This window comes from Euleptes europaea, chromosome 15 (assembly GCF_029931775.1).
Source record: "Euleptes europaea isolate rEulEur1 chromosome 15, rEulEur1.hap1, whole genome shotgun sequence".
NCBI lineage: Eukaryota > Metazoa > Chordata > Lepidosauria > Squamata > Sphaerodactylidae > Euleptes > Euleptes europaea.
The window spans coordinates 47,089,300-47,161,388 of record NC_079326.1 but is presented as its reverse complement, the minus strand read 5'-3'; the positions used below and the strand labels follow the sequence as shown (position 1 = coordinate 47,161,388).

General features: G+C 42.6%; 2 protein-coding genes and 1 non-coding gene across 3 annotated transcripts; 1 reads left to right on the top strand and 2 right to left on the bottom strand.

Annotated features, from left to right (window-relative positions):
* The first annotated feature begins 25,655 nt into the window (after nucleotides 1–25,655).
* On the top strand, nucleotides 25,656–46,462 carry ZSWIM2 (zinc finger SWIM-type containing 2). The gene is made up of 10 exons (XM_056861203.1): nucleotides 25,656–25,814; nucleotides 29,386–29,462; nucleotides 30,025–30,065; nucleotides 31,316–31,529; nucleotides 32,861–33,112; nucleotides 36,605–36,689; nucleotides 37,279–37,394; nucleotides 38,007–38,160; nucleotides 39,392–39,811; nucleotides 46,307–46,462. Exons 1-10 carry the CDS (start codon nucleotides 25,656–25,658, stop codon nucleotides 46,460–46,462), a joined length of 1,674 nt encoding a protein of 557 aa, XP_056717181.1.
* A 3,643-nt stretch (nucleotides 46,463–50,105) lies between these two features.
* Nucleotides 50,106–67,457, bottom strand: FAM171B (family with sequence similarity 171 member B). The gene is made up of 8 exons (XM_056861202.1): nucleotides 67,424–67,457; nucleotides 66,595–66,828; nucleotides 63,548–63,640; nucleotides 60,683–60,841; nucleotides 57,027–57,197; nucleotides 56,288–56,404; nucleotides 54,281–54,389; nucleotides 50,106–51,435 (listed from the first exon to the last, which is right to left on the bottom strand). The coding sequence occupies exons 1-8, from the start codon at nucleotides 67,455–67,457 to the stop codon at nucleotides 50,106–50,108; spliced, it is 2,247 nt and encodes a 748-aa protein (XP_056717180.1).
* Nucleotides 51,765–51,899, bottom strand: LOC130488051 (U4 spliceosomal RNA). The gene has a single exon (XR_008933807.1). It is a non-coding gene; the product is annotated as a U4 spliceosomal RNA (small nuclear RNA).
* Nucleotides 67,458–72,089: the final 4,632 nt, after the last annotated feature.

Below are 72,089 nucleotides of genomic sequence, written 5' to 3'. Positions count from 1 at the left end.
AATGCCTTCCTAGAACTAAAAGGACAGGCAGGTTTAAATTTCCCCACAAATAGACATAGGGCTTCCACACTCAGTCTTTAACCTTCCTTGCCGGCGGGTGCCGATTTTAGGTTGATATTATTAATCATCGCCGTCAGTTTAGGTTAATATTGAGATGGCGGATGGGACATAATCTCCCACACTGTTTGGGCTAAAGGGAAAGCTTGGTTTCATTGCTAAAACTTGTTTCTAATGTTCATTCTTTGCTGTACCTGCTCACATTGGGTTGTCATGAATTACTGTTCTCCTAGCTACAGGATAAAGGCTTCATTATCTCTTCCGGGAAAAGACCGCCTCATTAATCAAACTGAACAGCTAGATTTGAGTCCAGTGAGACCTTGGAGACCAATACTGTTTTTGGAGTATAAGCTTTCAAGAGTCAAAGCTCCCTTCTTGGCAATTTATGCAGAGCTGTTTCCCCGTGGTCTCCCCCGCCAACTGCTCCGGTGCTTCGTTTTAATTATGCATGCCTTTCCCAACTGTCAAAGGTCACCTTGCTCTCCCCGCGCTGCGTTTTCCTGATTTTCGCTAAAACAGCATCCGGAAAACATGGGCAAAACCAGGTGGTGGCTGGAGATCTCCTGCTATTACAACTGATCTCCAGCCGATAGAGATCAGTTCCCCTGGAGAAAATGGCCGCTTGGGCAATTGGACTTTATGGCATTGAAGTCCCTCCCCTCCCCAAACCCCGCCCTCCCCAGGCTCCACCCCAAAAAACTCCCACAGGTGGCAAAAAGGGACCTGGCAGCTCCTCCGGCGGGAGGCTATGGGGCTGCGGTTGGGATTGTGCGTGTGCGTGTGTGCACGCCGATACGCATGCGTGTCACTTCTGGTTTACAACCGGAAGTTTGAGTGGCCCTTTACCACTCAAACTAAGAGGAAAAGGCCCCTCACGAGGCTGCACTTCTGGTTGTAAACCGGTGTGCGTGCACGTTTGCCCCCCCAACCCTCAAGTGGTCGGCGGGCAGAGGGCTGAATTGCCGGGGGGTTGCCCGCCACCACCAGGCACCTGGCAACCCTGTTGGCAGCCCTACAGCAAACCCAGTAGTAATCCATAGAGCGGGACTGGAATCATGCTGGTTAAGTAAAGTAATTCTTGATGACTAGCCTGAAATTCCCATGCAAGTCCCCCGTTCAAATGAACGAAACTGGCCTGCACTGGATTCAGCTGTAAGGGAGCAACCCTCTTCAGAAGCAGCTTGGCTTGCGATACTCGATTGAGTGCCCGGCTGGCAGAATGCAAGGGCCTTCCTGAAATAAACCTGAGACAGGACTGCAGATAGCAGGGGATGTTGGCATCGTGAAGTTTGGCTCTGGATGTGTTCGTTGCTCGGAAACTGGAGCTTAAAGAAGTATTCAGGGCTGGTGTATGCACAGAGCGTGTTAGTTTTTGGATGGGGGGGAAAGGGAGCAGCTGTTGTGATGCCGATCTGTTGCATCAGACTAGATGATTCATTGGCTACTTTTATTTGCAGCTAATGTGCCCATGCAGCTCTTATTGACCTGCAGATTTCTAAAGAAACAGATCCACACACCCCATCCCCACCCCCACCATTAAAAGTCCAGCCTCAAAACTGAACCAGCAAAGTCCAGCTTGGGAAAAAGAAAAACTGAAGGCAAAACAATATGGTCTGTAACCTCTTGTAGTCCTGTTTGGAAGGGCAAATAGTACTTCGCATTTCTACAGCACTTTAGCACAAGTGTTCATGTGGGTCTTTTATACACGGCTGTCTCACTCGTCGTCACCCCTCCGAAGACTTTGGGTCTTTGTTTGGATTATGCATGCCGTTTCCGACCATCAGAGGTTGCCTTGCTCTCCCCCTGTGTTTTCCCCACATTTTCAGAGACCTGTTTTACCTCAAATTTGAAAACGGGGACAAAACGCGGGGAAACACAGGAGGAGAGCAAGGCGACCTCTGATGGTCGGAAATGGCATGCATAATCAACACAAAGACCCAAAGGTTTAGAGAACTCCCAGAACTGTAACTGATCTCCAGACTAAAGACGGTGGACTCAGTGGCATTATACCTCTCTGAGGTCCCTCCCCTCCTCAAACGTTGCCTTCCACAGGCTCCATCCCACCATTTCCAGAAATTTCCCAGTCCTACTGTGAGGTAGGCTCAGAGATTGTGATGGGCAGGTGCTGTGCCTGGCAACCAGTGCGAGACCCGGGGCGGGGGGGGGGGATGGACGGCAGTCAGGAAAACCTGGAGGTGACATCACACCTTTCTAGGAATCGATATAAAGTATGGTGAAACCAGAGAGTTTCCAGCAATTCCTAGAGAGGGCTGTCAACACTTCTGGGTTTTTCCCGAAAGCGAGATCACGCTGTCAGCCTACTTGACTTTTAAAAAAATGTCTCCTGCTGCTGCTGGAGTTGGGGAATTCAAAGTACTACATGACGCTGGCTCTATTCCCCAGGGCGTTTACTAGCTGGGGATGGGGTGCGGAATGGCTCAGTTAGAGGGGGAGATGGAAATATCCCATTCCATGGGTTGGAAGTCTCCATGATTCTTAAGTTTCAATTAATTACAAAGGATTTTCCAAGAAGCTGCTTTCATCCTGTTTCATAGTAAAAAAAAAAAAAAAAAACATCCCTGAATGTGATTAAGCACTGTAATTTTTTAAAATAATCTATCACATGAATTACATCCTATTTTACCGCATTGTTTATTAATTTACTTATAACATTTCCAGGCCTCCTGTCTGCCCCACAGATCTGAAGGTAGTTTACGAAAGATTAAATATAAAATAGCAACAGAAAATATGTTACTGCAAGGGTTCCAATTCAGCTGGGATAATTCTCTCTAATATGCTTAGCTTCAAGCATAAGGAGGAAAGCTATTGGTGCATCAGTAAAACCTTCGTTTATAGACACTATGAAGGTCTCCGACTCCCTCTTCTGACTGAGTAGCTGCAAGGCAGGTACTTGGGTATTTTTTTTCCTTCTTCAATGCATAAAATAACGGTCATCTATTCCACTGAGAAAAACAATTTTTCTGGGACAATTACGGATTCCGGAGTGAAGACAATCCAGGCAGGGTTTTCATGCCATAGCAGCTGCACAGACGATATAATAGAATATATTTACCAGTTACAGCAGCCTTGGAAATCAAATCAGGGCTGGTCACTCCCTTCTCTGCCCCCACCCCCCCGACACTCATCTGTATCTGTTTCAGAGTTTAACATTAATTATAGTGGGCGTATGGTCCAATGAAGCAAGAGGAACAGATTTCCCCACTTGGGCCAAAAACGCATGGTCCCTTAACCCACTTTATTCCCCGTTTCAGCCAGGATCAAATTGACCCGGGCTGGGGGGAAACTGTACGCATTACCTTGAAAAGCAGGGATGAAACTGTATGCAGATCCATCCATGTAAACAGAAAGTGCGGGAGGCATACACAGTTCCTGTTTAGCTTGCAACACCCCTGCCCCCGGTGATTGGTCATTTCCAGGGGCAGGGAAGGCCCTCATTGGTCAATTTGAAACAACCAATCACCGGGGGCGTGGGGTGTGTGCCAAACTAAACAGGAACTTCATGTCTCCCGCACTTTCTGTTTACATGAATCGACTGGCACAGTTTCGTCCCTGCTTTTCAAGGTAATGCGTACAGTTCCCCCCCCCCCCAGCCCGGGTAAATTTGATCCTGGCTGAAACGGGGAATAAAGTGGGTTAAGGGACCATGCGTTTTTGGCCTTGTTTTTCCCTCCTGCACTACTGTACTGTGGTTTTCACTGACAGATGTCAGTAGGATTGCCAGGTTCCTCTTCACCACCGGCGGGAGATTTTTGGGGTGGAGGCTAAGGGGGTTTAATTGCCACAGCGTGTGCCATAGAGTCCAATTGCCACAGCAGCCATTTCCTCCAGAAAAACTGATCTCTATCGGCTGGAGATCAGTTGTAATAGCAAGAGATCTCCAGCTAGTACCTGAAGGTTGTAATCAAAAAAGAGGCTACAAGTACAAAAAGGAAGATGAGAATTCAAAGCTATGCACTCGTACAAAACTCAATAAAGCCACATATACACAATGCAAGTTGCAAACAGGTCTATTCAGAGGAAGAGCCTCTAAATAAAAGGACAGTGTCCGTGAAAGAGATCTCCAGCTAGTACCTGAAGGTTGGCAACCCTAGATGACAGGCGAGTTACTTGATTGGGCGGGAGGGCTGATTAAGTCCAAGCAAGCCACCCCCGCACCCACAGTTTGTAACTGCACAGTTGATCTTTGGATCAAGGCCATTTTTCATTTCTTAATCTATTTGTTTAGGTCTACAAACTCAAACAACTGGTTCTTGTAGGTTATCCTGGCTGTGTAACCGTGGTCTTGGAATTTTCTTTCCTGACGTTTCGCCAGCAACTGTGGCAGGCATCTTCAGAGTAGTAACACTGAAGGACAGTGTCTCTCAGTGTCAAGGGTGTAGGAAGAGTAATATATAGTCAGAAAGGGGTTGGGTTTGAGCTGAGTATTGTCCTGCAAAAGTAATGTGCTAATCATTGTCCTGTAAGTATCAAGATAATGTGCTAATGAGGGTATGGTATGTTAATATGGAACCATTGTATCCTGAAGTGATCTGTTAATGTGTATCCTGAAGTGATCTGTTAATCCAAAACTAATCTGCATGGCTATTGTTGAATGTTGTCTTTGTTAGTCTGGAGGTTTTTTAGAACAGGAAGCCAAGCCTTATTCATTCTTAAACTCTCCTCTTTTCTGTTAAAGTTGTGCTGATGTTTATGAATTTCAATGGCTTCTCTGTGCAATCTGACAAAATAGTTGGTAGAATTGTCCAGTCTTTCAGTCTCTTGGAATAAGACCCTGTGTCCTGTTTGTGTCAGTCCATGTTCAGCCACTGCTGATTTCTCAGGTTGGCCAAGTCTGCAGTATCTTTCATGTTCTTTTATCCTTGTTTGTATGCTGCGTTTTGTGGTCCCGATGTAAACCTCTCCACAGCTGCAAGGTATACGATATACTCCTGCAGAGGTGAGGGGGTCTCTTTTGTCTTTTGCTGATCGTAGCATTTGTTGTATTTTCTTGGTGGGTTTAAACACTGTTATGTTATGTTTTTTCAAAAGTTTCTCCATCCTATCAGTGACTCCTTTAATAAATGGCAAGAATACCTTTCCTATGGGAGACTGTTTTTCCTGAGTTTTCTGATTTTTGTTTGGTTTAATGGCCCTTCTGATTTCATTCTTGGAGTAGCCGTTTGCTAGCAGTGCGTGATTTAGATTATTAGTTTCTTCCTTGAGAAACTGTGGTTCACAGATCCGTCTTGCACGGTCCATTAATGTTTTGATTATTCCTCTTTTCTGTCGGGGGTGGTGGTTGGAGTTTTTGTGTAAGTAGCGATCTGTGTGAGTTGGTTTCCGGTAGACCTTGTGACCTAACTGAAAGTTTGTTTTACTGATGACAAGGGTATCAAGAAATGGGAGTTTACCCTCAATTTCCTTTTCCAAGATATAAAGAGTTGGAAAGGAAAATAATGCTGAAGTGGTACCGAACACCGGCCCAAATAGCACATATGATTAAAGGAATGAGACCGAATTGTTGGCATTGTAATGCGAAAGAGGGGTGGTTCTCACATTTGTGGTGGGAGTGCCCAAGGGTAGTAGAATTTTGGAACAAAATACTTAGTAAAATTAAAGAATTGTTTAAGATTACACTTCAAGTAACTGTAGACCTGATGTTTATGGGAATAATGGGTTGTGAGAAGGTAGAAAAGAGTGAACAAGAGATGTTTAAAGCGATGATATTAGCGGCTCACGCAGTTATAGCTTTTGGATGGAAAGATAAAACAAAGTGGACTATGGACAGGTGGAATAATTATGTGTTCGAATACGTGCAAACAGATGTATTGGGATACTTAAAACAACAGACGATGGGAGAAACAGAAGAAATGGAAATGAAGACTAAGTGGAACCCATATATTAATTGGGTGAAAAGAGGAGAAGCCAACGAAGAGACTTTAGTAAAACTAAAAAGGCTATGCTCATGGCTGAAAATATGAAAATATGATATTATGGATTGGTCCGTGGGGGGAGGGAAAGGGGGAAACTTGTATTGGAAGAAGGAAAGTGTAAATTGTAATTATAAAGGTATGGAGATGTAAAATGACTTCCAATGCAATAAAAAATATATTAAAAAAAATTTCCTTTTCCATGGTAAACTGAATGTTTGGATGGATATTATTAAGATGGTTTAGAAAGTCCATTAATTTTTCTTCACCATGGCTCCAAATAGTAAATGTATCATCTAAGAACCTGAACCAGACTGTAGGTTTGTAAGGTGCTGATTCTAATGCTGTCTTTTCAAAATATTCCATGTAAAAGTTTGCTATTAGTGGACTGAGTGGACTTCCCATAGCTACTCCATCAATCTGTTCATAAAATTCTTGATCCCATAGGAAGTAACTTGTTGTCAAACAATGGTGAAATAAGGCTGTTATATCTTCTGGAAAAATCTGGTTAATCAATGAGATTGTGTCTTTTACTGTAAAAGACACAATCAGTAAAAGACACAACAATAGTCACCACAACAATAGTCGGTATTAACGCAGCGGCCGCAGCTCTTGCCAACACTGTGCCAGCAAGAAACCTTTGCAGTGATATGGTCGGAGAGGAAGCAGCATTCTCTATCAGTGTGATACTGCAAGCGAATGCGGTTCCCCCTGCCTCTAGCCAATCTTACATCACATCTCCACACTGACTATATAAGAGTAATTCTTAAGCTTAAACAAAACTCTGGGAAATCCCAGAATGAATCATCCGACATCTCTAGTTTGGCTCTGAAAAGTAACTTTGCAGCTGGTCAATCAGTAATGTGTTTCCTTTAAGTCTATTACTGGAAATGACAGGAAATTTTACTTGACGTATGTTTTGTATGGGTGGTATACAACAGACCTTTTCAGATGTCACAGTCCCGTGTACCATGAGCCTACCCACCTCGAGAAATGGGAGAGCAGGTCACTTGTGGTCTTTCCAATATGCTGTGTGGCCATGCTGTGTGAACATGCGCATACGGCTTTGGGACACATGAACTGACCGCTGGATTCTTCAAGGCTCATGATTACATGTACCAAGACTGTAGGAGAATGGCAAATACACATGATGTCCCCTTTCAGACAACATAGAGAGCATAACGGGTCACAAGTGGCTCCATGACGTACAGTTGGTGATCTCCTAGTAAGCATGATTATAATGTCTGAAAAGGACTGTATACCAAGGGGACTCAGTTAACCTTGGTAGTGGAAAGTGTCTTCAAGTCTCAGCTGACTTATGGAGATCCCATAGGGTTTTCAAGGCAAGAGAAGTCCAGAGGTGGTTTGCCATTGCCTGCCTCTGAACTTCCCTTGTGGTCTCCCTCCATCCAAATATTAAACAGGGCCAACTCTGCTTAGCTTCCAGGATCTGATGACATTGGGCTAGCCTGGTTCATCCAGGTCAGGGCTCAGTTAACCTTAGCTCTTCCAATTTACCTAATTCTTCTTTCTGACGAATGAATTGCAGTATCCCGCATATTTCTACAAATTCCCCCCGCTCAGGTCTGATTCAAATGGTCAGGAAGAGATGTCGTTCCTACTCAAAAACCCTTTCCCCTTGGTCAAGAAGGCTGGAGAGGTTTGCGACACTTCCCACAAGAGTCCCCCAGAGAAAGCAAAACAGATGCACCAGTGGTTCTTGTAGGTTATCTGGGCTGTGTGACCGTGGTCTTGGTATTTTCTTTCCTGACGTTTCGCCAGCAGCTGTGGCAGGCATCTTCAGAGGAGTAACACTGAAGGACAGTGTCTCTCAGTGTCAAGTGTGTTGGAAGAGTAATATATAGTCAGAAAGGGGTTGGGTTGAGCTGAATCATTGTCCTGCCAAAAGTATCAAAGGTCATGTGCTAATCATTGTCCTGTAAGTATCAAGATAATGTGCTAATGAGGGTGTGGTATGTTAATATGGAACCGTTGTATCCTGAAGTGATCTGTTAATGTGTGAAATCCAAGGCTAATCTGCATGGCTATTGTGGACTGTAGTCTTAGTTAGTCTGGAGGTTTTCAGGACAGGAAGCCAAGCCTTATTCATTCTTAAACTCTCTTCTTTTCTGTTCAAGTTGTGCTGATGTTTATGAATTTCAATGGCTTCTCTGTGCAATCTGACAAAATAGTTGGTAGAATTGTCCAGTCTTTCAGTGTCTTGGAATAAGACCCTGTGTCCTGTTTATTCCAGAAGATAGCCGTGTTGGCCTGTTGTAGAAGAGCACGATTTGAGTCCAATAGCGCCTTAGAGACCAACGTAATTTTCAGTGTATAAGCTTTCAAGAGGCAAAAGTCCAACAGTTAGCCAGCGAGTTTCCATTTCCAGAGCAGGGATTCGCACCTGAGTTTCCTAGATCCTATTCCAATGCTCTAACCACTACACAAGACTGGCTCTCTTCTCTCGCATCTTTGCTCCTATCATGTAATATTGGAATCTCATTTATTTTTTCATTAATGGACTTAATGGCCTCTGTTTTAATCTTTTTAAAAATTTTCGGTCATTTATATCCTGCCTTTCTCCCCAACGGGGACCCAAAGTGGCTTACATAGTTCTCCTCTCCTTCATTTAATTATTACAACAACCCTGCAAGGTAGGTGAGGCTGAGAGTGTGTGACTGGCCCCGGGTCACCCAACAAGCTTCCATGGTACTGTGGGGATTTAAACTGGGTCTTCTAGGTCCTGCTCTGACACGTAGCTACTATACTATGCAGGGTCTATATGGCAATCAGTTTTATTTAGTCACAAACATTTCCATCCACGACATTTCCATTTTTACCCTGCAAATTATTAAAGTGATAAGACAAGGGTTCTAGCGCTAAAAAAGTGTACCGCTGGCCCTGTTATCACTCAGCATGACTGCCAAGATTAGGAAAACTAATCTGATCTCAGTGGCAAGCACCAGCAGAAAAGTTTCTTTTTATACCCCCTTTTCTCTCCTGTAAGGAGTCTCAAAGCTGCTTACAATAACTTTCCCCCCCCACACACACACACAACAGGGACCTTGTGAGGTAGGTGGGGCTGAGAGAGTTCTGAGAGAACGGTGACTAGCCCAGGGTCACCCAGCAAGCTTCATGTGGAGGAGTGGAGAAACTAACCTGCTTTTTCTAACAGTTTTTTCTAACAGTGGTTCCTCAGTGGAATAGGCTTCCTCGGGAGGTGGTGAGCTCTCCTTCCCTGGAGGTTTTTAAGAAGAGGCTAGATGGCCATCTGTAAGCAATGCTGATTCTATGACCTTAGGCAGATCATGAGAGGGAGGGCATCTTGGCCATCTTCTGGCCATGGAGTATAGTTTACTGTGTGTGTGTGGGGGGGGGAGGTAGTTGTGAATATCCTGCATTGTGTAGGGGGCTGTACTAGATGACCCTGGTGGTCGCTTCCAACACTATGATTCTAGTTCACCAGATTCACCAAACCTGGTCCACCGCTCTTAACCACTACACCATGCTGGTTCTCTGCAATGCAAAGGACACCACTCAAAGTACTGTTTAAGGGCATAGCCTGATGAATGAATGAATGAATTGGTTCTTGTAGGTTATCCGGGCTGTGTAACCGTGGTCTTGGAATTATTACACACGGTTACACAGCCCGGATAACCTACACGAACCAATGAACTCTGACCGTGAAAGCCTTCGACAATAGAATGAATGAATGAATGAATGAATGAATGAATGACTACATGGAGACTCTTGCCAATTGTCACAAAAACTGACTGAAAATCCTTATTTGAGCTAAAAGGTTTAACTGTGCCCTGAGGAAATACTCTACTTTTTAGTTTGTTGAAACACCTGCCACATAATGAGCTCTGAGAACTGTAAATTAATTTCCTCATCTGCAGCTTGCAAAGTGGTTTTCTTATTTTACTCCAATCAGTTCCTAATCTGATTTCCCTGAAGATACATTAAGGAACAATCATGTCCAAACACATTTCGATAACTGCACTGCAGGAAAATAATTACGATGTCGCAAAATGTTTAGACTAACTAGCAGGAATGCCTAGTGAAGCAAATGTGCTAAATTAAAAACTATTTCTTTTGAAATATTTTATTCTGTGGAGTAAAAATAAAGATTAACTTGTTGTAACTACCCGTCCAAGAGCTTTATACACATCAACTGACCGAATCTGCAGACGTTATGTTCATGGAAACTGGGAGTGCACCAACCATGTGTATTGGGAGTGCATGGTCCCTACAAGACAGCCAGCGTGGTGTAGTGGTTAAGAGTGGTGGTTTGGAGCGGTGGACTGTAATCTAGAGAACCGGGTTGGTTTTCCCACTCCTCCACATGAAGCCAGCTGGGAGACCTTAGGCTAGTCACAGATCTCTTAGAGCTCTCTCAGCCCCTCTTACCTCACAGGCTGTCTGTTGTGGGCAGGGGAAGGGAAGGAGATTGTAAGCCGATTTGATTCTTCCTTAAGTGGTAGATAAAGTTGGCATATAAAAACCAACTCTTCTTTTTCTTCTCCCAATCCATGCAATCATTGGATTTTCCATGTGCATATGGCCAATCCATGTGTTGCTCAATATACATTATTCTGTGATCATGCATATTGGGTGCATTGCAACCATGTGCTCCTGATCAGCATGGTTGGTGGACTTCTGGTTTGCATGAATGTAACATTTGTACAGGCATAAAGTTCTAAATAAATCTGTGTATGTGAGAGAGTTATACAGTATATCTACTATATATGCATGAGAACCAATATTTTACAGATTCTAGAAAGCTGAGCTAATTATGTAATCAGAGGTTTTTTTGCTGCTGTACTTAATGCTTTTAGTAATGTACTTTTCAAATTCTCTTTTTGCTTACCCTATCAGACTTATATTTGCTTTGCAAGAGCCAGTATTCATCTTAATTCTTTTCATTCAGGCAAATTTCCACTTCTTAAAGGAAACCGTTGTGCCTTTAATGACTTCCTTGATTCTGCTGGGGTATTCATCCAGCTGATTTCCTCTAAGATTTGGTGGTACTTTTTCTAAATTGGGATATCCATTCCATTTGAGCTTCAATAATTGGAGATTTAAATAACTTCCAAGTATCCGGGAGAGATTTAGGTCTCTTTACCCTCCCTTTCAATTTTCTGTTGACTAATCGCCCCATTTTAATATATTATGTATTTATTTAAAAAGGCATGTTCCATCTCTCCATAAATTCGAGGCAACTAACAATAAGATTACTTGAAAATGCAATCCTTTAAAATATTGGCTTGGATCCATGGGTGATTTTTGTAGATGGAAGGGATTTCCATCCATGCCTTCCCATCGCTGTTCAAAATGCCCCCCCCCCAAATGGCTCCTGGGGGACAAGGGACCCCAGGAATAACATGATTATTCTAACTGGTCAACATTTCCCTAAATGAACAAGTAGATAACCTTTTTTAAATGTTTGCTGTAATAAGAGTAGGGTTGTTGTTCATTTTGTGCTCTGTAAATCTTCCAACACGGTAGGGTTCAGTCTTTTTCATGACAAAAAACCTGTTTGGTTTTTCAGCCATCTCCATCCTTTCCAACATCTTTGCCCCCTTTCTATCAGAATAAGAATAAGAATAGGTTTTTATATGCCAACTTTCTCCACCACTTAAGGAAGAATCAAACCGGCTTACAATTGCCTTCCCTTCCCCTCCCCCACAACAGACACAACAGGGAGGTAGGTGGGGCTGAGAGAACTCTAAGAGAGCTGTGACTAGCCCAAGGTCACCCAGCTGGCTTCATGTGGAGTGGGGGAACCAACTCAGTTCACCAGACTACCGGTAAGGCAGTAATTAGAGGATTATTAATTCAACAAAATACAAGATGGTATAGGGAAAGAGAGAATAAGAGAAAACATATTTTAGATGAAATAAAACAAGGAGAAAGACATTTAAGACATTTAATTCAACAAAATACAAGATGGTATAGGGAAAGAGAGAATAAGAGAAAACATATTTTAGATGAAATAAAACAAGGAGAAAGACATTTAAGTAGGTTGCAAGATAAAGCAAGTAGATATGAACAACAGGTGAAGATTAGAAATTTGCAACAGCAATATGAGTTTTTAATTGCAGAAGAAATTGAAAGAAAACTTATGTTTAATAAACAAAGATTTTTTGAACATGCAAATAAACCGGGAAAAATGTTAGCATGGCAACTTAAGCAGAAGGAGAAAAAAATACCAATAACTCAAATTAAAAGGAAGGGTAAAATCACAAGAATAAAAGAGGAGATACTAGAAACATTTGTAGAATTTTATACAAATTTATATAGCAAAAAGACACCTTCAGAGGTAGAAATGGAGATGTATTTTACTAAAGGAGACTGGGGGAAAATAACACAAGAAAATAAAGATATTCTGGATTTGCCAATAACTAAAGAAGAGTTGGAAGAGGCAATAAAGAAAAGTAAATTAAACAAATCTCCCGGGCCAGATGGATTTAATGCATCCTATTACAAAATATTTAAAGACCAATTAACCCCTTATCTGTTGGAAGTAATGAATTTAGGATTGACAGAAGGGATTATCCCTCAAACTTGGAAACAGGCAAATATAGTATTAATACCAAAGGCAAATTCGGATACATCGGAAGTTAAAAATTTTAGACCAATATCATTATTAAATACTGATTATAAACTATTTGTAACAGTCTTAGCTACAAGATTAAAAAGAGTATTAAATCAAGTAATACATGAGGATCAAGCTGGTTTTTTACCAGGAAGGTTGATGAGTCAGAATGTGAGGGTAGTAATTGATCTTTTAGAATATGCAGAGCAGGATACAACACCATTAGCTTTGATATTTTTGGACGCTGAAAAAGCCTTTGATAATGTTAATTGGCAGTTTATGTTTAAGGTATTAGATTCTATGGATTTTGGTGAGAATTTTAAAACAGCTATAAAAGGTATATATACACAACAATCTGCTAATCTGATTATAAATGGGTCATTATCACCCAAAATAGAAATTCAAAGGGGAACGAGACAGGGATGTCCTCTTTCCCCTTTACTGTTTATTTTAGTATTAGAATTATTATTGCATAATTTTAGAAATAGTGATGTAGTTGGTGTACGAATAGGTAGAAATCATTATATGTTTAAAGCATATGCGGACGATGTAGTATGTTTTTTGACTGATCCGATTGAACAAATTGACAGATGGAATAAAATTTTGGAGGTTTATGGAAAGCTTTCAGGGTTTAAAGTTAACAAAATTAAAACTAAGATTATAACTAAGAATATGACTCTCTCACAACAACAAATATTAGTAAAAAAGACGGGGTTTAATATTGAAAATAAAGTTAAATATTTAGGTATATGGTTATCAAATAATAACCTTAATTTATTTCAAGATAATTATGTGAACCAATGGCAACAGATAAAAAAGGATTTGATAAGTTGGGAAAAACTGCCATTATCGTTATGGGGAAGAATTTCAGTAGTAAAAATGATGCTATTACCTAAAATGCTCTTTTTGTTTCAAAATCTCCCAATAATTAAGGGTGTACAGATATTTGATGTTTGGAAAAAAGATATTATGAGTTTTCTCTGGAGTAAAGAAAGACATAGAATTGCATACAATAACCTAATTGAGCAAAAAGATACGGGTGGATTTGGATTACCAGATTTGAAATTGTATTATCAAGCAGCATGTTTCACCTGGATTAGAAATTGGATTCTCTTAGAGAATCCGAAATTATTAGAATTAGAAGGTTTTAAATTGAGATTCGGGTGGCATGCTTACTTGTGGTATGATAAAGAGAAAGTAAATAAAGAATTTAATTCTCATATTATTAGGAAAAATTTACTGCAAATCTGGAATAAATATAAAGAAGTTTTTGAAAGTAAAACACCTGGTTGGATTAATCCTATAGAAGCATTTATGAGAAGAGGTGCACATTTAAATTTGGATTGTGATAATTATAGAGAAATAATAGAATATAAAGATGGTATATGGGAACTGAAATCAAAAGAAGAAATTTTGATTAAAGATTGGTTTATGTATTATAAATTAAGAGATGTTTTTAATAAAGATAATAGGTTAGGTTTTAATCAAACCAAATCAAAATTTGAGGTTATACTATTTAAGGGTAATAAAGGATTGATAGGTAGGATTTATAAATTACTTATAGAGACAAATTTAGAACAAGAAAGGATTAAGTTAGTGATGCTGAAATGGATGAGAGATTTAGGTTATAATATAGATTTGGAAATTTGGGAAAAGTTATGGAAAAAAGAATTTAAGTTTACAATTTCAAATGAAATAAGAGAGAATTTGTATAAAATGTTTTACAGATGGCATATAACTCCTGTATTATTAAGTAAAATGAAGAAAGATGAGGAAAATATATGTTGGAAATGTGGTACAGAAATAGGTACATTTATGCATGTTTGGTGGTTTTGCAAAAAAATAAGGAGGTTTTGGAGATTAGTTTTGAACGAAACGAATGATTTGATTAAATTAAAAATTAAGAAAGACCCCGCTTTTTGTTTATTGGGAATACCAAAAAAAGATTTGGATAAAGGTGACAGAGTCATATGCCAATATAGTTTTGCTGCAGCAAGAATTATAATTGCTAAAAAATGGAAGCAGTCAAATAAACCTTCAATTAAAGAGTGGCGAGAGAAATTATGGATGTATATGCGGATGGCCAAAATTACAGCATTTCTATATGATAAAGATATGGAGGAATTTAAAGCTACGTGGGCAAAGGCCACCGCATATTGGGATAAAGTGGCAAAAACGGATTTTAAAAGTATAGTTAACGAATTATAGTATAAGATGATTTTTAATATGATATAATAATAGCTTTTTCTTTTTATATGCCATAACACTTCATCGGAAGTCCAATGGTGGAGGGCACTGGTGGGCGGAGGGGTTTTGTATTCGGGGCACATGTTTTATAAAATGATTTGAATATTGTAATAATGGATAAATTGTGTCCTGATTATGTAACTTTTGTTTTTCTTTTTATGTACATGTAATTTTTATTTTATTTTTTGTTTTTTATTTTGTTTTCTTTTTGTGTGTTTATTATGAAAATAATAAAAAAATTTATAAAAAAAAAAAAAAAAAAAGTTCACCAGACTAGAGTCAGCCGCTCATGTGGGAGGAGTGGGGAATCAAACCGGGTCCTCCAGATTAGAGTCCACCGCTCCAAACCACCGCCATTAACCACCACACCACGCTGGCTCTCTATCAGCCTCCTGGCTTCCTGAATTCCTTCTTCCACTGCTTCCGCCTTCTGGTTTCCACCGACACTTTCTCGTGCCCCTACTTCCCTGCGCCTGCAGTGTCCTCTGCCACATGTCCTTCTTGCTCCCTCTTGTCCTCACATTAGTGATGTTCAGGTAGGGTTGCCAGGTCCTTCTTCGCCACCGGCAGGAGGTTTTTGGGGCAGAGCCTGAGGAAGGCGGGTTTGGGGAGGGACTTCCTTGCCATAGAGTCCAATTGCCAAAGCGGCCATTTTCTCCAGGTGAACTGATCTCTATCGGCTGGAGATCAGTTGTAATAGCAGGAGATCTCCAGCTAGTACCTGGAGGTTGGCAACCCTATGTTTAGGCCTCCTTTGCTTCCATGACGCATTTTCACATTTGGCTGACTTGCCCTCAGCTTCCGTGACTTCCCAACCTCATGACACCTGGCTGTGACATAACAGCAGCTCAACCAGTCACTAGAAAAACTTCACATTCGGCAGGCCAGCAGACTGTATTGACTTGAAATGTCCAGATTTTAGAGGTTGCTTGCTGTGTTTTTACTTGCTTCAACACCTGCTTTGTAGCTCTGCCCCACCTGTGTGTGTCTTAACACAATTTAAACCTGAATCCTTTATTATGGGCATATCACTCCTGTTGACAAGAGAAACACGCTTATCCCAAGGATGCTATCGTCTATTATATTACTCGATATAATAATTGTTGGAAGCGAAGGACTTTGCGCTGTCTCTTAACCTCAGACTCCAGAGGGGGACAAGACTAGTGAGTCAGAGAGATAGAGGGGACAAGACACTGGGGCATCCTTTCTCAACTGCTGTGACCTATCCCTTTAATATGTAGATTGCTACTCATAGGTTTTGCATTGGATTTGTCACTCTATAGATGCACATTTCCCCCATCTGAATTCTCAAAACTCTGCAGGGGGGCTTATTGTTGAGTTTTGAGAATATGGATGGGGGGAAAGTGCATCTAAAGAGTGGCAAATCCAATGCAAAACCTTCCATGAATAAATGCTCTAACTTCCTTCCTTCCTTCCTGTTTTCTTCCCCACCTCCTCACACACACTGGCACTCTTCTCCACCTTGCCACCATGAGGGAAGGACGCAAGTCCTGGATCTCCCTCCATCCTAGTTAGTTAGAATAGACAGGCAACTATACTTTATCCTATCCAGAAATGGATTTCCCACAATAAATGAAGTATATTAGTTAAATAGACAAAAGGCTCCTAGCAATTTTGTCCCTGGCACACACGGAGGTTTGGATGGGCTTCTCTGCGCACAACAGCCTTTGTGCACTCTGCTAATTTAACAGGGATTTGGGCATAACAAAGCCCTCACAATCCAACAATAATAAAGCAGCTTCACACACACACCCCGTACAGATCATCAAAACAGCAAAACTGGTCAGTAAAGGGTTTTTACCAACCCAGGGGACTCCCCAGGTCTGTAGAAAAACATATTCACCCCAAATATAAACAGTCTGATGAGAATTCTGTGCGCATCAGAAGAGAATGAATATGGAAGACAGGAGGGAGATTTTGGGGGGACGTGCGGAGACTTCCGAATTGTCTGCCTTCCACTTTGATTCCTTGTGACAGAGGTCTACTAAACTGTGCATGGAGTGGAGAAAATGGATGGAAATAAACTCCCCCCCCCTCTCATAATACTAGAATTCTGGGTCACCCTATGAAACCGATTAGGCATACATTCAAGACACAAAAGAAGTACTATTTCACACAAAGTTTGTCTCACTGCCACACAGGATGTGGTGATCGCCACTGGCTTCAATACATTTAAAACCGGATCGGACAGATTTATCAGGATAGGCCTATTTTCGGCTATGAGCTATGACAGCTGCATGAGACCTCTGGGTTTCCTCCAGATGAACTGATCTCTGTCGCCTGGAGATCAGTTGTAATGGCAGGAGATCTCCAGCCACCACCTGGAGGTTGGCAACCCTTGGGGATGGAGAGGCAAGATTTTCCTCCCCCTCTCTTGAGTCCATTTCACAAGAAATTGCTGAGCTGACTGGAGTTGACCCACTGTCTCATATGGGGCTCGGCAGTCATTTAGATATATGAGTCTCAGGCTGCAGAGGACTTTAAAGCTAAGTACCAGCACCTTGAATCCAGCCTGGAAGCAAAATGGCAGCCATGACAGGTGTTTCAATACTGGCATGAGTTTTGGGCTCGGTTACCATCAATATGCTGATGACACCCAGTTGTATCTGTTGATGGGTGGCCATCCTGATACTGTCCCGGATATATTGGCCAGTTCTTTGGAAGCCGTAGCGGGATGGTTGAAAAAGAGTTGGCTGAAATTGAATCCATCCATCAGTTCCAGGGGAACTGATCTCTACCGGCTGGAGATCAGTTGCAATAGCAGGAGATCTCCAGCTAATACCTGGAGGTTGGTAACCCTAACCATCATGTTCTGTGTCAATTGAAGATTCCAATACATCTCTCTTTTATTCTGGGGGAACAGAGATCCATTAGTGGCTTTCAGGTATTTTAAAGAATGGCAGAAAGAGGAGGTGGAGCAGTGGCTCATTGGTTACTAATGGTCAAAAGTTCAGGGAACTGGGCTTGCTTACTGGAACCAGGGGGAAAAATTGGATACCAAAATTAGCATTGCAATAAAGAGGAAACTCCCAGTCCATTAAACGTTTTCTATGCAAACAAGCACAAACGATCCTGGCCACAATCCAACATAAGAGGTCAGCACGCTTGAGCCAAATCAAATAAAAGATGGATTGTTTGTGCAAGATTACAGGCACCGTGTTTCTTAATGCACAGTAAATTTATTCACAATATCAAAATGGAAAGAAACAAAAAAGACAAGCTGAAATATCAACCTCAAAAATTCTTGGTGAATTGCTGCATGCTGATCCAGGGTGGCGTAGCGATAGGGTTGCCAGGTCCCTCTTCGCCACTGGTGGGAGGTTTTGGGGGCGGAGCTTGAGGAGGGTGGGGTTTGGGGACTTCAATGCCATAGAATCCAATGGCCAAAGCGGCCATTTTCTCCAGGGGAACTGATCTCTATCGGCTGGAGATCAGTTGTAATAGCAGGAGATCTCCAGCTAGTGCCTGGAGGTTGGCAACCCTACGTAGCGATTAGTGTCAGACAAGGATCTGGGAGACCCAGGTTCGAATCCTCACTCTGCCATGGAAGCTTGCTGGGTGAACTTCAGCCGGTTATACCCTCTCAGCCTAATTTACCTCACAGGGTTGTAGTGAGGATAAATTTGAGATGGGGAAAATGTTATAAGCCCCTTTGGGTCCCCATTGGGGAGGAAAGAGTAACGTTACCATGCTGTGCCTGGCAACTGGCCGGAGAGTTGGGGACGGGGACACGGGTGTGTGACATTGGCTACGCCATGCCTCTTCTGAGGAAAACCCAAAAGTGATGTAGAGTAGCTCTAGGAATCACTGGAAACTCTATTGTTAAATAATAGCATCTCTGGCAATTCCTAGAGCTACCATATGTCACTAAACAGATGTAGCAGTGCACAAAACATTGACTTTTGTTTCTCCTGCTGTTAGGGTTGCCAGGTCCCTCTTCGCCACCGGCGGGAGATTTTGGGGGCGGAGGTTTGGGGAGGGGAGGGACTTCAATGCCATAGAGTCCAATTGCCAAAGCGGCCATTTTTCTCCAGGTGATCTGATCTCTATCGGCTGGAGATCAGTTGAATTAGCAGGAGATCTCCTGCTACCACCTGGCAGTTGGCAACCCTACCTGCTGTGATTTGGAATGGCAGCAGGCAAATAGGGCTGCCAGTAGGAGGGCCGCCCTAGGAAAGTAGGTACGGTTACCAGGTACCCCCTGGCAACTGGCGGAAGGTGGGGTGGGGCTTACTGGTAGTGAAGAGATCCTAGGCTGCCATTGGCCGAAACACAGTGATGGTAATTCCAGTATGCACTGGACGTGATGTCATCGCAACGCCAGAATGACGGACCCAGGATTACCCAGTAAGTTTCACAGCAAGAGGGGGTTTGATCCTGCCCAGTTCCAGTTCAACACTTTCAACCACGACACCACGATTAACGTGGAACGATTACAAAGCCTGATGTAGAAAATCACAGCTCAACAAAAAGGCAATCTGTTCCTTTTGAAGAATAGCTTCCTTCACGTCCTGGCGTGTAAAAGCTAAGCTGAAAAGGCTTAAACACGCAGACAATACCGCATCACTAGTCTCAGCGAACCTCCGAACCTCCATTAGGTCTTAACCAACCTGACACTCTTCCTGTGTTTGTGCTCTGCTGAACACAAGCCCACACTCCATTTCCTGTGTGATAGTGATAACATATGTCTGACTTTTTCGTTGGCTGCTGGAGTGGAGGGGAAGAGAGTGGCCCTCTGACCTCTGAAAAGCAACATTGCCTTATCAGATCCCCTCCAGATATTGCTGAAGGAAATTAACCTAGAGGGTTGGTCCTACCTAGGAAACCGACATTTCAAAAAACTGTCAATGACAATCTGTTTTATATTGTAATCAGAAAAGCATTTTGAGCACTTCAGTCTACTACTCCTGGACAATGTGTCTTGAATACTGTCGATTGAAGAGAATCAGTCAAACAAGTATTCTCTTCAGCAGACTAAATACATTTGATAGCTTCTAGGAGCTGAATGTCATATATTTCACATTGTGGAGGCAGCAAAAAATTGTTGTTAGTTAAAGAGCATTGTAAAGGTTGAAACCTTTTGCAAACCGTTTTAGAAGGTAGGGACTTAGTTCCAGGTATGTATGCATAGGATCAGGATGTTAAATGCTAGCTCTAACAATCTGGTTTTTAGCCAAGTGCTTACCACAAACAACCCTAAGAGGAAAAGGCAAATTTAGGTGAATAGTAGGACAACCTTTACCTTTCAGGAATACCAAGATGTTGTTTTCATTCCAAAGTAGCAAAGATGCAGCAACCAAAAAGCATCAAGGGCACAAAAACATTAACAGTCCATTGACAAGATAAAAACAGCTCATGGGTTTGAAATGCTTATGCAACCGGATCTTTATCTTCCACCAAATGACCTCTGAAATAAAGCTGCCTTACATGCCCTCCTAGCCTGATGTCATCACATCTCAGAAGTTAAGCAGGGTCGGTACTTGGATAGGACACCATCAAAGAAGGCCCTGCAGAGGAAGGCAATGGCCAACCACCTCTGCTTCTCATTTGCCTTGAAAACCCCTTGCTGGACTCGCTAATTGCCAGCTAAGGTTGCCAGGTCCCTCTTCACCACCAGCAGGAGGCTTTTGGGGCGGAGCTTGAGGAGGGCGGCATTTGGGGAGGGGCAGGACTTCAATGCCATAGAGTCCAATTGCCAAAGCGGCCATTTTCTCCAGGGGAACAAACAAAGGGCTATATACTACAAATGTATTTCAATGTAGCCAAACGGCTATAACAAATAACAAGAAAAGATACAATTTCAAAGCAGCCCAAAGGCTTATGAATATATAATCACGAAGAAAGCAACCAAAATCCTGGAAGGGTCCATCACAAGAACGCGTTTCGAATTCTTCATCAGCTTGCTGACCCAATTAACATGAATTATGTACTTCAATGTCGCAAACTCACAGTGATGAGAGTGTTCCCATTCAGTTGCGCGAAAAGAATATAGAAATTCAATAAGGCAAAAGGCTCAGGCTTGATAAGCATCAGCTTCTCCAGAGTGAAACATGCTTTTTTTGAAAAACAGCGCCATCTGTTGGACATAAAAGCAACACATGCTATCTTCTTAGATGCACCAAGAGGAACTGGTAAAACGTTCCTAATTAGACTGATTCTAGCAGCAATTCGATCCCAAAATGACATAGCCTTAGCTCTTGCGTCGTCCGGAATACCTGCGACATTGCTACCAGGTGGAAGAACTGCTCATTCTGCTTTGACATTGCCATTGAACATGCAATTCATTGAAACTCCCACGTGCAACATTTCCAAAGCATCCGGCATGGGAAAAGTATTGCAGAAATGCAAACTTTTTTTTTTTTTTTACATAAATTTTATTGGGTTTTATACTACAAATTTTCCATTGCAATAAACAACATCTATAACAATATAAAATTTCAGTTCTAACTTAAAGTTGTTATAATTCCATAACATATATTAAGGAAAAAAAGAAATTGGAAAATTTATGACTTCCCCTTCACCTCTATCTGCCTCTTAATAAAAAGTTCATCCCGTCGTAATTAATCTAATCTTAATAATCTATCAATACCATTTAAAAGAAAAAAACAACCATAATCTGTTAGTAAATATAATTATACTTATTCATTATAGAAAAGACAAAAAAAATCCTCTGGATCAGATTAGAAAATATTCTTCCATTCTTCCCAATTTTAACTCATATTCACAATAATGCATCCACGCCCCCCATTCCCCCAAAAACCGAGCATCATTTTCTTCATTTAGAATAGCTGTGAGTTTTGCCATTTCTGCCACTTCAAACATTTTAACAATCCAGTCTTTTTTCTCGGGAATTTCTATCCCTTTCCATTTCGCTGCATAAAGCAGTCTCACAGCTGTTGTGGCATAAATCAAAAAGGTTCTTTGTGTTGATAAGTCATCTGAAATCATACTCAATAACATCATTTCTGGTGTTTTGGGTATATTTTTCTGTAATATTATTCTCAATTAATTGTAGATCATGTCCCAAAAATCTTTAGCTTTGTCACAGGTCCACCACATGTGATAAAAGGAACCAATTTCTTTGTTACATTTCCAACAAGTAGGGGACATTGTTTTATAAATCTTTGCAATCTTCTTAGGTGTTAAATACCATCTATACATCATTTTATAAATATTTTCTCGCACTGACTGTGCTTTTATTCCTTTTAAGTCTTTAGACCATAGTCGTTCCCATTTATTTAAAGCAATATCATGTCCCACGTTTTGAGCCCAATCGATCATAGTTGGTTTAATCGTATCCTGCTCACAATATATTGTTAAAAGGAGGTTATACATTTTGGAAATCAGTTTTGTATTATTATCTAATAGAATCCTTTGAAAAGAGGATTTTTCTTTAGAAAAGCCTTTTTTAACATCTTGTACAAAAACTGATTTAATTTGGTAGTATTGGAGCCATTGTAAATCATCCTTAAGAAATTGAAAGTCTTTTAGTGAGCATTTCTTTCCGTCCCAATTAATTAGGTCTTGATAAGTAATAAATTTGTCTGGTCTAAGTGGGCGCAATGTTAGCATTTCTTGAGGCGATATCCACATCGGTGTTTCCGGTTCCAAGATGTGTTTATATCTCATCCAAATACGGAGTAAAGAGGACCTGATTATATGATTACGAAATGTTGCTTGTAACTTAATTTTATCATACCACAAGTAGCCATGCCCAGAAATGCAAACTTATTGTTTGGGATGAATGCACAATGGCGCACAAGAAATCGCTCGAGGCTCTTGATCGATCATTGCAAGATTTGCGTGGAAACATCAGACCATTTGGGAACACATTAATATTGCTTGCAGGAGATTTCAGGCAAACATTACCTGTAATTCCTCGATCGACACCAGCGGACAAAATAAATGCTTGTCTGAAATTCTCTACTTTGTGGCGACACGTCAAGACGTTAAAATTAACTACAAATATGCGTGTCCAGCTGCAAAACGATCGACCAGCTGAGATATTCTCACATCAATTGCTGGAAATTGAGAACAGAAAGGTACCGGTTGATCTGACCTCAGGACAAATTTCATTGCCTCATAACTTCTGCAATTTAGTGACATCACAAGAAGAATTGGTTGAAAAAGTATTTCCCAATATTCAAACCAATTATAACAATCACGACTGGCTGAGTGAACGAGCTATTCTTGCGGCCAAGAACAAAGACGTCTACGAACTTAATATTATTCAGTCTCACATTCAAAGCGAGGCAGTAACATACAAGTCCGTTGACACTGTTGTGGAAGCAGATGAAGCGATTAATTATCCAACAGAATTTTTTAATTCACTCAATCTGCCAGGGATGCCACCACACGTACTGCAATTGAAAATTGGCGTGCCAATTATCATGTTGCGAAACATCAACCAGCCAAAGCTTTGCAACGGCACACGGCTTACAGTAAAAAAATTCATGAGCAACGTCGTAGAAGCAACAATCTTGACAGGACCTTTCAAAGGTGAAGATGTCCTCATTGCTCGCATTCCTATGATTCCAACGGATATGCCATTTCAATTTAAGAGATTGCAATTCCCAATTCGATTGGTGTTTGCAATCACCATCAACAAAGCTCAGGGCCAATCTTTAGAATTGTGCGGTTTAGATCTAGACACGGATTATATGTTGCGTGTTCTAGAGTCGGCAAACCAGACAATCTCTATATCTGCACAGACAATGGAACAACCAAAAATATTGTATACCCACAAGCATTGTGAAATTAAACATATTAGAAACGTGTGCTTTCTCTTTTCTTTCTTTTCCATTTAACCAGACTGGGCCACAGCGATGCGTGGCCGGGTACAGCTAGTAGACTCATAAAACTGAAATTACTGGGAGTATAGAAAGTAACTTAATAGAACACGGAAAGGAAAACATTTAAATAGGATACGGTGAGAGTGGCATAACATTACAAGGCCCAATCTTTCTCCCCACCCCCATGTTATGCTTTGACCATTTTAATCGGAAAAAACGATCGGAAGTTCCTATGTTCTCTTTGTTCTGTGATGTGATCTCACTCACGGGGACTAAGAGAAAACATTCCAGTAGCTTTAATGGCAGGGCTTTAAGCCCATCCCAAAAAAATTCCACCTAACTGCATAAGCACTGAGAGCCAATATACACATTTAGAATAATCATGTGGTACAGCACTATTGGGAAATCACATGGGTGTTTCCCTGTTAAAAATGCCACTGTAGTTTCCCCATTCATCTTCTTTTTTAATCTTTAACTTTTTTTTTTTTACTTTATAAGAACATAAGAAAGGCCATGCTGGATCAGACCAATCTCCATCAAGTCCAGCAGTCTGTTCACACTATGGCCAACCAGGTGCCTCTAGGAAGCCCCAAATAAGACGACTGCAGCAGCACCATCCTGCCTGTGTTCCACCGCATCTAATATAACAGGCATGCTCCTCTGATCCTGGAGAGAATAGGTATGCATCATGACTAGTATCCCTGTTGACTAGTAGCCGTGAATAGCCCTCTCCTCCATGAACATGTCCACTCCCCTCTTAAAGCCTTCCAAGTTGGCAGCAACTGTTTTCTTCATGTGGCATCTTTGATGAATATGTGGAATTTCTGCACAGCAGAAGAGCTTCCCTATATGTTTCAGGGATGGAGACAGCTGCATGGGTTTCCCCACTGTATGTTTTCCATCACTCTCCCCCATGAACACGTCCATGCCCTTCTTAAAGCCTTCCAAGCTGGCAGCCATCACTACATCCTGGGGCAGGGAGTTCCACAATTTAACTATGTGTTGTGTGAAGAAACACTTCCTTTTATCCAATCTGAATCTGTCACTTTGTTTTTTTAAATTTCCTTTTATTGCTTTTTTTTTCAAACCTAAAAGATTTGTACTGGAGATCCTCCAGTTCACATGCTACCTTAGTAGAAAAGAGCAAGAGTCCAGTAGCACCTTAAAGACTAACAAAAATATTTTCTGGCAGGGTATGTATCTGAAGAAGTGAGCTGTGGCTCACGAAAGCTCATACCCTGCCAGAAAATATTTTTGTTAGTCTTTAAGGTGCTACTGGACTCTTGCTCTTTTCTACTACTGCAGACAGACTAACACGGCTACCCACTGTGAATTATCTACATGCTACCTTGTACTCTTTTTTTGCTAGATCACATGTGAACATACACGTGATTATTCCAAACGCCACAATCTCATTCCCCTCAAAGCCTTCCAAGTTGGCAGCCATCACTACATCCTGGGGCAGGGAGTTCCACAATTTAACTATGTGTTGTGTGAAGAAACACTTCCTTTTATCCCATCTGTATCTGTCACTTTGTTTTTTTTAATTTCCTTTTCTTGCTTTTTTTTTTCAAACCTAAAAGATTTGTACTGGAGATCCTCCAGTTCACATGCTACCTTGTACTCTTTTTTGCTAGATCACATGTGAACATACACGTGATTATTCCAAACGCCACAATCTCACTCCCCTCTTAAAGCCTTCCAAGTTGGCAGCCATCACCACTTCCTGGGGCAGGGAGTTCCACAGTTTAGCTATGCCTTGGGTGAAGTTGGGGTGAAGGACGCTCATCCCGCCCCCCGCCGTATCCATGGAAACCTCCCGCGCGCGTCACTCTTCGCACCGCCCCTCCCTGAGAGGGAAGCCGAAGCCGGTTGGTTCTGTAGCGGCCGGCCGGCGCCGTCTCCATGGCAACCTTAGCCCACGCGCTGGAGGCCGGACCGAACGCCCGACCCTGGACGGTTGCGATGTGAACAGGGAGGCGGTTGGTGGGGGGGGGGGGGAGGAGGAAAATGGCTTCCGTGTCGCGGCGGCGCCCGGTCGCCACCCCCAAGCTGAGCTGGCGGCAGGACCAAGCGCTGGGCAGCACCTTGCGCATCGTGCGGGTCTTGGGGCCCACCGCTTTCGTCCTGCAGCAGCAGGAGGAGGAGGAAGAGGAAGAGCAGCTCAGGGTGAGGGACCTTGGAGGAGGAGGAGGCCCCCTTTGACCCCCGAGGGAAGCGCGCTTTTGCCCCACGATGTTTTCCGTGCAAAAGATCCAATCCACCCCCCCCCCGCGCACTCTCCTTTCACAAATTCCCACACAACACCCATTTTCATCTATTTCATTTAGTTGTTTGCATTTCTAGCCCGCCCTCCCCAGCCAAGGCCAGGCTCAGGGCGGGTAACAACAATAAAATCACCTCACACACACACACACACTTAAAACATTTAAAAAGATAAAATATGCAGACTTACAAATCTTCCTATATAACAAAATCACCTGTTACACACATATATATTTATATGTGTGTGTGTGTGTGTGTGTGTGTTACATATATTTGTTACATGTTTTATATATATGTTAAACTCACATATGTTTTAGTATATATATTAAAACATTCAAAACGATAAAATAGGCAGACACAAATCATTACATGTATAACAGGCCTGTACTGCACCTTCCTATATAATAAAATCACCTGTTACATATATATTTATATATCTGTGTGTGTTACATATATATATGTTACATATGTTTATACATATGTTACACTCATATGTTTTAGTAGATATGTATTAAAACATTTAAAACGATAAAATATGCAGATCATTACAAATCATTACATGTGAATAGACCTGTACTGTACCTACCTACACAATAAAATCACCTGTTACACACACACACACACATTATATATATGTTACACACGTATGTGTGTATATGTATGTATGTATATGTATACATATGTGTGTATATATATATATATATACATATACACACACATACATTTAAAATGATAAAATCACATCACAGCTGATTTATGGCGACCACACAGGGTTTTCAAGGCAAGAGCTGTTCAGAGGTGGTTTGCCATTGCTTGCCTCCATGTCATGACCCTGGTATTCCTTGGCGATCTCCCATCCAAATACTTGCCAGGGTTGAGGCTAAGAGGGTGTGACTGGCCCAAGGTCACCCAGCAAGTTTCCATGGCAGAGTGGGGATTCGAACCTGGGTTTCACAGATTATAGCCTCTTATACCAGTCTGCCGCTACAGCTCTCACAAAATTCACTAGCTCTCACTGCCTAGATGTAGCTATGGGTGACTGTGAAGTCTGAATACTGCCAACCACTTTCCCAGAAGGAATTGTTGCTTGCGTGTACAAACAATCTATAGTATTTTATGCTCATATTGCACACCCCTTGTTTCCTAACAGTGTATCTCCCATTTCAGTCCTTTTCTTTGCAGACCCAGGATGCCCTACTAATGCAAGCCCTTAAAGGCCCCACTTTGACCCTTAGTACTATGAGTATTTTTTTCTGCAGGCCCTTTCCCCACTCAGGAACTCAGCCTTCAGCTTCATGCACAATGTCTGTATTAGTCAGACCCTCCACCATCCATACCCGCAGAGGGACAAAGCCATAAATCCTGCATTGTAAATGCCAGTCATGAATCAGTTATCAAGTATAACTATGAGATCAATTTAAAGAGCTCATAAAATAAAAATAGCATTTGCTATTAGTCATCTTCTAATTTCCTAGAACTTTAGTAAGCTCAACCTTCCCCTCCCCCCGTAAGCTTTCTGAGGATTAGATAAAAGCATAGCTGCAGACTACCAAATCATACCACAATGATAGTATTATGGGATGCACGGATGACACTGACAACTGTCCCATGCCAATGAATCAAAGGCCAGGGTGTAAGCAGTATTGCTTTTCAACTGGGAATTATGTATGACACAATATGAAGTTGTTCCAGTACAGAAAGGGAAACTGGCATGAAGGAAACTCAACATTGATTTCCCTTGGAATATGCTCCACTTGTTCAAAGACGTCCTGTGGAGGGTTTTTAAAAAAGCAATGCTTTGTGTAACCTTGTTAAACTAGGTCCACATCTGCATCTCCTTTTTTCAGCGTAGTTCACTTTGATACTGCAGTACCAACCGCATCTTTGGTAGATACACTTGCAGATATCCCTTTTTACAGCCAGCACTTTAGGATTGTACTTTAGGATTTGTGAACTTGAGGGTCAGGCTACACAATTTGATTTCTTTCCCTGTAGCTGCTGAACTGCATTTTCAAAGCCCTCAGGGGCCCAATACCATGGTGGGGAGGAGATCACCTAGGCCTCAGGAAAATGGCTTAGGGCAACAGTATTCCCTCCTCCGCCTATGCCACAATGCTGAGCAGACTTGGGCCCCTGCAGGCTTTTATTTTATTTAATTAACAAAAAGTATACCCTGCTTTTCTGCCCTCATTGGGCCACCAAGGCAGCTACCTGATTAAAACAAACCTTACCTCCCCCACCCAACATGCACCTTGTGAGGTAAGTGGGGATGAGAGAGTTCTGAGAGGACTGTGACTGGCCCAAGGTCACCCAGCAGGCTTCATGTAAAAGAGTGGGGAAACCAACCCGGTTCTCCAGATTAGAGTCCACCGCTCTTAACCACTACATTACACTGACTCGCTCCAGCCAATATCCTGTCTGCAGCATTCTGCACCAATTGAAGTTTCTGAATACTTTCCAAGGGCAGCCCCACATAGAACATATTGCAGTAATCTAATCTAGATGTAAACAGGACATGCAGCACAGTGGCCAGATCTTTTTCTGCCCAGGAAAGAATGCAGCTGGTGAACCAGTCAAAAAAGCTGCTTATTCAGCAGTAGGCCTGAGTCCAAGAACATCCCCAGACTATGGACTGGTTCCTTCAAGGTGAGTGCAACCCCATCCAGGATAAGTGACATCTTAAATCCCTGGTCAGACCTTTTCCGCTCACCAGTAGCATTTCCATCTTGTCAGGATTAAGTTTATGCATATTGTCTTGCATCCATGCCAAAACTGCCTCCACGCACTGGTTCAAGTTTTCTACAGCCTTCCTAGGATAGGCCAGACTTGCGAGATAGAGCTGAGCGTCACCTGCATATTAATGAACACCCAGCCCAAATCTCCAGATTAGCTCAGACAGTGTTTCTAGTAGATATTACAAAGCACAGAGGACAAGATGGAGCCTTGTAGGCCCCACAGGCTGAAGGCCGAGGGGTTGAGCAGCAGTCCCCCAGCAGCACCTTCTGAAAATTAACCTCCAGGTAGGACTGAAACCACCACAAAACGGTGCTACCTCTCCTAGCCCAGAAAGGCAGTCCAGAAGAATACCATGACTGGTAGTATTGGAAGCCGCTGAGAAGTCCAGAAGAATTAACAGAATCACAATCTCCCAGCTCAGGTCATCCACCATGGCGACCAAGGCCATTTCAGTCTCCTGGCTAGTCTGAAACCAGATTGGAAAGGATCTAAATAATCCGCTTCGTCCAGGAATGCTTAAAGTTGTCTGGTTTAGCAGCTTCAGGGAAAGCGAGTTGGGGAACCTGGACCCAACTTGTTCAGAATTATATTGTGTAAGTTGCTTTTCGAGATGTTAAGTATATAAAAGTACATGAAGAACAGAAGAGATTTTAGTACATCAGTTATGTATTTTACTCCACTCCACCTTAACCTTCATTCTTGTCTTCTTTGTATGTTTTTTATTGGTTTGGTATAAAAGGTTTTCCTAGGGAACCCTCATTCGTGCAGCTGCTCAACGTTTGGGAAAGAGAAGGACCTCTGTAAACATATTTGCTGGTAAATAGATTTTTATATGAAATCATATAATGTTACAACAAATTTGGTGTGCATTGGGGATTGTATGTGTATGGTTTTAGTCTCTCCTTCAGAGGTATAGCTATCTAGCTTCAGAAAAGTCACACAATTATTCTGATCTCACAGAGAGGCTGGCAAGGCAGAGTATCCTCAGGAAGAGGGAATAGAGGGAGCATAGGAAAGGCTGAGAGAAGATGGGTATGGAAAACTAAGGCTGTGATCCTAAGCATCCTTAAGTGGATGTGTTACATCAAAAACAAAGACACTTCCTGTGCAGTCATATGCCATTTGTTCAGGGATTCTTAATACAGAGGTTAAGTAGAAAAAGAAGAGTGATAATCTTACCACAGAAAACCACAGGTTCTACTGATTGAAAGCTGAACATAATAACGCATATGGAACTGCAAAAAGGTATCTTTTGATAACCAATATGACACTTGGTATAGCAAAAATGTTTGTTTACTTTCTTGCAAAGATGAAAAGACACCTTTAGCTATGTTGAACAGATACCAAATAACTGATACATTTTGCTGTTTGTTATTAGGTTATTGCTGAAAAAATTCAAACTTCCAAGAGATCATGAATGTAAGTACTAGTCACTCTCACTTTTCTTTTTCCTTTTCCGTGGGTCAGTACAGAAAGTGTGAATGTTATCACAGTTTTTCTCCCTACATTTTTGGATAATCACTTTATGGCAGAGATCTGTTCTTGTGATTGGTCTTCGTATGAAGCCACATGTATGTTGCAGCATCACTTCTTACATATCACAGCATTATTTCCAAATTGGAGCCATGCTGTGACCAACAGAAGGCTAATTTACATCTAACATCTAACATGTAGGAAACTCTGCTTCTGAATAAACACTTGCTTGTTTTAATATTAAGGGATGTTACTGTGTGCTTCAGAAGATGTGTATGGTAGACAAACGTATATGTTAATAAGACCCCCCCCTTCTTCCTTGGTTCAAATTCACTTTAAGGAAAATTACTTTAAGGAAGCCAAGCATAAGAAAGAAGCTTTTCTTCTGCTACATCTCTCCTGTCTTTTGAAGGAGCTGCAGTTCTAGGTTGTAACACCTAGCTGAGGGGAACGACACACACTCTTCTGAAGGGATCTGTAGAATAAGGCAGAGAGGTTTCAGGTGAAGTCACTCTGGTTTAGTTAGGGAAGGAGGTAGAGTTGCAACTGGGCCCTTGGACGCTCCTCTACACTAAGGAAGGAGAAGGGCTTTGGAGATGAGAGGAGATGGCACTAAGAGGGATTTCATGTCAGAAAGGAGGTACGGGAAAGACACCAACCTCTTGAATAAAATTTATTAAACTACAGGTTGATGTCATAAGATCCCTTTGTTAGGAAGGACTAAGGCAAGGCAAGACCCTACTGGGCCTGAAAATGCTTCCTTAGAATAACAGTTGCAGAGCTTGGCAGTGCTTGATTGGGTCAGCTTCTCTGTGGAATTTCCATTGAGCCAGACTCCACTTTTGTGTCCACATTTCGATCAGCTAGACTTTTTTCCCCATAGCTGTCCACTGTGGCTTGTTGCTGCCAGTTCTTAGACCCCATTCACCTCCTTTGCAGTGCAAATACTCCTTGACTGAGGCTTGCAGGGCTGCTTTGACATACAGCAAACAAGGGTTTGCCAGAGTTTTTAGTAGAAAAGACGGATTGATCATGGGCCAGGCGGCAGAGATGGATGCCAACAAGGTGGGGCTGAAAGGTCATGGCTGTAGGGGAATGGTGTAGAATGTCACTCAGTTGACGGTACCTAGTTCAGTCACAAAACAAACATAATGGCATTTTATCAGAGATTTTCAAACTTGAACTTTTTTTTGCAGATGCTCTAAAGTTGGGTCTTGTAGAAAGAGAAATTAGCTACGTGCTTCAAGGTCCTCAAGTCGCTCTCCAACCCAAAGTAACGATTAATTGCATTACGGAGTTGCAAACAGGTGATGATGGGTCTATTAAACAAAAAGAAATCGAGACAGAGGACGTATGCCCAATTTGCCAGGATGTGCTATTTCAGAAGATGCTTCCTGTGACGTATTGCAGGTGAGTCCCCTGGGTTGGTAGGAAAGATAAATTGCCATAGGACAGAAGCATCTTCATAACAAAAGCACTGATTAAATAGACCCAAGATAAATGCTTGAGGGTTTGTTTTATTAATATCAGATTGGTATTGTCGTACAAACCCATCAGCTTCTCTTGGAGCTTAAAAATTGTCTTAAGACAGGACGGTGATAGCTTTTCTCAGTGTTTTGGGAAGCAGTATGGTGGAACCCTTAGTTTTTATTGCAAGTTCACATATTTGTCTTCTCAGTTTGGAGGTGGTCAGCAATCAGGGAGGTTTTGCCGATTTTCATCGTACATTTAAGCTTTCCTGCAACACCATAGTTAAGGGCTAGTTTCTAAATGGGAAGCATGGATGCGCAGGTTTAAAAAGACACTGAGACCGTAGCAGAAGATATTTTGATAGGCACAGAATACCATTTACATGGAGCACTTGCTCTAATTCAGGAAGCTTTGGCTGCTGAATGAAGCAGCAGGACCAACCAAAACTAGCCTTTATCCACTCATTATATTTCTACCCTTCCAAACCATTAAAAACCAAAAGCTCCATCAAATGGCAATAAGCTAGGAACTAGGATATTCCTTCTACATTAATTTCCCCGACAGTTTCCAGTTCCCCGCTCCCACTGTTCCTTGAATTGCACACAGATGCACCTGAACTGATTTCATTTCTCCAGATGTCACCTGTTATTAATGGGATTGAGCCTGCATGTGTAGCTTTGTGTGTGTGTGTGTGTGTTTGTGTGTGGGCTGGGGGGAATTAGTGGAATTTCACATGCATGAGAGAGAGCAAGGGATTTGATTGTCCCTCCAAACTGCAATATTTATCAAAATCTACCCCCTTCCTTAATATTAAAACAAACATATAATCTGTGCCTGTAATCTACAGAAAATTCCTCTCTGTGTCCCTGAAAACCAAACCTTCAGATTCTTTGTATTGATAGGCTACTACAATATGGTTATCTGATACATTCAGATCCCAACAGATGAAACGGAGGCCCCTCAATTTCCGATTCACTATAGCAGGGCGTTATCATTCTTCCCTTGCATGTAGAATAAGCAGAGTTTTAAAATAAACCTTTTTAAGCCTTTTCAAATGACCACAGCTACTTGTGTTCAATCAGTGAATGCACTTCAATGAGAGATACAGCTGAAGGACAGAGTTAAGGTAAAGCGTTCGACTTGAATTCCTGTACATATGTTACTATTAAGCTGTGAACCATTTAATTATACCTGTGGGCCCGAGGTAACAGAATATTTTATGCATGAATTTTCTGTAGAACAAATGATAACCGGTCGTAAATTTTCTGTAGGTTTGGTTGTGGCAACAACATACACATTGTATGTATGAAGATCTGGGCTGATCATCAGCAAGGATTAGAGAGAGACTCTTTAATAAAGTGCCCCCTGTGTAGGGAAGATTTTGCTCCACTGAAGCTCATCTTGGAAGAATTCAGAAACTGCAGAAGACTTGTGACTGCGGCAGAGAAACAGCCTCTTGACAGACACCTTGGAGTCCCTTGCAATAATTGCAGAATATGCCCCGTTGAGGGCATTTGCTACAGGTAAGAATTTTAAAGCAGTGAATAGTTTCACTTTCATTAATGTTTCTGTGGTATTTTTAACTTTCCTTCTGTTAGAAGTTAAAATTAATACATACACTTGGGCTCAGTCTTTGAAATTTGTATCTTGTTGGCATATGATACTACTTTGTATGATAAACCCATATCTTTTCTACTTATTTATACATAAAGGTAACTCTGCTTTTCAGAATTTCCTTATGAAGAGAAGCTCTCTTCTTCCCGGAAGGCATTGTTTCATCATAACCATTTACTTCTGAATTAATATATCTTGGACCTTATAGTCTAGTTCGATCCCAACAGAAGTTTGATCCCAACGGAAGTTGGTTTCAGGTAGCCGGCTCAAGGTTGACTCAGACTTCCATCCTTCCGAGGTTGGTAAAATGAATACCCAGCTTGCTGTGGGTAAAGGGAAGATGACTGGGGAAGGCACCGGCAAACCACCACGTACACAAAGTCTGCCTAGTGAATGTCGTGATGTGACGTCACCCCATGGGTTAGGAATGACCCGGTGCTTGCACAGGGGACCTTTATCTTTACCTTTAGGTGTAGAATTAAAGATTGGAGCTGCAATTTCTTTAGACGTCTAATAAAAAAAATTATCAGCTTTCTTGTTTAAAATAGTTTTTAGCAATGTTTTAAACACAGTTTTGTAAAAAAAGAAGTAAGAAGTTTAAGGTAACATACTGAATCTCTTTTTTCTCAGTAAATCAAGAGTAGCAATTACCTTAAAAATACTAGAGTGGAAAAAGAAAAACTGCTCCACCTAGCGTTCATTTGAGGAGAAATATTTTGCCTAATTTACTTTCCACAGGTAAACAAAGGCAAGTTTACTTTTTTCTGCATTTCTAAGGCAAATGTAGAACCTTCAGTAGGGAGCTGCATTTTTAATTATGAGCCTTCAGTTTTTAATTCTGACCTCCAAGCATTGTGGGGTTGGCCAGGATTGGTACCTCATCTGCCCAACTGTGTTTCCAGTGCTGAGCAGATTTGTAACAAATGTGCTTTGAATACTGTTGATTTTGAACACTGCTGCCCAAATCACTACACATGTGCAGGTCCCATAAAGTGCAAAGGCGTCCCCATGCTAGCATGGAGCAAACACATGTATTTTTGGGATATTAAACCTATATCTGATATTGTAACCCTATGTATGCCAAGGTCCAGATTCAGACCAACACTTAAAAGAATGAGGGGGAATAAGTCGCCTTAAACAGAAAAGGGATTTTATTTAATTAACAAAGGAAACTAAAGTTGAGCAATAAAATGGAGGTGTACAGAGGGGGAAATGCATGGATAAAACACAGATATAATCCTCAGACCTTTCCCTAATAAGCTGCCTGCCTATTGGAGAAAAACTGAAAGGGGAAAAACCCAAAATGTATGGGACCGTCTCTCCTGGTACGCCCCCAAAAGAGCATTACGCACTGCAAATAATAACTTATCAGTGGTCCCCAGCCCGAAGAGCATCCAGCTATCCTCAGCTAGGGCCAGGGCTTTTTCTGCCCTGGCCCCGGCCCGGTGGAACTCTCTCTCCAGTGAGACCAGGGCCTGTGGGCTTTAACGCAGTTCTGCAGGGCCCATAAGACCAAGATTTTCCTCTAGGATTATGGTTAAGGGCAGCAATGATATGTTGTCATAACTGCCCCCCTATTTTTTCTGTTTTATCAACTGAACTCTGGGGGGGGTCATGTTTGCTGTACCCAGGCTCATTATGGGCCAGTGTGCAAATAAGCGCCAATTACTTGTTGTCCTTCAGTGTTAACACTGTCCTTCAGTGTTAGTCCTCTGAAGATGCCTGCCACGGCTGCTGGCGAAACATCAGGAAAGAAAATACCAAGACCACGGTCACACAGCCCAAATAGCCTACAAGAACCGAATTACTTGTTGGTTACTTTTAATCCTATGTTAGAGTTTTTATTGAATTGGTTTTATATGTTATGTGTTGCATTTTGATGATTGTGAGCCGCTCTGAGCCTGGCCTGTGTCAGAACAGAGGACTGGGTAGAAATTTAATTAATATTATTATTATTAATATTATTATTAATAAAAAAACAACACACAAGGCTGGTCTAGGAGAGAAGGGAGGTTCCTCGGCAGCGATGAGACAGCTTTGGAGACTTGAAATTGACCAGGTGGGAAGAAGGTGCAACAAGGCTGGTCCGTGGAGCAATAGAAGGAGCAGAAAGCCAACCGTGAAGTTAGGGTAACTGGGGAGGAATCCAAACTAGCTACAAACGCTGGGGCTGAGGGGTAGCTCTTTATCTTCTTTCATCAAGAGTGAGGAGGGGAAGGGGTGTTGCACTGGAATGTGCGACGGATGAAATTCAGTCTTCCCAGAGAAGGGCGAGTTTGAAAAGAGATTTTTATTGTGGAGCGGAATTTTCCTTGTTGGCATTAAAAGTGTTGAAAATGTTCCCTTGAGGAGATCTGGAAGTTAGATAGGTAAGTGTCTATGGCTGGGAACTTGACATGATTACAGAAATTCAGAAAGCTTCCTGTCCAGTTTGTTAAGCTATGAGAGAAATTGCTGGAATTGGCCCGTTGCTATTGTCTTAGTTATTGAGGTCATTTGTTAAAATCAAATGATCAAGGAGGAGGCCCTGAGGTCCTTGGGGGAGATGGCCCTCTGATTGACTCCTCTTAGTATGGGCTTTGCATGATTGGTGGAGGAGCTGCCTTATATTCCTTACACCCTCATCGTGACTCAGTGGCATTCAATATTCAAGGGAATATTTCTTCACACAATGCAGTTAAGTTATGGAACTCCCTGCCCCAGGATGTGTTGATGACTGCCAACTTGGAAGGATTTAAGAAGAGAGTGGACATATTCATGGGGGATAGGGCTATCTATGGCTACTAGTTAAAATGGATACTAGTCATGATGCATACCTATTCTCTCCAGGATCAGAGGAACGTGCCTATTATATAAGGTGCTGTGGAACACAGGCAAGATAATGCTGCTGCAGTTGTCTTGTTTGTAGGCTTCCTAGAGGCACCTGATTGGCCACTGTGTGAACAGACTGCTGGAATTGATGGGCTTTGGTCTGATCCAGCATGGCTTTTTCTTATTAGTTTGATTCCAACTCCATCTATGATTTCTAGGCCTATGCTGAGATGCACAAGTGTACAAATGTGGATGAAATGGTACAAAAAAGAGGGTCCTCATGGGGTGAGGGTCCTGGGGGCATCAACACAGTAATGAAGGAGAGCAGAGATCCAGTAGCTATGACAAGAATGTCATAATGTCATGTTCAGATTCCAAAGCAACAAAACCTCCATCAAATCAAAGGAACATTTCACCTAGAAATGTAAAATACAATATGTAGTTAGTCCCAAGTGGAATGTTCCATAGTAAAATGCTGGCTGTCAGTCAGTTTCCTTCTAAGATAAGAAACTTGCTTGTGCCCGAACGATACGTTTGTTTGTTTTTTGGGTGAAATGAGGTAAGTCTGCTAACTTCATTCTTATTTCTAGGTGTACTGAATGTCCTGAATACCACCTCTGCCATGGTTGTTTTAGAAGAGTTTGCCATCCTTCGCATACTTTTGTGTTCCGAGAGGTACAGTCCAAAAACATCATCTTAATTTATCTTAATCCTAGAGTTAAATAGACACACATTTATTTAGGGAACTGATAATTACTCTTTTCAAGCTAATCCATTCCAGTTGGCATAACATGTGAATTATGTACTTGCTGTTGACTTTAGAGTAATAATTTTGCAACCCATCCACTAAGACAAGTGAGACTCACACAGAACCACATTTTTTAACCCAACTCATCCTGTACCACTAGGATTATTTGTACAAATTGGACAGTCTTTTGTTGCTTACAGTGCTAGTGATGTTGTACACTGTATAAGGCACAGTGTCATATATTAGGATCACAGTCTGACCTGTTCTGTACCTGAAAATGTTTTGCAGACGTTGCGCCCAAGCAGGAACGATTTCTTCCTCTCTGCTATAAATCTGCTGCTGCAGTTGCAGCCTTGTAGATTTCAACCATTTGTTTTGGCCCTGACACAAGACCAGATTTAATCAAACTGTTTGCTCTTTTCCTGACAGTGATTTTGAAATATCAAATGCTGGGGCTTCTCTTCGTGTAATTACTGCTGTTACTTAGTTTTCATTAGCTCTTTCCCATTCTCCCAGAAAAGAAATCAGAAGTGGAGGTCAGTCAAAAAGCTATTACAACTGTCAAATTCAGGGGAAAATCTGAAGAGCATTAATCCAGAGGAGAATTGTAAGGAAGAAAAGGACAAAGAGAAGTAAGATGAGATATTTAATGTAGTTCACTCGAATACTTTTTCAGTCAATGAAATTATATTCAAAAAGGGCAATTTGGAGAAAATAGTAATTTATGTGCATTGCATAAAGGGATATTACATGATGTTCTTCTGATCAGGGTCTATTAGTTTTCCTGTTGTGAAGGTTAGATTAGCTTTTGCCCATTTGCAGACTTTCTCTATGGTTGCTGTATTATTGTAGAATATAACTGGCTTCTACTTTATTGCAATTCCTGGTACTATGAAAAGCTAGACTTTTTCTACAAATGGGTAACATTTAAAGGGTTTTATCAATGTATTGCTTCTGTGAATTTGTTTTGTAATTTCACTTGTTTTAATTTTTAAAACTGCCTTTGCAGAAATAATTAAAGTAAATAAATGGTACAGCCCTGCTGAAATGAGTGGCATTTGCTGATGGTAGCACTAGCAGGATCAGGTTAGCATCTTATCAATGTTGGTAGGATTGTAGGGTGACTCAGTAATCTATTATCAACTTTACCTTCTGTCTTTCTTCAGTCTGTAACATTGCTTTCTCCAAATGGGTTCAGATAGGGAAAAACAGGTAACAGATGCATCTTATTCCTTGTTTTTTAGGTACAGCTGCATACCGGAGCACATAGTAAAATCGTTACCTACTGCGCTGGTTAGGAAATGTAGCCGTTTACTTGATCCGGGTTTGCAGTGTAGACTCTGTCTGAAGATCTTTTGCCTTGGCCAAGTTGCAAAATTCCTGCCATGTAACCATAAGGTAAATAAGAGAGAGGGCTGGCTGGGATATAAGGACGTGGAGATCTCCATCCCTACTTGTATCTGATGAAGGGAGCTGTAACTCTCAAAAGCTTACACCATGGAAATCTTGTTGGTCTCTGAGGTGCTGCTGGACTTGAAGTAGGTCAGACTGAGTGGCTGCCCAACATTTCCTCCAAAATCTTCTCAGAGATCACCTAGGGGATTTCATGCAAACTATTACAAGTTAAATCTCTGTAATCTCCAAATAAAGCTTTTCAGGTGGGAGGACAGGGAAAGAAAAGTGCCTGAGATCCTGAAGAGCTCCTGCCAGACAATACTTGACTACGTGTCCTGATAATCTGATTTGGTATAAGGCCGATTCAGTTTTTAAGCTAGTGTAGCTCATGCAGTCCATCTTCTAACCCTACTAATACTAATTTACATTGCCTTTCTAAAATGAAAAGTCAGAATTGCCAAGAAATAACCAATAGACTGTTAATTTTTAACATAAATACATTCTACTGTTGAGACTACCCAATTCCTCCCTCCCCATGAGTGGCGGACTCTGATCTGGTGAACTGGGTTGGTTTCCCCACTCTTCCACATGAAGCCAGCTGGGTGACCTTGGGCTAGGCACAGTTCTTGCCGAACTCTGTCAGCCCCATCTACCTCACAGGGTGTCTGTTGTGGGGAGGGGAAGGGAAGGAGACTGTAAGCTAGTTTGATTCTCCTTAAAAGGTAGAGAAACCCAGCATATGAAAACTCTTCTTCTCCTCCCTCTTCAGCCCCAAACACTGCTTCCAGGGAACAGGGGACCCTCAGGACCAGCGCAAGGGGTGAATTGGGTGTCTGCAGTGGGAGGGGGAGTTGATTAAAATCCCCCCGTTAGCAAAAATTGACTGTGGGATCCAAGCCAATATATGGAATCAGCAGCAGACTTCAGAGAGCACCCGTTCAATCATGGAGCTTATCCAAGTTAAGAACTTCATGCCTATTTAAGTGTATTGATTTACAGCAGTCAATCCCATTTGAGGTAATGCATTTTCCATACTAAATCAGTGTACTTGGGCCTAGTACTCCAGAGATAAGAGGAGCCGGATCCATGAGACTGTTTAAATTACTCCTGATTTGCACTGTTCTTTAAAGGAGAATCTGACCACTTTGCAGGTTGGAGCCACGGCCTGTCTGCTGACATTTGATTCAGATTGGAAATTATCAGTATACTGTCTTTTATGCTTTTTATCTTTTAGTTTCACAGGAAATGCATCGACCATTGGTTACGGAAAGAAAATGGATGCCCTATAGATGACCATGTTGTGTATAATCCATTAACCTGGGAGGATGTACCAAGCAGAGGCAAAGAAAATCCATTAGCAACTCAAGCTAAAAACAAACTTGCAGAGCAGACAGAACAGGAACTTTTTATACCCGGGACTGGATTGTTCATCAAGGGAATAAATCCTGGTTATGGCTCTGAGAAATCTCAAATACATTGTAATAAGAAGAAAAGTCCTTCAGAATTTGAACAGGATTTAACTCTGAACGGCTTCAGCTATGGTCACATGAGAAGCGCCGTGTCTGGCCAACATAGCATTCGGAAAACGGGGAATTTGAAATTTTCTAGATATGTTAGGGGCTTAACCTTTATTCCGAAATCTCATTCGGATACCGTATTGGGAACACATATACAAAATAGATCAATGAACACTTTTCAGTATTTTAAAAGCCTCAGCAACTAGTCTCTTGAAAATATCACATACTTGCTTTCCAAATTGTAAATTATGTCAGAGCTACACGATGCCTGTGACATTCTGATATATATGTTTGACTTATCATTAATATATAAAAATTGAAATAAAAAGTCTGTTTAGGCCCTTTCACACTAAAATCATGTGCCTCAATCTCGCTTGCTTATACGTATTCCTAAATGGATGAAGAAATCACTCATAAAACAGCTGACCAGCTCCACAGTCCATGCAGGAGCTCAGGGTACACCTCTGTAGTTTTAAGAAGTCTTAAAGCTCAGCAGATGTGCTCTTCCTAACCCTATTGCCAAACAGCTGGTTGGCAGGATTTCAGCTTTTAAAAAGGTTTGTGTATATCCTGGATTGGAGCCATTAATGAGGCTGCATTTCCCAGTATGGTTTGGAACCTGTTGCACGTTTCTGCTTGATGGATGGGATTTCTTTTGGAGGAGTGGCCTTTCTTAGCTTCCCCTCCTGCATCCCTGAATAACCCCTAGGAACAACACTTCAGAGGACAAGGGGTCCTTGGGAACAGCATAAAGGGGGAGTCAGGGGTCTTGTAGCGGGGTGAGGGGAATTCATTAACGATTCATTTTCCATTCACAGAAATCCTTGCCTGATTGAACCATATCTCCAAAATATCAAGCATATTGTGGATAAATGAACTAGCAAATCTGTAGGAAAAAGCCACCAGAACTATCATAAGAAGAAAATTAGTGTGTTTTTCAGAGTCAGAAGGTACTGCCAGGGTCATCTAGTCCAACCCCCTGCACAATGCAGGAAATGCACAACTACCCCCCACACCCCCAGTGACCAGATGGCCAAGATGCCTTCCCTCTCATCATCTGCCTAAGGTCACAGAATCAGCATTGCTGACAGATGGCCATCTAACCTCTGCTTAAAAACCTCCAGGGAAGGAGAGCTTACCACCTCCCGAGGAAGCCTGTTCCACTGAGAAACTGCTCTGTTAGAAAGTTCTTCCTAATGTTTAGATGGAAACTCTTTTGATTTAATTTCAACCCATTGGTTCTGGTCCGATCTGGGGCAATAGAAAACAACTCTGAACCATCCTCTATATGACAGCCCTTCAGGTACTTGATGGTTATCATACCACCTCTCAGTCTTCTCTCCAGGCTAAACATACCCAGCTCCTTCAACCTTTCGTCATAGGACTTGGTCTCCAGACCCTTCACCATCTTTGTTGCTCTCTTCTGGACATGTTCCAGCTTGTCTACATCCTTAAATTGTGGCACCCAAAGCTGAACACAATACTCTAGGTGAGGTCTAATCAGAGCAGAGTAAAGCGATACCATCACTTCGCGTGATCTGGACACTATACTTCTGTTGATTTTGATCTACTTACCTGGGTTGTGGTAGGTGAGGTTTCCTGCACAAGCCTGTCAGAATGCTGCAAGGGTGGGAGGGGCTGGCCAACATTCCTAGGAATGGAAGTCGAGTGTAGCGTACTTTAGATCTTGCTCGTCTATTTTATTTACTCAGATCTTTTATGGGGCAATGTTTGATTAGAACAAGTTTACACCGGACTTCATTTGCATGCGCTCGTTTCTGTGAACTCAGTCCCCGAGGCGGTGTGAAGTCATTTTATAAAAGCACAGATGTATTTTTTATGGTTGTCTTATCTTATTTCTATCACATGATTACAAGGGACAAACTCCTACATCATATTCAGTTCACTGCCTAATGTATCATTGTCAATACCGCATAGCCCTCTGTAGAGAAGTGTGTTTTTCCTTTCCGTATTGGAAGTCAGGTTGATGTTCCTGGTTTGATGAGCTGGCTGGGGGTGGGGAGGTATCATCACACTCCCACAAGTTTAGAGCCGAAGAAAATTGGAATCGCTATTCAACAACTGTTGTATACATTTGTGGCTTTCCATTCTTTTCTTGTGAGCAGAATATATGACACAGAAATTAATAGCCCATTAGTGAAATCAGCACAATGGACAGTGGCAACATAAAAGATTTGGGTTAAAAACAGATATACTAGTCATGGCAGTCCAGGTGTAAAAGTTCCATGTGTATCCCATAACGAATGAATGTACTTACCACATGTTGGTGCATTTGGGTGCCAGAGATCCACCCACCATTGCTGGCAAGTTAATTGTACAAGCCAATAATCTGCCTTGCATGCTGCTAGGCCTATTCAAACAGGCATGGGGCACAAGGGAAATGATTAGCAAACGTAATGCATGACTTGTGGCCATTATTTGCTCCTTAAAAACTAAATGACGCTAAATGAAACATTTGCACCATGTTTTACTCGGATGTAAAACATGGTGCAAAACAGAACAGATTTCTGGGCAAACTTCTGTTTCAGTTTACATGAATACTTACAGGGTGCATAACCGATCTTTTGAAACCCAGAGTCTTGGCAACAGAGTAGTTACATTAGTCAAACTCGCCTTTGAAAACAGTTGCATTAATTAGTGGAAATATTCCCCACCACTTTACCTGTGAAGAGAAAGGAATCCGATTTTTCTTTTAAAGAAGACTTGCCACATTCCAGTCTAAGGGGTCACATTCGCCAGCACAGAACAAGGTCAGCGTGTCCTCCTCTCTGCCCTGGGGAACTGACAACAGAGGTGCTGGCAAAACCCCTGTTCACCAGGGGTTCACCCCTGCTGCTGCCAGCTTCCTTTATTTGCAGCCCAGTTCATTTTCTATTCTATGAATGTGTATTTATGGAAGTGATCAGGTGGAAGAACTTACGGTACATGAATTGTTGGAAGACCTATCCTGACATCCAGTACTGAGGATCCAAATCTGGCTAGTTTTTGAAGTTCTGATTTGGATTGTGATCAGGTCCCCATATTTTGATTTTGAAGTGTGCATTTAGTTAGCATTATTTTCAAGTAAGTGCCATTGAACACTGCGGGACTTCTATGAAAGGTTGTGCTATTATTGGTTCTTGTAGGTTATCCGGGCTGTGTAACCGTGGTCTTGGTATTTTCTTTCCTGACGTTTCGCCAGCAGCTGTGGCAGGCATCTTCAGCATCCTCAGCTGCTGGCGAAACGTCAGGAAAGAAAATACCAAGACCACGGTTACACAGCCCGGATAACCTACAAGAACCAATGAACTCTGACCGTGAAAGCCTTTGACAATATGTCAACAGAAGGGTCCATTTGCCAGTGAAACGCAATGACCCATCCATATTAACACTAGTTCAGGAGTTTGTTTATAAAAGGACCAAGACGAATCACAAAAGCTGTCAGTCAATTTTAAAAACTATTTTATTATATTGCATGAACTGTTTGACACATTATAAATGTTAAGATCTGCTGTAGCAACAGATTCATTAGTACCATAGTAATTACACAGACGTAAGACACTGTTTTCAGCATAGAAAATGTAGAAACACTTTTTTAAAGGATGGGGGGGTACAGAAGATTGTAAAATGAGAATGAAACGTGTGTCACAGAAGTAATGGTGTGGCGGTGGAATGCTTGCTCTCAGTATTTACAACTTCAGCTAATGAATTGTGTCCAGTGGTGTGCCGGGGACACTTAGGTGGGAGACATTACAGAAGCTACGTAGTACCGTGCAAAGCAGCTGCACGACGCCACCTCCCTTTCTTGTAACATCTGCTAATGCAAAGATTGCCAGCTGACACAAGGTGAATGACAGAAGATAGTACTTGGTTGCTGCCTCTGAACAGGACCCCCAAGGACTTATTGACAAATCTCACAGGGAGGCAGCGAAAAATGCTGCTGCTCCACACACAGGCGTGGCCATTGAACCACAAGCAACACGAATTCCTATATCCTGGATTTTCTCGTGTTTGCTATTACTGATGGGAGACGAAGAGATGCAGAGATCGTTGTTTTTGGCAGCAGCCGTTCAGTTCCCATAGGGCTAGATCCTATGAACTGCAAGTGGGAGGAGCTCATGGATGCTGACTGCTCTCAACATTCCCGGCAGACCCAATGACCGCCCCATAAATGATGCTTGGAGTCATGGGAGCCTTGCATCCAAAAGGCCACAGGGCACAAAGGCTGCAGTAGAGAGGAACTAGTCAAAATTTGCCCCGTCTCATTCGACTAAGGCTAAGCAAAGCGTCTTGAAATAGTTAGAAGCTCTGATGGGGGAAGAGGAAGGGATGGTTTTTCCTGGTTCCCCTTCCTCGCTGTGGCATTTTGAATTGTATACTACCCCCAGCATGAGCTTTTGGGCGATCAAAAGGGAATGCTTAGGGAAAGCTGAGCTTCATTTGCTGTTTGTACAATCCAACCCACGTGGTCCCATTCTGGCCCCATTTCCAGCTGCAGTACCTCACAGAACTGGGCTTTTGATTTGCACAGAATAAAGAGATTTTTCCACCAAATTTTTAACACGTGGTAAAAATACTTTTTTAAAAATAAAGACTATTTGATGAAATTCAATTAATTGTTGTGCTTTAAAGTTAAGAGTACCCATTGAGAAATAGCGTATCAGCAAGTGGAAAATTTACAAATATTTGACAAACCTTTTACATTTCTGTTGGTAAAACTAATTGATATAAAATTTCAAAATGTTAAGAAGTATCAGAAGAATATCAGAAATGCTGATTACAAATTTACTTTTGCATTAAGGGGTGGAATTGATTCAGGTGCTTCCCAGGAATTAAGCATTTATACAGATAAAACAGCAAAATTTAAATAAAAAATGTTTTCGCTTTTAGCGATGCATCCTAAATGTTTAGATGTTCATGACAACTGGCCCAATGATTCCAATTTTCACTTGATTTTAAGGAAGCATTCCTAAAATTATTTTGAATATAAATTCTATTTAAATAACTTGGAAGTAGTTCTAAGAAAATGAGCTAAGGGGAAGGTTGAAAATGTCTTTGTTTTGTGAATACTCCAAAAGGCAAAGACACAGAACTAATGCATGAATTCAACAGATTTAATTAATCTTTTCCTGGACTATACCACTTCAGGCTGCAGGTGGTGGTAGGATTATATATTTAAATGGAAAACCACAACGAATCCACAAACGTTCGTAGAAAATGAACACATCAGAGAAAAACCATTCAGCCCCAATGCAATCTTTTCCCATGTACAGTGGTTTTGTGTACCATTAAAAAAAAACAGCTCAACGTGGCATGACCCAATAATAGCATTTCCATTTTATTCTACTGAATATATAAACTAGCCCTAAGCAATGAGAGGCAGCCATTCGGTATGCTAGCACTGTGGCGTCAAACTCAAGAAGGAATAAATAAGTAATGCCACCTCCCTGTCTCTACCCAGCCAACATATCCTGGCTTGATATACCTGATCCCAAAAAGAGAATCCCCCATCTACACTAAGTTATGTTCCAAAAAATGCATGCATATTTCCTTGAGAAAGCAATGTAACATTCCAGATTTTGACCTTAAACCTTTATCCTCGGCCCACAAGAGTAAGCCATGAACAGAAAAACAGTTCTCTGCAGGTGCATCGTCATTCCTGATTTACTGCATATAGGCCGAGATGGACCGTTGGCATGTTTGACTTTCTTCCTTTTGATGGCACATTCCCCCAATTCCAAAAAAACATACCGTTTGAAGCGCCTCTTTGCTTTGTCATGTGACATGAAGGGTTTCAGAAAAGCAAGCGCAAAGTACTTGGGACATGTGGAAATAAGTGTGTCGTTCTTTGGATGCAGGCTGTAATATTTTCGGTAAAAAATGTTGTTTATTCTATCTTTCTTTTGGCAAATCTTCATTAATGATGAAAACGCTTTTCAAAAAGAAACTTAATATCACATACATGCAATGTTCCAAAAGTGATAATAACCATTTTTAGCAAAATTTTAGTAAAATCTTTTTTGGCTAACAGAAAATGTGCACTTCATTTTCAGGCAGTGTATGCCAACTGGTATAAATACTTCTTGCTCCAAAATTCATGCAGTAAAACACTTAAAAATTATGAAGACATATTCAAATGTTGATCAGATTTTACACACACACACACACACACACACACACACACACACACACACACACATATAACCCATTCCTGTTTTATCTTTAAAAAATCAAAAAAGTATTTCATTAATGTGCCAAAAATATTCCCGAATGCATTTCAGAATGGGAAATAAACTCTGATTTTTTTTACCAATTCTTGTAATTTAAATTCTTGACCAATTCTTGTAATTTAAAAACCAACAATCACCTATCTTTGATTTAAATATACTATATTTTCTGCTTACATTTTTAGAAGACTATTCGTTCTCTATAGATCTGGGCACACTCTTCAAATGTGGGCAGCCCATTCCTGAGCCTTGTAGCGGCCTGGGGAAGCACCGCTGTGGCATGAGGGTGTGTTCCTGGACTGAAAGGGGTCAGGAAGCTGCCTACTGGCAGCTCCGCATGAAGGTGCATGGACTTACACTGGCGGGAGGCTGAGCCGGTATCCCAGGGATGCGCTGTCGTGGCAGCACAGGGAGGATGGCTTGAGCGCCGATGCCAGTGTCCATGCCACTGTCGGTGGAGCAAATGGCCTGGCTGCTGGCGCAAGCGGCCTGGACGCCAGCGCGGGCCCTTACACGTCTCCTGAGGACTTTCACCCTCCCAGCTCAGGAACAGGCTATTAATGTTGTTTTATATCAAACTTCACCTTTGAATTTATAAAACCTACTTTCGGACTTCCTTTTTGGCGACACAATTTCAAGTAAAACAGACAAAAGGAATATTAGACTGAATTATTTAGGCAACACAAAGTGACTTTCACAAAAGGTTGGAAGAGACCACAAGGGCCATCCAGTCCAACCCCCTGCCATGCAGGATCCCACAATCAAAGCGCTCCCGACAGATGGCCATCCAGCCTCTGCTTGAAGACCTCCAAAGACGGGGACTCCACCACCCTCCGAGGCAGGGCATTCCACCGTCAAACAGCCCTCACCGTCAGAAAGTTCTTCCTAATGTTTAGGTGGAATTGTTTTTCTCTTCGTATAAATCCATTACTCTGTGTCCTAGTCTCTGAAGCAACCGAGAACAAGCTAGTTCCCTCATTAACATGGCATCCCTTCAAATATTTAAACATGGCTATCATGTCACCCCTTAACCTTCTCATCTCCAGACTAAACAAACCCAGCTCCTTAAGTCTCTCCTCATAGGGCATAGATTTTAGACCTTTGACCATTCTGGTCACCCTCCTCTGGACACGATCCAACTTGTCAACATCCTTCTTAAATTGTGGAGCCTAAAACTGGACACAGTATTCCAAGTGAGGTCTGACCAATGCAAAATGACTTTGTATCACTAAAAGGCAGAGCCAGATCCTCATGGAGGCTGACTGTTGAAAAAGACTTGTGTGGAAAATATCACAGTATAGACAAGCATGGTTTTAATTCTTTGACTATAAATAACTTTTCAGAAACAGAAAACACAACCAATCACATCGCTTTCTAATTATATTGCAGCTGTCAAATGCTGCACAATATTCCAACAGATAATGATTTTTAAGGCTTGGATAAAGTATTTGAGTTACAAATGTCTTACTTTTCTGTTAGCCAAAGCTGGATCCATCACTCAAGACGACCATTCAAAAAGCGAAAAATGCACCTTTATGGACTTTTCATTCCTCTATATATTTTCTTAGCTACATTTCATGCAAAAAAAATTCTTTTGGTAACCATTTTCAACTCTACAATAAATCCTCTTCCATGAATGGCTGTTGTCCTATCGGCCAGATCCACCGTTCACCTTCTCCCTGCTCGGAAGTTAGCAAGAGGCAGTGCCTGAAAGCCTGATGAACATACTCCATAGTGCACAACTAGGGTTAGGAAACACTTGGGGCGCATACAGACAAATCTAATGTGAAGGGCTGACCTAGATGCAGAAGCTCACTCACTGTGTTTTGTACAAATGTGCAACCTTCCTTCCAGGTTTGCGCTGAAGTCCCCCCAAATCCATGCATCCTCATTTGCAAATTATGCAAACTTCTGGCTATGCAAATCAAGCGCATTAAGTCTGCATGTTACTTTGTAAGCTGCCCTGGCAATGGTGCAAGTAGCCAGGGAAGGGTCTTTTTTACTCAACCCTCGGTTGGTTCTGGCTCTCTTCTCAGATAGCAGCTAAACGTGTCGACAGGAAATTTAGGAAGCTGCGTGGTGTCCTACAGTCTCTGATTTTGTCAGAGCCAGCGTGATATAGTGGTTTGGAGCGGAGAACCGGGTTTGATTCCCCACTCCTCTACGAGTGGCAGAGGCTAATCTGGTGAACTGGGTTGGTTTCTCCACTCCTGCACATGAATTCAGCTGGGTGACCCTGGGCTAGTCACAGCTCTCTCAGCCCCAACTACCTCACAAGGTGTCTGTTGTGGGGAGGGGAAGGTGATTGTCAGCCGGTCTGATTCTTACTTAAGTGGTAGAGATTTGGGCACAGATCCTGGGGAGGGTGGAGTTTGGGGAGGGGATGGAGCCCAGCAGGAGTGTGATTCCATAGAGTCCACCTACCAGAGCTGCCATTTTCTCCAGGTCAACTGATCTCTGTAATCACTCATAATTCTGGGAGAACCCCAGACCCGAGCTGGAGGACAGCAACCCTAAATCCTGTTTCTTCCTATCAGGATTGGATGCCAGCCATGCCATGCGCTGTGCTTGTGGTATGGCACAAGATAATGTGCAGCCCACATACTTCCCAGAGCAGTTTTTCACTTTCCAAAGAGTTAATTGTGGGCATTTTCCCCAATAAGTTGCTGAACGTTCAAGAGGATGAATGCTGTAGTATAAAAAAGCAATTGGGGGGCGAATGAGTGCAGGCTATTGAATTATTATTCAAATAACTGTTATGTACAGTCCATGTTTGCATTGCAAAGGCATGGGGAGGGGCAGGCTTGCTAGGCAGGGGAAGGATGGTTTGTGACTCCCGACTGCAGATAAAACTGAACTCACTCTTCAGCCATAATCCTGTGAACACTCGCTTATTTAACATATTTCTATCCTGATTCATTCCCTATCAATGAGACTTGGAAGTACAATCCACTGAAATCTACAGGATGAGCTTCTAGCTAAAAGTGTTTAGGATTATAGCATTACATAATTTCGACAGTAACAATTCGTCACTTAAGTATGGGCTCTGACTAAGATGAACATAGGGCTGTAAGACATATTTGCTATCGGGTCAGGGAATAAATATGGTGCAAAAAATTAGACCAGGACTGTTCCCAGAAGGCCAGTTTGGCCATAGGAAAGAGTCCTTGTGGTTATGGCTAAGCTTATTCATAATCACAGTTGAGTCCATCACGTTTTCAAATGTCACTTCCTCTAATAAATGCTGGACTCTTAAGACTGGGGGTCAAAGTACTTCAAAAACTAACAAATAAATGAGGCACATTAGTCAAACTGCTTTATGTTCTAGTTGTTTTTTTTGTTTTTAAAGGCTAAGGAACAGCACAGGGCCTCTTTACTGGAGAAACTCTCTTCCCCAAAGCCATCCTTCCGGCTATTTACAATATTAAGACACTGAGGACCAAATCCTGCCCTATTTCCATTAGTACAAATTAACTTATATCCTTAAAACAAGAGCACAATTTGGCTCAATACATACTGGAGTTGAACATGAAAAGGGGAAAGTCTGCACACCTGAAGTACCATCAGAATAGATGACGTCCCTGATTCCCCCCGCCCTCAAGATTATACAGATAACCTCATGACAGAACAATATACAAGACAGCAGTAAAAGAACCAGGAAGATCCATCTGTAAATGTGATGCTTAGGTTTCTGGTCTCTCCGTTGAGATGAAAAAAGCCAGTCTCTTGCCGCCTAGTTGGATAGTTACATCAAACGATATACAGTAGAATCTCCATTACCGAACATGGGCTGTAAAAAACGAATAACGTTTTTTATCTGTATGCTCCTTCCCTGTGGCAATGCAATACTACCCAGGATCAACAGCGCGCCGCTCCTTTCTTACTAAATGCCCAATTTCTGACCTGAAAAATTAGATGGCCTTGAGGCTTCTTGCACGTACACCTTCACAGATATTCCATGGATTTTTAAAAATACATTTAAAAAAAAAGGTTGCTCAAACAATGAACAAAAGCAATACAATTCGGTTTCAACAAAACACTAAGAGCTTCTTCCAGTTGCTCGAATATCATCATCCTCTGCAAAGTATAAAACTGCATACTGAACTCTCGTGGCCTGTTATAAACTGAACACTGCAAATAAGAAGCAGGAGGGTTGGGGGGAAGAAATCCACAAGACACCAAAAAAAGAGACATCACTGTAATTCTAATTAATGGGAATGAGCGGCTTCTCTTCTCTCTTCTTCCAAATGTTGGCTTTGCTATCTCTTTTGGTCAGAACAGGCCTTCCTCTCTTCTTCGCTGGCGGGGGGCTGGCCTCAAGTTCTTCTGCTGGGCTCTTCGTCCCAGGAACCTCTTCGGCGGGCTGTCGAAGGACTGGATCACTCCCACCGTCTGGCATATGTTTGACAGTCTGATCTTCAGGGGTGCAAACGGTGGTCCCGCTTTCACTACCGCTGAGGTCCAAGTCTTCCAGATAGAGGACCTTAGGATGCTGCATACTTTTAATGAAAGTCTTCTCCCTCTCCAGTTTCCGACTGGGGTTCAGCTCGTTCATGTCCACACCAGAGTCCAAACTCGTGTCATTACTCTCGGTTTTCCTGCCCTTCTTGAGATCAATGAACGAGTGTCTCACTTGAGCTATCGGCTTGCCGTCCAAGGAGACAAACCACGCCCTGGGGTGCGGCGACTGTTTCCCTTTCGAGAGTTCTAACAGGGTTTGCTCTGAAATGCCTTGAAGCTCAGATGAAAACGGCGTCATCACCACGGCCTCGTTGAGCGTCCCCGGGACGGAAACCGACTCCAGCAAGCTGTTTGTGTAGCGCCCCCAGTTTGCAGCTTGGGGAGATAAGCCCTGCTGCCCGTCCGACACAGCTGTTTCGTCTCTGGAAGTTGGCGGCTGTAGGTGACAGTGTGCTGGCATTTTGGGTAATGTCTGGGTGTAACTCTCCCGGCTCAACGGCTCCATCATTGGGCCATAGACTAACTGCCCTTTCCTTGGCAAAGTGGCTGACTTGGCGCTGTGTAACTGCTCTGGGGAGTGGAAAAGGTCAGCGGTTTGAAGGATGGCAATGGGCTGGCTATAAAGGTGCAGCAATTGTTCTGGAAGAGACGAGAGCCCGTACATTTCCTCATGCGTCGAGAGATACTGGTTCTGCTCTTGTGAGTTTCTAGAAGGGGAAATACGTCCGTTGACGTGTTGTGTCGCTTGCAAATGTCTTACCCCCTTGCTAAGTTCCAAAGACTGAGGCGAGCTCGTGTAAGCGTTCTTGCTAGACGACTGGTATGAAGCACCTTCTGAGAAGTTTTTGAAATTGTCGCGAGCTTTTCTCTCTTCCGCCTCTGCCAAAGCCCCTCTCTGTGGGCTGTATGAGGACGACTTGGGTGAATACAGCTGCGATTTGTCCGCTGGCTGGAGCGACCCTTTGGCGATACCCAGGTGATTTATTTGACTGGTTGATGTCATCTGATCCCTTTTTAAGATATCCAGTTTGGTCATATGTTTCCCTCGCCTTTTAGACTGACTGCATCTATCCCTAAGGAAAATGGGGGCAAAAAAAGAGAAGGGAAAAAAGAAAAACCTTGAAAAGCTGCATCTTTGTATATCAGGATATGAAGGATGCCGTCCTGAGCACCGGTAAACTGAAATCACTGGGATTTAAACAGCCTCTGTTCAGGATTGCAACCAGTTATTTTTGGATATGTACATCATAGAAAGACCTACAAAACTTTTACCTACTATAAATCAGATTTGTTTGGAGAATAAAATATACGGGAAGAATAGTGAACAGTCCTAAAGCTAGGAAGTGCCTTATATTGGTGTGTGAGCATGCAAGAGAGAGAGGTCAAGTTTACTGCACAAGCTGTTGCATATAACAGAGCAAAATGTCAACACTATCCATCCATCCATCCAGGCAGAGCATTGGGGAAAGTTTTCAACTAGCAATAATCGCGCTTTGGTTTAACCTCATTAGCTACGATATTGCTACATTGTTAAATTCTAGTCAAAAAGGGCAAGAGTCCAGTAGCACCTTAAAGACTAACAAAAATATTTTCTGGTAGGGTATGAGCTTTCGTGAGCCACAGCTGCAAACAGACTAACACGGCTACCCACTGTGTTAAATTCTAGTTAGTTTGTTAGATTCTAGATAATTCTGAATGTTTAACTTAGAACAATGTCTTATGCGTAGTATTTTAAAAGTTTTGGTGGTTCTGAGAAGCATGCTTTTCCTGTTATTATTAATGCTTGTTATCTAGACTTATTGTGTTTTTAGCTTAATTTCTCTAACGTCCTCTGGTCATACACAATAAACTTTTTTAAATTATTTTTTTATTGTTTTCATAGAAAATGGATTACATTATTTCATTATTACAACAAGAAAGGAAAATAATAATGCTCAGCTTACCCATTACCTCCTTTGTAACCCTCCATCTCCCATCACCCCCCTTCACCCATGAACGACTCCCATTGATTAATCTCTTAGATTTATACTTTAACTTACCCTGTATTTATTTATTTTGCTTACAACCCCCTTCATCATTTTTGTAAAATCTACCTTTGCAGTTTTTGCCCAATATATAAATGTTTTTGCCATTGTTTCTTAAATACTTCTATATATTTTCCTTTCAAACTATTTGTAATTTTATCCATACCATACACAATAAACTTGAACCTGAAACCTATCTACATTTATAAATGCACACACCTTACAAACTTGAACCTGAAACCTCTCTCTCTCTCTCTCTCTCTCTCTCTCTCTCTCTCTCTATATATATATATATATATATATAAATGTACACACCTTTCAAAACAAAACAGACCAGTAAAAACGATTGTGTCCTTTGGTTGCTAACAATTATTCATTTCCACTGGGGCGGACAAAGCAAACACATTTTTCATCTCCTAACAGATAGCAGATCAACTACATGAACAGTTCGAGACAATTATTGTGAATATGTAATCATCTGGGGCTGGCAATATGCAGCCTTTAAGATTCCTTTCCCACTGGAACTCCATCCTTCGGTGTTTTGACCAATTTCCCCAGTTTCCAAATTTACCGTATATACCCATGTATAAGCCTACCCGCGTATAACCGAGGTGCCTAATTTCTCCCCAAAAATGGGGAAAAATTAGGCACCCGCGTATAAGCCGAGGGTCGGCTTATAACCCCTCCCCCCCCCCCGCAGGCTTACCTGACAGGGCTCTCCAGCGGCGAGGGTCCGGCGGTGGCGCGGCCCGGGGGGGCCTGGGCAGCCTTCCTGCGGCTGCAGGAGTCTGCCCAGGCCGCTCCCGGCGGGAGGAAGCGGCGGCGAGGCCCAGGGGGACCTGGAGCAGCCTTCCTGCGGCTGCAGGAGGCTGCCCAAGGCCCCTCCCGCCCGAAAAAAATGGCGAGGGGGGGCGGGAAGGGCCGGGGCAGCCTTCCTGCAGCCGCAGGATGGCTGCCCCCCGCCCCTCCCGCCTGAAAAAAATGGCGGCGGGGGCGGGGGGGCCTTGGGCAGCCATCCTGCGGCTGCAGGAGGCTGCCCAAGGCCCCTCCCGCCCGAAAAAAATGGCGGGGGGGGGCGGGAAGGGCCGGGGCAGCCTCCTGCAGCTGCAGGATGGCTGCTCAAGGCCCCTCCTGCCTGAAAAAAATGGCGGCGGGGGCGGGGGGGCCTTGGGCAGCCATCCTGCGGCTGCAGGAGGCTGCCCAAGGCCCCTCCCGCCCGAAAAAAATGGCGGGGGGGCGGGAGGGGCCTTGAGCAGCCATCCTGCGGCTGCAGGAGGCTGCCCAAGGCCCCTCCCGCCCGGGAAAAATGGCGGCGGGGGGGGGCGGGAAGGGCCAGGGCAGCCTTCCTGCAGCCGCAGGATGGCTGCCCATGGCCCCTCCCGCCCGGGAAAAATGGCGGCGGGGGCCGGGGGGGCCGGAGCAGCCATCCTGCAGCTGCAGGAAGGCTGCCCCAGGCCGCACCCGGCGGCAGGAAGCGGCACGGGCCCGGCGGCGGCGGCGGTAAGTTTCCCCCCTTCCTCCTCCCTCCCTCCCCCGTATTGACTCGCGTATAAGCCGAGGCCGGCTTTTTCAGCCCATTTTTGGGGCTGAAAAACTCGGCTTATACGCGAGTATATACGGTATGTAATATGTAAACAGAGAGAAAGCCAGTGTGATATAGCGGGCTATGCTGGATTAGGGTTCAAAAGATCCAAGTGTTAATCCTTACTGGGTGATGACAGGCCAGCAGTCACCCTTTCTTTGCCTGCTTTGAGGATAAAATGGAGGAGAGGGAAGAACGTATGCTGTGCTAAGCTCCTGGGGGTGGGCAGGGTGAGACAGAAACGTAACTGACAGAGAGGCAGACAAACTTGCAAAATATAGAGTCAGCTGCCCCCCTCCCACCGCAGCTTACCTGCAGTAACAAAGGAGAACTGCAAAGAACCCAGTGATAATGATGACGGTGCCTCCCAGTATGACCATCAGAAACACTGTGTGGTACTCCGTTATATCCTTCATACCTGCTGCAATGAACACAAACATAAATAACAAAAAAGTGACTTCGTGTATAAAGATGCGTTTCAGTAACGAGCCACAACTCTTCCGTCTTTCCTAACTCTGCATTTCCTCGAACGTTTGGTTATTAGGTATTTCAGTGAGAGGGAAATGGGTGGCAGCATTTTCCAATTCAAATGAAACAAAAATGGTTTACCCGGGAGGGATCGATGATGCCCATTGCCATCTGCTCTAGCCTAGAAATGCCTGGAACGATTTAATGGTGGTTCGAGACTTTGGCAGTCAGTCTTGGCTGCTGCAGAACCATCTATTATAGACTGGTTAGTAGCACCTCAGAGACCAGTAAGATTTTTTGGGTATAAGCTTTCAGAGTCAAAGCTCCCTTCTTCAGATTTGACTCTCAAAAGCTTATACAGGTTTGAGTAATCCTTATCCGGGCATCTGATATCCGGACTGATCTGAAATCTGGATGTTTGGAGCCGACACGCGGACATTACTCACAGGCACTAAGCAGCGCCATTGATGGTTCAATGTACACAAAACTATCAAAAACTATAAAGAAGACACTGTCCTTCAGTGTTACTCCTCTGAAGATGCCTGCCACAGCTGTGGGCAAAACGTCAGGAAAGAAAATACCAAGACCACGGTCACACAACCCGGATAACCTACAAGAACCTATCAAAAATATCGTTTAAAATTACATTCAGGCTATGTGTATAAAGTATATATAAAACATATATACAACATAAATGAATTTCACGTTTAGACTTGGGTCTCACTTCTAAGGTATCTAATTTATGTAATAGCAAAAATTAAAAAAAAAATCCAAAATATGGAAAGATCTGAAATACGGACCACTTCTGGTCCCAAGCAGTCCAGATAAGGGATACTCAGTCTGTACCCAAAAAAACCCCTTGTTTCTTTCTAAGGTGCTACTGGACTTGAATCTAGCTCAAACAATATGCAGGCAATTCCTTTCTGGCTGGGTAGGGAAGGGGAGGAGGCATCAAGCAGATCTGGAAAGATAACTTGTACCTTTCTGGGATGGAAGGAACCTGATTGTAGAGCAGCACATCTTTACACAACGTCAGTGGTATGAAATACGGAGAAGCATTCACAATGTTTTATTTTTAAAAAAATAAAGGGATGGAACTGTTCCCAAAACAAATTGTACAATAATGGCAGAAGGGCATTTCCCCTTCCAAAGGCACAGTCTGCCCAGGCGCTACATCAGAGTAGGGGATTTGAGGGTGGCACGGGTGTAAGAAGAAGTTGGTTTTTATAAGCTGACTTTCTCTACCACTTAAGGAAGAAGAAGAAGAGCTGGTTTTTATATGCCGACTTTCTCTACCACTTAAGGGAGACTCAAACCGGCTTACAATCACCTTCCCTTCCCCTCCCCACAACAGACACCCTGTGAGGTAGGTGGGGCTGAGAGAATGTGGCTTGCCCAAGGTCACCCAGCTGGCTTTGTGTGTAGGAGTGGGGAAACAAATCCAGTTCACCAGATTATGCTCCGCCGCTCATGTGCAGGAGAGGTTAATCAAACCCAGTTCTCCAGACCAGACTCCACCGCTCCAAACCACTGCTCTTAACCACTACACCATGCTGGCTTCATGCTGGAAGCAACCACCCACATAATTCTGTACCACTTTAAGTGTTTGGGGAAGCCCCTTCCAATGAAGTTGTAAAATCGCATGCAACATTCTCTACCCTAAAAACTTAAATCTCTCCCTCCCTCCCCCCACCCACAAATGAGGCTATTTTAAAGTTAGGAGGGAGTCTTTCTTTCCCTATTAGATTATTATCCTCCCCATCCTGACCCCCAACTTGGTTAATAATCATTGCCCTGAAAGCAACAACAATTAAGTTGTGTTCAAAATAATGCTGTGTTTCCATGGTATACCTGAGGTTCCAGGAAGTGGGGCTGCAATCCAGTAGCCTAGACTCGGAGCGGTGTACGCCCATACTAAATGGTCACCTGCATCCTTCACCGTGCCCGTCCCGTGATTTACCCAAGCACCTGGAGGGGACAAAAATTATGATAAGACTTACTTTTAGAAAGCTAAAAGGTCTTTAAGTCAAAACACAGGCAGTCTGAGACACATGAACACACACATGAACACATGAAGCTGCCTGCTACTGAATCAGACCCTTGGTCCATCGAAGTCAGTATTGTCTACTCAGACCGACAGTGGCTCTCCAGGGTCTCAGGCAGAGGTCTTTCACATCACCTACTTGCCCAGTCCCTTTAACTGGAGATGCTGGGGTTTGAACCTGGGACCTTCTACATGCTAAGCAGATGCTCTACCATTGAGCTACGGCTCTTCCCCCTTGTTAAGAACTCATTGTGGATAAACACTGGCACTGCCTTTCAGCTGTTTGGAGGCAAGAAATGCTTACACCGCAAATCGACCAATTAAGAGGTCATATTATATGCACATTCACTGGAGATTGCCAGGGGGAATTTCTTCTGAAAAAGAGAGCTGAACCGCGTGGGAATTTTCTTCAGAGAAAACATACACAGGGTCAGAGGGCAAGTCTTAAAGGCTACCATGGCTCTGGCTGTCCATCCGCCCCATGTCCCCCCACCCCAGCACCAAACTCAAAGCTTCAGGCCTACGCATGAATGCAGAACCTCTTACCCGTGTTCATATCAAAGGTCCACGCCAGGATCCGACCTCCTGCTTTCACAGCTCTCGTAGGCAGAAGAGGCAACGTGATGTGGATAGACCCATCCACTTTCAGTTCTTTCCCAGCCGAAAACAGGTTTACGCATATAGCGGCGAGAGGGGTCAGTTCAATACTTTTAAAACCTAAACGCACACACAGAGAGAGAAGGATTTCCATTTAGCAAACGGAAGCATTTCCTAAATAGAAAGCTGTGTAGACTCCGAACGTTTTCAGAGCAGAGAGGGGGACCATTCGACCGCCTCTTTGCTGTCCACAATTCATATGCACGTTCTCTTCCATTCTCTTGCAGGCACTAGGTTATGCTGGCTTTGTAAGTTTGCAAGCCGAACTTGGCAAAATCCAGTTCCTCTTCCTTGACTGCAGATCGAAACAGATGCCACAGGTACGTACAGCTACTGCTTTTAATTTCCCCCTTTTAACATTTAAAGGATGCATTTGCACACGAGTGCATATGTGGCCTTTAAACAAAAGAAAACAGCACATGGTTTCCCCTCCTGCAGCACTGTCCCACCAATTCAAGGCAATTTATTCAAAATGAATGGTCATTGAACAGATGCTGCCTTCCCTCTCTCTAGCTCTATTTTTAAAGCATTTACGGAAGGAGAAAATGGGTATTCTTCCACACAGGCTAAGCTATCCATGTGGAACAAACCTGCTCTTCTCTTCTCCGTCATTACCTTTTCTGATTATCTAGCAATCATACAAATTGGAACCAATCCATCACTATAACTGTTGGGGGTTGGGGTTGGGGGGATAGCTCTGAAAACTACACTCTTCATCCTTTAGCAGCAGACGTTATACAAAAACGCACCACTAGATGGAAATAAAAAGCCCCCAAACTAGCACCTGAGTTTCGCAGGACCACATTTAACAGTGACTACAGCGGAAGGCTCTCAGTTTGCAAGATATGAGTAAGGCTGTTAAGGACAGGACGTTTTGGAGGACATTGATTCATAGGGTTGCCATGAGTTGCAAGCGACTTGACGGCACTAATACACACACACAAACACACACAGAGCGGAAGGCAATGGCAAACCCCCTCTGTTAGTCGCTTGCCTTGAAAACCCCATAAGGGGTCACCATAAGTCAGCTACAACTTGAAGGCACTTTACACTCACGGATGCTAGTGCAGCAATTACATAATCAGCTGTATAGTGAAATTCTGCAAAGAATGAGTTAACTCCAAAATGCAGAATATATATTGGTCTACTAAGATCAACTTGGCGCAGAGTGTTAAGCTGCAGTATTGCAGTCAAAAGCTCTGCTCACAACCTGAGTTCGATCCCAACGGAAGTTGGATGCAGGTTGCCGGCTCAAGGTTGATTCAGCCTTCCATCTTTCTGAGGTCGGTAAAATGAGTACCCAGCTTGCTGCTGGGAGAAAAAGTGTAGATGACTGGGGAAGGCACCGGCAAACCACCCCATAAACATAGTCTGCCTAGGAAACGTTGGGATGTGACGTCATCCCATGGGTCAGTAATGACCTGATGCTTGCCCAGGGGACTACCTTTACCTTTTAAGATCAGCTTAAAAGGGTTTGCAAAACTATGTAGATGGTAAAAAAGTTTTTGCACTTCTGCAAATTAGCAGTGTAAGAATTCTCCCACTCTGTAAGTTGAAACTGCAGAGGGAAGGGCTAAGCTGACACAATTGGGTAAGCAACGAACGCGTGCAATGTGAGAAGCTTGATCTGATTTAACTACACACGTCAGCTTTCCCGAATTCAATTTTCAGAAATGATCCTGTGAATAAACTGATCTGGATTTTGTTAAGTAAACAAACACACATACAAGGAGCTCGTTAATGGCACGTTTCCCCCTTTAAAATTTCAAATTATCAAGTAAAATATTCAGCTTAAACACAAAAGCCTGCATTTTTTTTTAAAAAAACTATATACAAAGTCCAACTCCCCTGCCTTATCAAAATGTTGTGAAAACTACCCATTTATGGTCTCTCTCCTTTTCTGCTAACTTAGAACAACACAGGACTGCCAGCAAGGACAGAAGAATCCAGTAGCACCTTAAATACTACCAAACTTTCTGGCAAGTTATGAGCTTTTGTGAGCCATAGCTCACTTCTTCAGGAAGATCATACCCCACCAGAAATTATGTTAGTCTTTAAGTTGCTACTGGACATTTGCTCTTTTCTACTGCTATTGACACAGGAACTCGGCTACCCATCTGCAAGGACAGACGTCACCAACGAAACGCTAATGCAGAATTATTAACTTTCAGATTCCTTCTTTAACTGTTCCAGACAGTCAAACGTTGGTTGCAAGAAACCTGTCAAATATCACGTTATCAATTAACTTCCACCTGCCCTGGGACAGAACCTCCCCTCCAGCACATGAATAATTTAAGAACACTTCAGAGAGATTTCAAGAAAATCGGGGGGGGGGGGGAGGGGGGGAACACAACAGAAAGCCGGTTTATTTGCCGATTCTTCAAATGCAAAAAGGTGCAGGCATATATTATTAATCCCTCTCCATCTCTGAGTGTGCTCAAAGGCCTGCCGAATCGATATGATCCTGCCATCCATCCGCAGGAGAGACTGAGGAGGAGGGAGTGGGAAGCTGTAAGTTAAACAAATCAAAACGTGCCATGGTAAAGGCCAACTCAAACGTGCTTGTTCGGTGAACATATAAATCCAGCCCCTTCCTTCAGTCAAAAGATACTGGGACAGAAAGCACGGCTTAAGGCAAAAGGACAACGCAATTTGAAACTTATATGGTAGATCAGCTTTCTTCATGGTGTAGCTCAGTGCAGTGTAGTGGTTAAGAGTGGTTTGGAGCAGTGGACTCTAATCTGGAGAATTGAGTTTGATTCCCCGCTCTTCCACACGAGCGGCGGACGCTAATCTGGTGAACCGGGTTGGTTTCCCCACTCCTGCACATGAAGCCAGCTGGGTGAACTTGGGATAGTCACAGCTCTCTTCGAGCTCTCTCAACCCCACCTACCTCACAGGGTATCTGTTGTGGGGAGGGGAAGGTGATTGTAAGCCAGTAGAGAAAGTAGGCATATAAAAACCAACTCTTCTTCTTCTTCTAGTGCTGATGCACAATTCCACCCCCCATCTTTTCCTTGTCTAAATTATTCCAAGAGCTTGAATTTGTTCAGTGGCATTAGATCTAATGCCAAAGGACATTTTAAAAATTCTTTAATATACTACTTCGTCTAGAAGCAGGTAAGAAGATATGAGAGTCCGAGTCACTCTCTCCTTAGAATCAACCAAATTGTTCATCCCTCATCCAAAAGAACTGTGGCAAGTTGTAAGGGGAACAGAGACCTCCAATTGCATGGTTTCCAGCAGTTGCAGAAACCTCAGACTTTTCAATCAAGTGGCAAGGGTTTCTGCTGAAAATCTGACTCTCTATTTGATGTGGTACAATTTCATCCACAGGCCCTGCTGAACACTTAGATCAACATTTCTCACCCACAACTAGACTACTCCTGTCCAACATCAGTAAAACTTATATACAGGCTTAAAGAGACCCATTTCAAATCCTTTACGATAATGAGACATATGGCTGGATTCCAGGTACAACACTTTTAAAAGCACACAAAATTAGAACTATGAATCCTCAACAGTAGGCAGCAAATCTAACACACCTGACATATTGAGAAGAATCCCTGTTGTATAGAGGAAATGATCCACTTTCAAAAACTGCTGTGGCACTGTAAGATAGGCTGTTACGTTTGTAATGTGGTGGCTCCTCGGGAGTTTTATTAATTTTTTTGGAAACTGTACACTTGGTTGAGATTTGGCATCTGAAAGACAGAAACAATTCCAAGTCAGCAAATTAGCAACGCTTCTTCCAGACAACTGACATTTTAAATCTGCAACCCTATCCAGAAATTAGAGTTTACATACCTTCCCATACTCCCTTCCCAACATTTATAGTTAGTTATAGTGCATCATGACTAGTATCCATTTTGACTAGTAGCCATGAATACCCCTTGGACATTGGACACAGACTTTAGACTGGGTGTTGAAATGCCCCCACCTTTGGATATGGCAGAACCAGCAATGGGATACCTATTACATATGGCATTTCAAATCTTGTATGTGCTCAGTATGATACAGCAAACTGGACTGAAATTGATCAACAGCTAACACTAACCTGTTCACAAGTTACAGTGAACGAATGTACAATCCATGTACACTGTACACTTGATCTTTGTTTTATTTTTACAGGTGCTGAGTTATGTGACATTCAATGCATATACAGCTGAATGTATGATTTAAACTCCACCTTTATCCAGGTACCAGTCTCTGGTTTCATCTGCAAAAAGAACACGTGTTGCCTCTTTCTTACAAACAGATGTACACATATACAGGCAGTTATGTGTATTCACTGTAACAAGCTGCTTGTGTTCTGAGAATGGGCTAAGACATTGCTGCCATGTTGCTGGGTGTTCCGCTAAATACACAGACCATGTAAGAGACCACAAGCTTCACCTGCATAACACAAGGTTAAGGTAAAGGTAGTCCCCTGTGCAAGCACTGGGACATTCCTGACCCATGGGGTGACGTCACATCCCGACGTTTACTAGGCAGACTTTGTTTATGGGGTGGTTTGCCGTTGCCTTCCCCAGTCTACACTTTACCCCCAGCAAGCCGGGTACTCGATTTTACCAACCTCGGAAGGATGGAAGGCTGAGTCAACCTTGAGCCGGCTACCTGAAACTGACTTCCACCGGGATTGAACTCAGGTCGTGAGCAGAGCTTTTAACTGAAGTACTGCAGCTTACCACTCTGCGCCACAGGGCATAATGCTAGACTGTACTGCAAAACCAATAGTTGGGAGCAAACAAAGCCTTAATCAAGGGTACAACATCACAACTGATGGTTTGATTTAACTGGATGTTAAGTAGGGCCTGTTGGCTGGTACTGGAGCTGAGCTAAGTAGGGAAGTCTGATTCTCTCTGTGGTTGTTGGGGGATTCTGGGAGAACTGTCTTTGAACCAGACTATTGGGAAAATTCGTCAGAGAAAGTGAAGACCGGGCATGATTGCATGTCAAACTGCCGTAGGGTTTAGGTTGAGCAGAAGCAAATGTACATAAGTAAGCCTAAAAGTCAACAGCTGGCAGAGGCAAAACCAACAGAACTTTGGTACTGCATGTCAGGATGTACAAACAGTGAAGCCGGAACTCAGTGATTCCAGTGGGGAAGGACCAAGATGGGACGTCTTCTGGTGTCCTTTGTCATGACTTCCATGACAAGCGAAGCTTACTTAATCTCATGGTGCCCTCTACTGTCTTTATACAGGGTATGAACTACAGCAAACAGGAAATTAGTGGGCTGCCAGGTGACAGGTAAAACATTGACAGGTAATAATGCCAAATGACTCTTCTGAATAATAAGCTGGTTGCCTTTATTGACTAATAATTAATAAATTACGGAGGATCAGGTGCCAGGCAGGAAGAAGCTGAAGAACAAGGAAGTTCTTTCCCTCCCCTCCTAATAAATGAAAAGTAGACAAGTTTATTTGTGCGAATTACATTCTGCAAATGAGATCTACTCATCCAGATGAAGACAAATTTAGACAAAGATGTCCAAGACACATCCAGAATAGCATTCTTCTCCAGTTAGTATCAGAAAGAAGGTCACCAAGATCATTACTTTGAGTTCCTAAAGCAGGAAACTGAGGCCTATTTTCACACCATCAATTCCAGACTTAACTTTTTGCCCTCTAATCTCCTACTTTTATACCCCATCTAAAATCCATGTCCTTTTGAATCTTGTAATGAAGACAAAAAAAGAGCCCAAGATGACGATCGTCAAAACCAGATGGAGTTGACCTAAAGGCCTGACTCAGGACCAGAGGAAGAGAAACCACACAGGACTGACAAACTAGCCTTGTCAGTCTCTTGTAGCCAAACCAAAATCTTATGCCACCTTAGAGGCTAACTTATTTATTGTATCATCAAGCCTGTTTCATCAGATGCGTGGAATGAATCCTGGCTCGGCAGATTCAGACACATACATGAATATGGGAAGGGGGGATGATCATGAAATGTCAAGAGATATAATTTGTGACATTTCTTTGCAAAACTCAGAAGTATACAAGATAAGCGAAGCGACCACTCACCACAGCTGCAACAGACAAGAACACAATCTTCCTAATGATGCTAATCTAATGTGACATCCCTCATAGGTAAGAAATGTGTTTCCTCTATTTAAATCCTAGTTAATACAACTAAATCTATTGATTAATTCTAATTCCGCAATTATTTATGCTACAATAAATCTGTAGTCTTTGTGGTGCCGTCAAGCTCCTCTTTGGAGCCAGTGTGGTGTAGTGGTTAAGAACAGCAGACTCTAATCTGGTGAATCAGGTTTGATTCCCTTCTCCTCCACATGAAGCCCGCTGGGTGACCTTGAGACAGTCACAGTTCTCTCAGAATTCTCTCAGCCTCACCTACCTCATCAAACTCCTTTTGATTCTCATCCTTGCATTACTATTACTTACCAGATAGTTTCCCAGTTATTAAAACTGTATCCTCGAACAGCCATATATTTGCTTGGCTTTGAGGGAACAGCGAAAGCGTCACAGACGAATATACTGTAGAAAATACAATAATAATAATATATTACTACACAGGCATGTGTTGCCAAAAGGAGAATAGTTACCGAGGGTGGTAGCTTTACAACACAAAGAAAGATGGAGACAAGAAGAGAAGAGGACCAAGTATTTCATCAGGAAAAATACTTGATTTTATTGACTTTGGTTTAGTAAAAACGGTGTGTTGTTCAACAGTGCTTCTGCTGTATGTTCTTCAAATGAGCAGAACCCCTACACACAATTATTCTGCTACTTGTATAACTGCCAGCACTCACTATGAGAAGTCTGACTTATGGTGAAGCACTTAGAATCATAGAGTTGGAAGGGACCATCAGGGTCATCTAGTCCAACCCCCTGCACAATGCAGGAAATTCACAACTGCCTCCCCCCCCACACCACCAGTGACCCCTACTCCATGCCCAGAAGATAGCCAAACTTTCCAGTATCAGACAGACACCCTCCTAAGTTTCATAACATAGTTTGCAGCCTTATTCCACATTCTACGACAGCAGCTTGGTTAGCACCCCAGTACTGACCATGATGAAAATGTATTTACCGCTACATTATTTATAGTACAACCCTAGAACTCAGTAATAATACTAAGCAATAAAGCAATTATTATTATGTGGGCATAAGCTGAGATCTGGTAAGGAGTTACCCTGGCAGGGGGAAAACAATACCAGGGGGACAATGACAACGTGGGTATCTTCAGTGACCCACAAAAGCTTCCTCTAAAGGAGTCTATGAACTCCCAGGGACTCATGTCAGCTAATTTCCTCCACCCTCACTTTTTCTTTTGTCATCTGCCTTAAGTTCTGTGCCTCCTAGAGCATACTTAGTATGCAGCAGGCCATTTAATTAAAAAATTTAATTTACAGAGTACACTTCAAAACCTCTCCAAATATCTTTCTATTATTAAAAACGCCACCCAAGGCAACTAATTAACAAGCGTATAAAAACAGTAAAATCAAGTCAAGGACAATGATAATACAAAAAAAAAAAACTAAGAGAGGAGCAGAGAAACATGATAGAATATTGCAGCAAAATTAATAAATCATCATTGGATCATAAAACAGCAGCACTGATAAGACAGGAAGCAGTAAAACCACAAAGAACATAAAAAATTGCAACTTATCCATGATGAAACCAGCACAGCTTCAAAAACCATCAGGTTAAGAAGTAAAACCATGCAAGGCTCTTATTTAAAGACTTAACCAACTTGCAAAAGGTCAGGAACAACGGGGCAAAGGTACCTTTCTGGGGCAGGGAATTACACAACCAGGGAACCATTACTGATAAGGCCCTGCTGTGCAACCGACATTGTTTTTACTGCAAAAAAGGATATCCATGGACCTTAATTCACAGGTAAATATATATGGGGAGAGGATCTCCTGCAAACATCCTGGCCCCAAGCTCTCTAGGGCTTTAAAGGTCATGCTGAATATTATCAATAAGATGCACATAGAATCATAGAATTATAGAGCTGGAAGGGACCACCAGGGCCACCAAGTCCAACCTCCTGCACAATGCAGGAAATTCACAACTACCTCCCTCCTCCACACCCCTAGTGACCAGAAGATGGCCAAGATGCCCTCCCTCTCATCATCTGCCTAAGGTCACAGAATCAGCATTGCTGACAATGGCCATCTAACCTCTTCTTAAAAACCTACAGGGAAGGAGAGCTTACCACCTCCCGAAGAAGCCTGTTCCACTGAGGAACTGCTGTAACTGTTAGAAAATTCTTCCTGATGTCTAGACGGAAACTCTTTTGATTTAATTTCAACCCGTTGGTTCTTGTCCGACCTTCTTGAGCAACAGAAAACAACTCGGCACCCTCCTCTATATGACAGCCCTTCAAGTATTTGAACGTGGTTATCATATCACCTCTCAGTCTTCTCCTCTCCAGGCTAAACGTACCCAGCTCCTTCAACCTTTCCTCATAGGACTTGGTCTCCAGACCCCTCACCATCTTCGTTGCCCTTCTCTGGACACGTTCCAGCTTGTCTACATCTTTCTTAAATTGTGGTGCCCAAAACTGAACACAGTACTCTAGTTGAGGTCTAACCAGAGCAGAGTAAAGCGATACCATCACTTCGCGTGATCTGGACACTATACTTCTGTTGATGCAGCCCAAGACTGCGTTTGCCTTTTTAGTTACAGCATCACACTGCTGACTCATGTTCAGTGTTTGGTCTACTAAGACCCCAAGATCCTTTTCACACACACTACTGCTCAAACAAGTCTCCCCCATACTATAATCATGTATTTGATTTTTCCTACCTGCCAATGATCTAAGCAGAGTAGAACATTGGACTTACTGTGAAGGTTCCTTTTGTTTGAGAACGAGAAGGACATCCTGGAACATTTGGGTACTCCCCTTCCCATCACCATAGGAGGCAAGAGCTAGATTGTTCTTTCCACCCCAGATAGGAAAGGGAGTACTCACCCTCTTCAGTTCTTTTCCTGCCTCCTCAGAGAGTGCATGGATTCTTTGAGCTCTGCGGTACACCAATTCTCAAAGATTGCAATCTTTCCCTTTCTTGTGGCTAACCTTCCTCATCTCAAACGACAAATAGCAAGATATGAACTGAAACCTTCCTGAATCGCGGCCATAATTTGAGATAATATATTCTTCACCCTCCTTCTGGCATTTCAACATAGACCCTTAACAAGTTGAAGCACGTTTTCAACCCTCCTTCAATATAATCTGCATATATTCAGTACAGATCTTCTTAACAATCACAGTAATTCCTCGGTTTCATTTAAGATCAAGTTTACATCTGCTTCAAGATATGTGATATTTACTTTTGCAACCACATTCAGGCTTGACCTACTTTGCGTAGCTTCATTAAGTCACATTCATTAGGTGGCAATCAGACGGATTACTCCAGGGAAGGAGGAAAGTTCAACTAGATTCAGTTTAATAATAGGATTTTAAAAGAGGCTTTACTTACTTGGCATTCTCCCAGATTTCCAAGGCAAAGGTGTTAACATATAGCCATCTTTATAAGATGTGATAGTTAAACTTAGGCCTAGTTGATAGGGAACTCTTATCAATACTGCTCCATTGTTGCCAGTTAGTGTGGAATTGGTCTTGGTGTAATTGACGAAGACTTCTACGACGGCTTGACGTAGGTATTGATGACTGATGATGTCGTTGACTTGCACTTTTAGGGTAAACATCGATCCTAAAGAGAAGGTGGGAAAAGGACAGTCACAACACTGCCATGTTTGTTCAATTCCAGCATATGCTTGAAAGGGAGAGGCTCAGACTTGCTTCCCTATCTCAAGAGAAATACTTGCTTGAGCTTTAGATTGAGTTATTCAGCTACAAAAGGTCTCGTTTGTGTACTAGAGCCAGTGTGGTATAGTGGTTAAGAGCGATGGTTTGGAGCGGTGGACTCTGATCTGGAGAGCCAGGTTTGATTCCCCGCTCCTCCACATGAGCGGCAGAGGCTAATCTGGTGAACTGGGTTAGTTTCCCCACTCCTACACATGAAGCCAGCTGGGTGACCTTGGGCTACCTACTTCACAGGGTGTCTGTTGTGGGGAGGGGAAGGGAAGTGTAAGCCGGTTTGATTCTTCCTTAAGTGGTAGAGAAAGTCGGCATATAAAAACCAACTCTTCTTCTTCTACTACTATGGCTGCTAAGCCCCAGAGCCAAAACTAAGTCTTGTGGCGAAACGTAGTCTTAGGTCCCGCTTCACGTACTCTCAACAATGACGAGGATGATCAATGGCCTGGAGACCAAGCCCTATGAGGAAAGGCCACGGAAGTCCTTACGCAGATCAAAATTATCTCTCTGGATTATGGTCATCCTCAAGGGAAAATACCATGAAGCTTACAGGAACCTCCCCACTAGGCATACTCATACATAACAAGAGCTTTGCTGGATCTGACCATCCACTCGAATGTTTCACATGGTGACTAACCAGATGCCCAGGAGGGCCAACAAATAGAGAACAGAGGCCAAGGCCTTCCCCAGATGTTGCCTACCAGCACCTGCATTCAGAGGCTCATTGCCTCTGCATTGGTCAGGCCGCACCTGACGTACTGTGTGCAGTTCTGGAAGCCTCACTTCAAAAAGGATGTGGACAGAATGGAGCAGGTGCAGAGGAGAGTGACGAGGAGGATCAGGGACCTGGAGACCAAGCCCTACGAGGAGAGGTGGAGGGGGGACATGATTGCTGTCTTTAAGTATTTGAAGGGCTATAACTTAGAGGAGGGCAGGGAGCTGTTCCTGTTGGTAGCAGAGGATAGGACTTGCAGTAATGGGTTTAAATTGTGGGCGGAAAGGTGCTGGCTGGATATTAGGGGACAATTTTTTTTACAGTAAAAGTTGTTTGCAATCCTACTAAAGATCCCGTCAATATCCACAATCCTGTCATATATTCACCACAGATTATTTTCCTTGGAATTGAAATTAAAATTTCCAAAAAATTAAGGTCACCAATTTTCTTTCCAGTAGTGGACTTTACAACACATAAACTACAGTTTTTTTTGTTTTTTTTGGGAAACCCATGATTGTAGCTTATTGTGGAAGCAATGTTATCTAGTGCTAAAGGTAAACAAACTCAAAGGGGGAAAATTTCCCTTTAATCCCCTTCAACAGACACACTTCATCGTGTTACTTCTAAAAACAGCATATACAGACAGACAGAATCCCTACTTCAAACATGCTATTCCCATAACACCGCCAAGTGGGAACACTGGGAAATAAAAAATGCAGGAGCCAGAACTGTGATATATTTCTCACAGCTTCCCATTTATTGAAAGGGGATATAACATTCCTCAGTGCTTTCATTCTTGCTTCTGCAGAAAGAATGATGTTCTTTGCAACAATCACAAAACCCAATATTCTTTTTCCAGGGAGAAACAAGGATTAATTATTGAGCAGCTTGGTAAAATGAAAACATAGAATCATAGTTGGAAGGGGCCACCAGGGTCATCTAGTCCAACCCCCTGCACAACGCAGGAAATTCACAACTACCTCCCCCCCACACCCCCAGTGACCCCGACTCCATGCCCAGAAGATGGCCAAGACGCCCTCCCTCTCATCATCTGCTTAAGGTCATAGAATCAGCATTGCTGACAGATGGCCATCTAGCCTCTGCTTAAAATCCTCCAGGGAAGGAGAGTTTGCCACCTCCCGAGGAAGCCTGTTCCATTGAGGAATCGCTGTAACTGTTAGAAAATTCTTCCTAATGTCTAGATGGAAACTCTTTTGATCCAATTTCAACCCGTTGGTTCTGGTCCGACCTTCTGGGGCAGCAGAAAACAACTCGACACCTTCTTCTATATGACAGCCCTTCAAGTACTTGAAGATGGTTATCAGGTAGAAACTGCGACCACTCAAGACAGCCTTAATTCTATCCCCCAATAGCCTCCCCAGTGCCTTAAGTCACCAGAAAGGTGGGATATGTGTATATATGTGTTTCTGAGTGACTAGGTATTGGAGTAAAACTGGAAGCGGAGTCATCACGACCGCACGCGCACACGATCACAGCTCCAGAGCAGAAGGGTGGATTGGCAGGCAACTCCCTGCCAAAACCACCCACCTGAGGAAATAAATAGTACTAGGCTCTTGCAATGAGTGAGCGAAAACGCGAGGGTCATCCGGGCCGCGTTCTCGTCTTGCGCTCATCTCAAGATAATTTATGTATTAGTTCAAGTTAATTTTGACTGATTATGACACTTCTGTGCTAATTCTTGTAGAACATTGAGCAGCCTTTTGGAGCTGTATTGTATACGTTGTTGTTCCGTTTGTAAGAGTTTACACTTTCACTTATTGCACAGTTTTGTATAATAGATGTTTGTTTGCATTGCAAGAGCCTAGTACTATTTATTTCCTCAGCTTAGCATTTGGTACTTGTGCCTATTTGTCAGGCCTGTGTTTCAAATAGTTTCGTTTTATCACAGTCTGCCCTTCAAGGTCTGTTTTCCCGAAACTGCATTCCTATTCCCTTTGAAGCCCGTGGGAGCATCTGTGCTGTTTGAACTGTTCTCATTGGACTGTATTGCTGAGTGCTTTTTTCAATGCTTTTATATTATCAAGTGCATGCCAGTTTCCTTCACTGCTGTCTTGGGTTCTCTCTGCTCTGTTTGCCTTTGCTACCATTAAACCAACTTCTTTGGACAACTTCGTCTCCTGCTGTGGTTAGTGGTTCTCGATAGGGCAAGTGCTGACATTAAGACAGCAGTCTTTTCTCTCACCCGTCAGGCTGGAGCCCCGGAGGGTTCGCCTGCCACTCCGAGTGACCTACCCATGGCTGGAGCCCCGTGTGGTTCGCCCGGACCCGGCGGATCTGTTCCCCGGGTGGCGGGTTCCTGCTAGGAGCCCTGGAAGGCTTCCATCCGTGGTCCCTTCCGTTGGGGACACCGACTGACGACCCCGACCTCGTACGGGACGTTATAGCTGAGCTACATCGAACTGATGTGGAAGTTAACCGCCTGACTGGACTTGTTCGGGCTCAGTGGCGTTCTCTAGCCGCAACGGTCCCCTGGACGTCTGACATTGCGGACTATTTCTCCAGTTTAAAACCACCCACCTGGCAACCCTACTTACTGACTAGTGATATAAACCGTGATTTAAATTGATTTGATTGAAATCCAATCCACCCTGCTACCATGCCAGGTGCAAGACTCACTCAGGCCTGGCTGCTATTGTTCAGCAGCAGTAACGCCACGAAAGCCAGTGTAGCGTACTGGTTAAGAGTTTCAGATTAGGTGGGAAGGAGAAAAGGAAGTAGAAAAAGGGGAGAGGCTATGGGGGCTTTCACTGAAAGGGAAAGAGGAAATAGTGGGGAGGGGGATATGAGATGCCCTCCGCAAGTCCCCTGCTTGTGAACATCTATTAACACACGCTAAGGTGATCACTTTAAGATGGTGTTGGAAGGATTTGGTAAATATAACCCACGAAGAGTTACTTTATACACAAAGAGGGAAATGCAGTGCTTATTTTTCAACATGGACAGAATTCCCAAAGCTACAAAGATAAGCCAATTTAGCAGATTTGGTTTGTGAAAACTCGGACCAAATGGGCTTCCTTCCCTGGAAGAGAAGGCATACAGCAACTCGTTGGAAACATTCTCACAAAGAAATGTTGTTTAATTAAATGTACGGTACTTAGGGATCCATGATATATAAAAAAATGAAGCAGAATTGTTTTGACATATTTGTCTACAGCCAGGAAAACCCAACATGTCCAGTTGCTCAAAATGCGAGTGCCTAGGAATTTTAACATTTTCCTGTCTTCTGATTGGTTGGTGTCTAAAAATTTGACGGTTACACATTCATGAGTAGGGTTTTTACTCTGTCACATTGATCCACAGGGCTTTCCAGGCAGCTGGAAAGTTTATTTCCAGTCTCACAAAAAACAACAACACAGTTCTAAATGTTTAAAATCCCTTGCAACCAATGATACAATTATTTCTTTCATTTTGGTAAAGCCAAAATACCCCCTTTCATCCGATTTTCCCCTTGACTTTCCTATATGCCTATAGACTTTCCTATATGTCTGGTTCATTGCCTGAGATATGAGATACAGTATTAAACCAACATCCAGTCTCCATAATAACATCTCTCCTCGTTGGGATTTAATTGGGGATCAAAGATAGAATCAGAGGAAAAATTTAAACCTCAGTGTGTCAGAATGTTTTAATTTTAATCTTTGAAACCTAATGTTTATTGTATTTTAACTATGTTGACAGCTACCCTGAGCCTGGCCTGGCTGGGAGAGGGCAGGGTACAAATAAAAGATTATTATTATCATCATCATCATCATCATTATTAGTTGTCTAGCAACACAACAGAAAGCAAGAATACGTGAAAACACATGCTGTTATGTCAATATCCATTATTCTATCGCCTGTCTATGGATTTTCCTTGAGGCAGGTTACTTATATATAATGTATTACACTCAGCATATGTAATGTACCTGTCCAGGAACAGTACTGTGACAACATCAGAACAATGGGTGAATGAGTACAATTCTTACATGCATTCAAGTGAGTGTCTTCTTTCTCTTTACACGTAAAATGGGAATTATATTCAATAAGATAATCTAAAAACAGAAAGATGAGTGTCTTCTGAATTGTTATGGAAAAGTTATTTGGGATGAAAAGGAATTAGGAATCTTGGCACAAAAGATGGGGGAATGATTCCCACCAATCCCCCTTCCGCCGCAGACCTCTATGCAATCCCCAAAAGTATCTCAGCACGCAGGAACGGCTTTTCTGGAGGGCATAGGGCTCTGAAGAAGGAAGCCAGGGAAAGTTCGCTCTGCAAGCAGCGGTCAGCTTATGATTCTTTGGATCCATCCTACACATTTTTTGAACAGGCATTTCTTTACATGTTCATTCGATATTAACCAAAACACAAAGAAGTCTCGCAGCTGGAAATTTAGCAGGCTTCAGTTTGCTCCAATTCATAATTATTGAAAGATATTGGA

Coding starts and splice junctions, on each gene's coding strand:
- ZSWIM2 (XM_056861203.1), top strand. CDS start 25,656: ATGGCTTCCGTGTCGCGGCGGCGCCCGGTCGCCACCCCCAAGCTGAGC. Junction 37,395..38,006: donor GAAGAAAAGGACAAAGAGAA/GTAAGATGAGAT, acceptor CTTGTTTTTTAG/GTACAGCTGCATACCGGAGC. Junction 39,812..46,306: donor CGAAATCTCATTCGGATACC/GTATTGGGAACA, acceptor CTGTCGTGGCAG/CACAGGGAGGATGGCTTGAG.
- FAM171B (XM_056861202.1), bottom strand. CDS start 67,457: ATGACCATAATCCAGAGAGATAATTTTGATCTGC. Junction 56,405..57,026: donor GACCTTTGATATGAACACGG/GTAAGAGGTTCT, acceptor TGTCCCCTCCAG/GTGCTTGGGTAAATCACGGG. Junction 54,390..56,287: donor CCCACTTCCTGGAACCTCAG/GTATACCATGGA, acceptor TGTTCATTGCAG/CAGGTATGAAGGATATAACG.